At 41.9% G+C, this 72,089-nt stretch overlaps 1 protein-coding gene and 1 pseudogene across 2 annotated transcripts; both read left to right on the plus strand.

Moving 5' to 3' along the window:
• Positions 1-17,765: 17,765 nt before the first annotated feature.
• Positions 17,766-46,709, plus strand: GEMIN8 (gem nuclear organelle associated protein 8). 2 transcript variants are annotated; one of them, XM_074153615.1, is made up of 5 exons: positions 17,766-17,916; positions 18,712-18,763; positions 22,459-22,495; positions 25,242-25,668; positions 44,193-46,709. In XM_074153615.1, exons 3-5 carry the CDS (start codon positions 22,493-22,495, stop codon positions 44,441-44,443), a joined length of 681 nt encoding a protein of 226 aa, XP_074009716.1. In that variant the 5' UTR covers positions 17,766-17,916; positions 18,712-18,763; positions 22,459-22,492; the 3' UTR covers positions 44,444-46,709. The 2 variants fall into 2 exon arrangements, with proteins under 2 accessions (XP_074009716.1, XP_074009724.1); XM_074153623.1 differs by having other exon boundaries at positions 17,803-17,916; positions 18,712-18,759.
• A 9,241-nt stretch (positions 46,710-55,950) lies between these two features.
• On the plus strand, positions 55,951-57,978 carry LOC141479358 (patatin-like phospholipase domain-containing protein 7; annotated as a pseudogene).
• Positions 57,979-72,089: the final 14,111 nt, after the last annotated feature.

Genomic DNA, 72,089 nt, shown 5'->3' on the forward strand with positions numbered 1-72,089 from the left:
AAATTCTAATTGCTGTGGGGGTTTTTTATCCACAAAAAGGAATCATGCCATTTTAGTTTGAATGCCATTACTGAAAAAAAAAACCAAACTTCTGTGAGGGAAATTCTCAGTGTTTGTTTGCTTTGAAACAGCCAGGCTTTATCAATTCTGCCCCAGCAACACCTCTGCAGCAGATGAACTCTTTAGAAACCAGAAGGCAAAATGCAGAGAAAATCAAATGACGATTGCATAAATGCCTTTTTCCCTTTACTGAGACTGGAAGCCGTTCCCACAGATATTATGTGAAACTTCTCCCCCAGCTAGTTAGGTGCAGAATCACTTTGGAGTTTTTGTCTATTTGTGAGAACGCACACTGATGCACTTAGAAAAGGCTCGGGTCAAGGGTATTTAAATATAAGCTATATACCACATGGTTTTCAAGCACTTGAACGGGGCAGGTTAAATGTAATGAGGCTTTGGAAAAGAAAGAATTTTCTACAGCTGCTCTTCTCTGATGTCATTATTTCTTGCAGTTTCCTGTTTAGCTTATTTGTTATGTTTTGGAGCATGATAATGAAAGCTCTTTTTCATGGTCAAGGAAACAGCTGTGAACAGCTGGCATATTTTATGACCATTCTAATTGCAGAGTCATACAATAATTTGTGCGAATTACCATCAGAGCTGAAAATTTTCTCTTGTCAATGTGAGTTAACTGCATATGACCTATAATAGCCTACAAAAGGACTGGACATTTTTGTCACAATTTAAAAAGTACAGAGATAGTGGCAAGATGACCAATTTAAAGAAATGAAACCACTCCAGAAGTTCAGTTGTTGTCAAAATTTTTAACAAGAAAAGTTTTGAAGAAAACTAGAACACTATTATTTCTATAGCTATAGCAACAACATTAAGTAACCAGCAACTATATTTCCAAAGTTATCTAACATTAATATCAAGGTCCCATTCCTCTTTTCTTGCATTAGCTTGTCTACCCTTCTGCTTCCTCCTCCTTTATAAATATGGTTACCCTTATTTAGCTGTGTGCTCCTGGCCCTCCAAATTGCAGTCTCTCTCCCAGCCCTCCTTAATGTAGCAACTATCACCTCTTTTTTTCCAAATAAATCCTTGCAGCCCAGGCCACACCAGCCCTGTCCATCCCAGCTCTCTGCATCCCAGTCACAACTGCAGCCAGCCTCCCAGAGGGGTTCCTGGCACCTTGCTTCACCACTTCTCGCTATCTTCTGAGCCAGTTCCCTGCACATCTACCTAGGTCATCCCCAAAATCATGTTTTTCCAGCTATCACTGGGTCTTATCCCTTCCTGCTTCCATTTCTGGTGCCCCCCGGCTACATCAATATCCCCCAAGAGAACTGTGTGCCCCTGCCACCACCCCCCTACACCTGCGCTGCCCCTCACCACCCCTGCCTTGCGCTTGCACTGCTGGTGTTGCCCACTCTCGCCTGACTTGAACGTTTTAAATAAAAGTGGTATTCACAATGATTTTTAAATGCTTTCTGATATAATATTTATTATCATGATAATAATAATTATTATATTATTATCTTCCAAGTTCTGTCATCAAAATTCCTGAAGCAGCAGAGAGAGAAAATATTAAGAGAAAAACTTCTGGCTGTGCTTCTGTACAGCCCAGCTAGTATTGTGCTCCTTCTGTTTTTCTTGTTTAAGGAAGGTTGATGGAATGCTGGTTGTATACACGTGAAAACCGTATCTCATTACTTGATAACCCTTATAAATGTGTCAAAGATTATGACTTGTATTAATGTGCTAAGGAAAGACTTCTATAATCATTACAAGATAATGAAGACATTGTGATCTCAGTTAAATCTATTCTAGGAAGATAAAATGAGCCAAAATTAATCTAAACTAAAAAATTTGAAGGCTATCTGTCTTGAGAGTTTGAAAATGTAATTTCCTATGAGCAAAGTCCAGACAATCTAACACAATGAAATCTGAATAGTATTTAGATGCCAAGAAAAGAAAGAGAGCTCTACTTCAAAATGAAAAATACCAAATTACAGATTTCTGTATATTCTAGAGCAATGAAAATGGTAGCAAGATAAATGAGAGGAAAGGAATGAAAGGGGAAGAAATTAACTTCTTAGATCCTTACGTATAAAGCTTTGCATGCAGTTTTTCTGGTTGTACAAGCATTTTTCTGGGACTTGGATAGTTTTTATGTTTCATTTTGCCTCCTCAAACATAAGTATTTTGATTGTTTACTTTCTCTGAATTCCTGAATGATATTGTCTGAGGTTTAAGGAATTCTGTGAAGGTGTTAGTATATACAGTACAGTACTTTTTCACCTAGCAAGGCGTGCTGCATTAAAGACTCTGGGAAGAAAGGGAAGAACATGCCTACGGGGGAGTTGGGACAACTCTTCTGCCTTTGAAACCCATCTTTGGGGATGCCTGCTCCTGACTGCTGGAGATGCTCCAGTAGAAGTGCTGTCTCTCTTAGAACAACCTCACACAAGACATAGGTTTCCCTTGGCCACTTTCATATCCCACTGTTTCCAGAAACAATGGTGAGGGTCCCTTTGAAAGCAGTAAGACAGCCCACCTCCAGGTTGGGTTGATGACCAGGGAGGCTGTGCTTGGTAGAGCGTGTAGCACTACACATTACCACTGCTCAGCACAGCCTGTGCTGTTCACCATACAACTGTCACTACCCCATCTTCACTGCAGCTGCACCTGACCTTGTTAATAGCATGAAAGTGAATCAAAAGGGCAGTCTTTCTTCTTGTTGACAAAGTGATCAGAGGTACCCTTAGGCTACACAACCCCGGAAATTCTTGGATACAATGTTAATGAACGTATGTAGTGCAGACTGTATTCTGTTAAAAACCTACAGGGCTGGCACTAGACTGATGCATCAAAAATTATTTATCTCCAAGCAAGCAACTGTGTGTGGTAGAACAAACTGTTCTGAGGATCACCCCATACTCAAATAACTCAAACCTTGGCACATGGCATAGATCTCGGCATCTCACGCATCAATAGTTGCCATCTCCTACTGCTGCCCTACAAATATGCTGTCACACTGCTGTTTTTCCTCCTCTAATGCTCACGCTTGCAAGTAAACATGCCTCTCCTCTTGCTGTCTCCTGCCTAATCCTCACTGCTGGCTCACCCGTACACCTTCTGAAGCCAGCGAGGGTGTTTCCACAGAGGTAAATGGCACAAGCTCACGGTAACTGTGGCTGAAAAGGTGGCTTGTCTTAGCTGAAGACTAACGCAATACCACAAAGATGCTATGGAAACTATCATGGTCTTAGCAGAGGAAACCTCATTGTTCACAGTAATGACAGGTCATAGCCATTCTGAAAAAGATAAGAATGAGAAAGATATTTGCATTAGTCCATGAAAATATCTTCTGAAAGCCTAACACCATTAAACCAGTAGTAATATAATAAGCCTTGGTTATTCTGTACAAGCTAAGCCAGCCAGGAGGATTCTGAGAAGGATTTTCAGTGGTTGTATTCTCATAAATTAATTGTTACTTCCCAGGAATAGGATTCTAAATATAACAAAAGAATCTCAACTAAGGAGTTTTACAGTGCCCTCATAAACCTGTAAAATAACAATGAGAACACACAAGTATTTTTATTTTTTTGGTTAAGTATATCACAGAATGTTGATGTGTAAGAGTGGAATTATGTTCTCAGGAATAAATCTCTGGAACCACCTCTGGATCTATCCACTTATGTCATATTGTATCTATTACAGCAGCATTTGAACACCTTCCAACTACTTACAATACAAATAACATTCTCTGCCTCCTTTCCCACAATAGGATTGCATTCATATTCATTTCTATGCTAGCAGATTAGTTGGTTTGTGTATCTGGTACCTGTATAGTGGTATATCACAGCTTGTCCAGTGTCTCTGGGTACAATGTACAGTAAGTAAAATAACAGAAGTGAAGTAACAGCTGGTTTATCTGGTAATATTGTGAGTAGACACAAGCCTGGGAAATTCAACTATATTGCGTTTGGTTTTGAAAGTGAGTATTATTTATCACACCAGAATTTCTCTCATTCTGTAGAGGCAGATTATCATCTCCACTCCTGAAGATTTCTTAACGCGCTAGTTCAACCCCATGTGCATCTCCTTGTAAGATAAACCCTCCATGTAACACTGGTAGTGAGATTTTGATTTTCACAGTCATTTAATAAAAAGTACTTCATTATTCATTCTATAGGAGTTTCTCTGGAAACAGCAATCTCTCTTTTTACAGGGAGATGCTTCAGTTGTACATCACAGGATACCAAACTGGGAAGATAAAACTCACAAAGAACGTTTAAATTAACAGAGAATGGATGAACAATTCATAATTAATTATTTGGGAATGAATGTCACCTCAATTTATCATGGAATATTTGCAAAGGCAGTACATGCACTTGTATGCCTTTTACTGTTTTTATAGGGTCATTACTGAATGCTGGCCCAAACCATTCCAGTATGACTGACACAGTCCGGTCATTAGTTCTTCGCTGACTTCTCAGAAAGAATTGTATAAAGGATAATGTCAGTAATAAACCAAATGTTCATCTTTGGGTATTAAAGACCCAGGACTTTCAAAACTTGTGCTTATTACTTCAGTGTAACTGGTTATAGATGGTTATGCAATGATTTGTAGAATCTCTGTATGTGCAATTTAAAAACAGCTTGATATTATGAATTCCCTGTGTTTAATTTGTGAAGACTGCAATTTCACTTCATACACAGAGTTTGTCTTCCCTCTCTATTGGTTGTTTTATCTCTTCATTTTTATTTTGCACTGAAATTCCCAAGGACAGTGATTCAGGGCTAAGAGCTGAGCAGTGATGCCATCTTTCTGCCAGCATGTGTCACATAACCTGTTAAGGACACATTCAGTCGCTACTCACCGCCCACTTCCTCACTCATATAATCACACATGCAGCATCTTAGGAGCATTAATAAGGTCCTTCCTCTACCGTGGTCACTATGTGCCCCATCACATACATCACTTCTGGCCATGTAGTGGGTCTGTGCATGTGCATCAGGTCTCCTAAGTGACCTCACATGCACATCTTGGACCACAGCAAGAAGGCCTTGAGCATGTCAGCTGCAATAAATACTTTTCATCCCCAGTCTCATGATTAAAAAGCCCACTGAGTCTTCAGGAGGGAGACTACCAGGGAAGAGGCTGTGAGCGCCCAGAGCAGTTCATGCAGGCTACTTCAGACTGTGCCCCATCTCCAGGCTACCACAAGAAAACAAGGAGTCAGCATCCACAGACTGGCTGAACTCTTCTAGTCAAATTTTTTTCATCCTCTGTTCACATGGAAATTTCATGGGACAGATTATTCCCTAACACACTGGCCAGCTGCTTTGCTAAACCTAAATTTCAAGAGAGAAGTAACCAACAAGGGACTTACTGAGTGGGGACCTGGATCATTTGAGAAGGCTGTTAGAAGTTTAAATTGACATCAAGAACTTTGGTTTAAGTAAAGGAGCAGAGGTGAGTCCAGCAGAGGAGGCAGAAAGCTAGTTACATGCCAAAGCAGTGACTCTGTAAGGAGAGGAGATATCATTGATGCAGGAGGAGGATTCTGGGCACTCCAAGCCCAAGGACAGTTCCAGAGCAAGGAAAAAACTGGAGCACATGTATATGTGAAGACACTCTGGTTCTTATTTCTTGTGAAAGGTAACGTAAAGAATTATCATTTTCTGGAATGCTTAACAAAACTTCATCCCCACACAGTCAGGCTCTTAGAAAGAGCAGGCATTTTTGTGTGAGGGATACCAAGGGATCACCATTGCTCCTGGCTAGTTCAGCCTTCTAGGCATTAAAGTCCTGTTTCTGAGAAAGACGTCCAGGCTTTGCATAAGAAGTTTATTGCAGAGACCAAACACGCAATACCAGAATTATTCACGTGGCAGCGTATTGGGTTTGCATTGCAAGGCTTTGGTAGCAGGGGCCTACAGGGGTGGCTTCTGTAAGAAGCTGCGAGACGCTTCCCCTATGTCCAACAGAGCCAATGTCAGCTGGCTCCAAGACCACTGGCCAAGGCCAAGCTAATCAGTGACAGTTGTGGCACCTCTGTGATAATATATTTAAAGGGTGTGGTGGGGAGAGGAAACCTACACAACTGCAGCCAGAGAGAGGAGTGAGAATATGTGAGAGAAACAACTCTGCAGACACCAAGGTCAGGAGAGGAGGAGGTGTTCCAGGTGCCAGAGCAGAGATTCCACTGTAGCCCATGGTGAAGACCATGGTGAGGCAGATTGCCTCCCTGCAGCCTATGGAGGTTAACGGTGGAGCAGTTATCCAGCTGCAGGACTTGGAGGACCCCATGCTGGAGCAGGTAAATGCACCTGAAGGAGGCTGTGAACCCATGGCAAGCCCATGCTGGCAGGATTTGTGGACCCATGGAGAGAGGAGCCCACACTAGAGCAGGTTTACTGGCAGGACTTGTGACCCCGTGGGGGACCCATGCTGGAGCAGTCTGTTCCTGAAGGACTGCATCCCATGGAAGGGACCCACGCTGGATCAGTTCATAAAGAACTGCAGCCCTTGGGAAGGACTCATGTTGAAGAAGTTCATGGAGGACTGTCTCTCTGTCACCGGAGCAGGTGAAAAGTGTGAGGAGTCCTCCCCCTGACGAGGAAGAAGCAACAGAGAAAACGTGTGATGAACTGATTGCTACCCCCGTTCCTCGTCCCCCTGCACCACTGGGTGGGAGGAGGCAGAGAAAATTGGGAATGAAGTTAAGCCTGGGAAGAAGGGAGGGGTGGGAGGGAGGTTTTTAAGATTTGGTTTTATTTCTCATTATCCTACTCTGATTTGATTGGTAATAAATTAAACTAATATCCCCAAGTTGAGTCTGTTTTGCCCACGACAATAACTGGTGAGTGATCTCCCCCTGTCTTTATCTTGACCCACAAGGTTTTTGTTATATTTTCTCTCCTCTTTCCAGCTGCAGAGGGGAGGGACAGAGTGGCTTTAGTGGGCACCTGGCATCCAGCCAGGGTCTACCCACCAAAATCAAAAAGCTTGAAAGTACAGAGGATCAACAGGACCCAACACAGCAGTGTGACATGTATCCAGCTTCTTTAAAAAGCCTGGTTCAAAGTTCGAATCCTTCAGGATTCTCAGAATTTAACTGGGACTTCAAGCCAGAATGTCTCAGTCAAATGCAACCCAGATAATGAGACCTAGAAGCAGCAATTAATGAACTCTCAAAGGAAAATACGTTTGCTTTCAATGTTACAAAACCAGTTTCTGTACAAAGACATGTTATTTAGATTTACCAAAAATATTCTGAGAGTTTCCAGCACTATTCTATATCAATGTTTGCCATACCCTGAAGTTCTCCTTCAACTTTTATTCAGTTTGAATCCAGGAATGAGGACAGAAAATAGAATCATAGAATCATTTAGTTTGGAAGGGACCTTTAAGATCATCAAGTCCAGACATTAACCTAACACTGCCAACTCCACCACTAAACCATATCCTTCAGTGCCACATCTACATGTCCCGTAAATACCTCCAGGGATGGTGACTCAACCACTTCCCTGGGCAGCCAATTCCAATGCTTAATAACCCTTTCAGTGTAAAAATTTTTCTTAATATCCAATCTGAACCTCCCCTGGTACAACTTGAGGCCATTTCCTCTTGTCCTATCACTTGTTACTTGGGAGAAGAGACCAACCCCCACCATGCTACAACCTCCCTTCAGGTAGTTATAGAGAGCAATAAGGTCTCCCCTCAGCCTCCTTTTCTCTAGGCTGAACAACCCCAATTCCCTCAGCTTCTCCTCATAACACTTGTGCTTTAGACCTTCCACCAGTTTTGTTGCTCTTCTCTGAACGCGCTCCAGTACCTCAATGTTGTTCTTGTAGTGAGGGACCCAAAACTGGACACAGAAGTTAAGGTGGGGCCTCACTCAGTGCCGAGGACAGTCCTGCTGGCCACACTATTTCTGACACAAGCCAGGATGCTATTGGCCTTCTTGGCCACCTGGGCACACTCCTGGCCAAAATGAAGTGAACCATCAGGATTTCATGCTCAGTGGGAATATTCCTAGGGTGACTCCACTGTGGTGGGTCCCCAAGTACTCCTGTGCAAAACCAAACTACATTGAGAGTGCTAGCAAATGTTTCTATGAAAACAACCCAGGAGAGCATTCTTACTGAAAAAACATAATTGAGGTAACTGTACAGAGAAATTGGGTCCAATTCATGATTAGACAAATAAAATCAAACAAACTGTTGATGCTCAAAATATTTTAAATCTATGAACCTACCTAATTATTTTTTTTCATGATTACTCATTCCTACTGCAACAAACATGCTATTTATTCCCCTAAATTTCAAGTCACTTCGCCTGGGTTTTTTTGCCTAAGTTGGCCAAAATATTTGTGTCTGGAGCATTGCAGTATCTCTGGCAAAGCCAGCAGAATGGCTTGCCAAATAATGTCCGTGGACACATACAAAAGCTAGAATGAAAAACAAAATGTTGATGCTGGCCTACAAACAGGATTTCAAGGTCAGCGAGAGGTAAGTGGTTTGTTTGTTCTTCTGGGGGTATGTACTAAGCCTCTGAGGCTTAGAAGGGAATTAAACCCAGATGTCTCATTTTCTAAGGAAGTCATGTACTCAGCAAGCTATTCTATAATCAGAGGGGGCACATTCATAATGACTTTTCATTACCACCTAAAAGAGAGAGACATGCACCATTTTTTGAGAGAACAGCTGCACGGAAAGACGTCTCCACACTATGGTTTCTCCACCTTCTTCTCATCTATCTTTAAATACGTAGCAGAAGTACCTAAGCTTGTATCTAGATTTGCTCTAAGATCAATGGAGGCAGCTATTTCCAGACTGCTTAGCTCAGATGCTAGGTAGGAACACCGTCTCCTGGAGATGCAGGTCTTCGCTGACTATAAAGGTGTTACCAAAGACAGACCTCTGCTTTGTTTATAACCATATGCTAACTAAAATGTTGTTCGCTTCCTACTAACCTTCTTACTATGTGAGAAAATAGTTACTTACTGAGGTTCTTACTCTGTGAGAAAATAGAAACTGAGCTGATACTGATAATGAGAAGACAGGTAGAAGCAGTTAATCACTTCAAGGTTCTCTCATATGTCAAAATATGTACTCCTACACCAATTAGGACAGAGCAGTGGCTACTTCAAGGAACATCCTAATCATCCTCAAGAAGCTGGCAATCTTATAGTAAACTTTTACTGCCCTAAGATGACTCAATACCTTAAAAGGATAATGTGAGGAAGGGTATCCCTACCTAAACGACCACCGAGGAACTCACGCCTGCGCAGAAGTGTTTTGCTGATGCTGCAAAATTTAATACGTGTGTGCAAAAAGGGCTATTCAGTCATCCTAATGAATATGTAAGCCTAGGTGGAGTTGTGTATTAGGTAGGCGGAATTATGAGAATCTTTTGTGTATAAAGAAGGGTGAATTTCCCTGGTAAAGTGTGCTAGATTTGTGGATTTCCACCTAGCACCCAACGTTGAATAAAGCAGTATCTCCTCTCTAAACTGCTTCTGGTTTCGAGAGTTTTTACTTCAGGTAACAAAGGAAGTACAGGCACTTCATCGGTAGCTTAAAGTTGGTAGAATAAACACAGATACAGTACAAAGGTTTTTCAAGTAACTCTCTGGGGCACCCAACTGCCTCCTCGGCTTGAGAGAAAAACTCAGACATGGCTTTCAGTTTTAGATCCCACTTTGTGGATTAAGCATCTAAAAGTCATGCACTTATGTCCTCTACCACATTTGTCTTTTTCTCCCTCTCCTCCCCGTTAGTCAACTCAACTCCTGAGTCAGTTTCAAGTTTCACAGATCTAATTTGACTGCTAAGGAACTACCCTGGAAAACTTCAGGAACCCAGACACTAAACAGCCACGTGTAGCTCCTGGATTACAGGAGACTTATGAGCAGTTCAAGTGTGGCTCTTTCATCAAAGCCATACCTCCCAGGGTTGTGCTGGCCCCCACAGCCAACGGGTCGTCTAAATCCTTGGAAGCTAGAAGAAGCTGCTGAGACTGACTTTGCTGGGTTGCAAACCACCGGTGCACCGAGCTCAAGAGCCATTGCCGTCTCCTGTCCTTGTGTCCAGAACTTTCTGTAGTGCTCGGAGCAATGTAACAGGCATCTTGTCATTCTCAGTCCTGTGGAGACCGAGCAATGCATTTAGAGGACCAGGCAGCCTCCCCTTATTTGGAGCAGGTCAACATGACTCCACACCTAATCTATATTCTGCACTGCTTCTCAGTGCACTTCCAGCCTCCGTTCAAAGTACCTGTGACTAAAGCTTTTTATAGCAGAGGATACAGATAACATAGAGAAAGCCTTTTGCCTCCTCAGAGCCCTCTTGTAGCAGGAGAATGCTGTGGTCTGTCTCAGGATCTAGGTGCAGGTATGTGTAGAATGATTATCACTCACTGCACTGAGCACAGCCATTCACAATTGTGAAAATTCAAAAGATGATGGAAACACCATCAATGAGGCAGTCTACAATAACAACTCAAAGTGAGAGTGAGCTATGGCTCACAAACGAGCAGCCAGCATTAATAGCTGTGGACAGAACAGGTAGGTACAAGAAATAGTAGAAGAAAGGAAGAAAAGGAGGAAGAAGATGGAGGGCAATGCTAATAAATCAAACAGCTACAAAGCCTGACAAAGTATGTAGCTGAGTGATTTTAACTGAATTCAGAGTGCTATTCAGCATTTCTGTGACTAACTTCTGGTCAATCAAAGACTGATTTTTAAGGTTATGCAGAAGTTAACATATGCACAATAATGAACAAACCTGATCCCAAGCCATGGGATTTGCACAAACTCTTTCCATACACAGATGCTTACTCATTTTGGTGGAATCCACATACCCATAACTCTTAGCCAGTTCAGGATATTTCAAAGACCAATGAACAAATTCCGTGTACAAATAAAAACAACGAAAACCTAAAACCTCTTTTAGGAAGTCGGCTGTATCCCTAATATGCCGTGTCTGTCAAAGCAGAAAACAAAAAAACCAACCCTGTATTAAAATGCTGAATGTTATCTAGTCCTTAGTGGTCATAAATCATTTGCAAAGTCTTACAACACTAACATACAACCGAGTGGATTAAATATTAGTTTGGGACATTAACTTGGATATCATGAGTTTTGTGGACCAAATTCTAATAATTAGGGGCAGGTATTTCAATATATCTATGTGTGTCTCCCATATGCATTTGGGAGTCTTTTGAGGTTTAGTAATATAACAAAAAACAGAAGGGGAAGGGGAATAATGAAGCCAGGTACAGTGCCGGTTTAACCTACATGCAGTTTGGTGCAATGTGCTTTCTTGGGGCCGTATTCAGGCATCAGGAGCTCGTATCAAATACACACTTACTTTGTACACAGTAGCACTTAGGCCAGGAGAATTGCTCATGGGGTGGAAGCTGTGCAGCCTAGACAGAACAAGCACAAGATTTACCAGGAGATCCAGTCCCATCCCTCACCACTGTGATCACAGCCGTTGGGCTACACAACTCTTCCCTGATCCGATCAAGGGACTGAGTCTCTCTTTGGGCAAAGGAGTCAAAACCTGGCCCACATCTTCTGAAGTCTTTACAGGCTTCATTCCTGCTGTGGCCTCTTGACATGTTACCTGCTGGCTGCTTGCATTTAAAGCACATCTGACCTTGTTAATGAGTTTTCTGAATTAAAAATAACTGGTGACAAATGTGAACAATTCCATTTTTTTCTATACAAGAGAAACTGCACAATGTCATCTGTATTTCCTAATTAACAATTTTAAATGATGTTTCTGTATAATAATGACAAAATTAACAAAGATACATAAAATAAATCCAATTGCTGAAGACCGACAGAATAAAATTCAAAGACAAGATGAGAATGTCTCATTATAATGTTTTATTGTGTATGTATACTGCATAAAATTATCACATAAAATTCTGATCTAAATCATCATTAAGCTGCTATGCCAAATGTTCCAGTGTTAAGCCTCCGGAAATGAAAATTTAAGAATTAGCTGAGTGCTCAGTCCTTTTTTGCTTTTCAGACTCTGGAAGTCTGGATGGCACAAAGTCCCTTTGTTAGCTTTCATGAAAAAGAGAGACTTTGTGCCATCTAAAAGCTAAGAGGAGACAGCATATTTTAGCAAGCTAGAGGTATACGAGTCAAGGCTATTTTGCAGATCTTACAGTCCTCCAGAGCAACCAGTTTAGACTCCCTAGCACGACTGTTCCAGGCAGAGGGTTGCGCATTACCATTTACAATGCTGCCATCTATTGACTTAGGTGGGCTTTTATCTTTTATAATCGGTGTTGCCACATTTTCCTTTATCAACTATTTGCACTTTTATAGTTTATTTTCGATGGGATTTATCCGGCTAAACATACACACTTGCAACAAAAGCACCTCGTGAAAATTGCCTCAGGCTTCCCTGAAAGTCAGTGGAAGGAACAAGAACTTCTGGGGTGTGACTCATTTCACACCAAAGTAGATAATCAACATACATCAGATGAGCAGCACCCAAAAAGCATTACTGTGCTTTGCTTGTGGCTATAATGGTATCTGAACAGTGACTAGCTCTGGTGTAGACATCACTGTCACACTGTAGATAAGCACTGAAAGCCAGTGAAAAGAGTATTATCCCCTTATCTAGTGGGGAAAGTCTTCAGAGAGAGGTGCTGCTAATTTTTAATTCATTAACATGTATTCAGACACAGTGAGGCCACAGATACTACAGAAAAGAGGGATTAACTACATCTAACTTTGGATAAGAGTTATGACATTAGGTCCAGAAGTCCATCTCCACTGTATATTTTCTTTGGCAGTAAAACTGTCTTTAAGATGTTTCTACTTCTCTCCACCCTCTCCCTCCAGTACCCTGTCCCTTTCCCTTCTCAGAAAACTGAAGTAAGAGAAGTCTCATGTGTAGTTTCCTGCACACAAACACACACACACACACACCCCCCAGAAAGGGGTATCAGTCTTTTCCTATAAATTTTATAAATTATACATTCAGATTATACAAAAGCTACACCTAAAAAGGATTTGTTTAGATCCAAAAATAGAATTTGCACCATGGTTGAAAATCTGCTACAAATAATGTAATGTTAAATATGATTTTGTGCTCTTAACAAAGGACAAGCAGAGTCAATAATTTCAATACTTTGGCCAGTCAATAACTAGTCTCCAGTTCTAAAGGTGAATTCTTTTGGATTACGCTTAAGTCAGTAGAGTAACACTGCAATAACAATGTGCAAAATAACGGTCTACATACAAATTTGCCCAAGTTTAACAGAACCACACACTCTTAAACAGTGGTACAAGAAAAAGTGGTTACTGCCTAATTTCCAACTTCCTATCTTCAGCCCCCTGTGGCTAGAAACTACCACCCTTTAAGATCTGATGCCTAGGAATGCTCTTTTCAGCTTATATAAGCAGCAAAGTGTGTTGCAGATTTAAACTTTTTACATTTTTTTTACAAGCTTCCAGTCATTGCTCTCCTTGCTTCTTAAAGCATAAGTTAATTAAATTAATTGGCTAATTAATAAATCTAAGTAACTGTAAAATGCTCTCTAAGATGTCTAGACTTGACAACTTCAAATGTTGTTTCTTATGAGGAAATTTCCCTACTCTAATAGCTGTTCTAGTCTAACATTTCATTCTCTTGCCAGGGAACACCATCCTTCTTGTCAGCCCGGTTTGAGTCTAATGTCCAACCATTGGAGCAACACTGAAAGCCATGGGAGAAAGCAGTTCAAGCGGGACGTGCTGCACTATGGGACACCATTGATAAAACTGATCAATAAACCCAAACCTTCCCTGGAGGTGGTGGAGTCTCCTTCTTTGGAGACACTCAAAACCCGCCTGGACAAGTTCCTGTGCAACCTGCTCTAGGTGGACCTGCTTTGGCAGGGGGGTTGGACTAGATGATCTCCAGAGGTCCCTTCCAACCCCATGTGATTCTGTGACACTTTCAGGTCTAAATCTGTGAGGGAAGATCTTAAGTCAGAATCAATAGGAGCCACCCTTTCCTCACCAGCGTTAGCTTTGGTGAAGAAATTGCAGGGGTATTCACCTCATTCTAGACCCAGTTTACATTTTTCATCTTTCATGGGTGTAGAAGAAAGGATTTATAAATCAAGAAATAACGTGAGACCTTCTCTACTTTTGGGTTGTGAGGGACCATGTAAGGGGGTTGCCTTTCTGCCAAGTTGCTCCTTTTCCTCTGATAAAAGGTAGACTTTAAATACATGAAAGATCTACATGGGCTTCCAAGGAAAACACAGCTCTTACAGCAGCAGGTATTTTGGAAGTGAAAGATTCAAAAGTGATCCAGTAAAAGTGATCAGGTGAAACTCAAAGAAAGAAATCAGTCTTCAGCAGCCTGAAAGTCCTGATCTCGCTGCTCGCAAAATGCATAGAATAAGAGCTTTATTTAATGTGATATTTGTGTAGATCCCATAAGATAGATAACTTATGTGCTTCCACACAGACAATAACCATGCAATTGCAAATATGCATAAGCAAAGTGGGTAGAAGGGATTAAGTAGGAAGCAATGAACGAAGAGAATGTACATTTCATAGTAACACTACCCAAAAAAGTAATCTTTTAAACTGAAATATTACAAAACTAAGAACAGCACAATCGCATTTTCAAAATCTACACAGCAGCATCAATAATGTGTTCCTTAAAGTATTTGCTTGAGATTGATAATCTTAATAAACCCAACACACATGCCATACCTTTGTGCAGTTTGCCTTGATGCCTTTCTCTCATACAAAGTACGGCAGTTCATCAGTAATGCGTGTCTTCCTTTTAATATATATGTAACATAAGAATCACTTTGTTGAGTCTAACTGAAGGTCTATCCGGTCTATTACACCGTTTCTGTGTAATGGAACATTACACAGGCCAATGTCACAGTCCTCAGGAATGAACAGGACAAGAATACAGCAGCTCTTTCTTAGTGCACAGGGACTTCCTAAGACAGAATTGTATCTTGATAAGTAATAGATATTCCTCGTATGATTTGTCTAACACCTTTTTTTAACCAACTGACTCCCTGAGTTAACCTAGATGTTCTGCTGTCCACAACTTTCAGCTCTCAGTTTGCCATGTGTGAAAGCAAGCACCAACGTCTGAGCATAAAGCAATCCAGATCTGTCTGTGGAAATGCACAGACCAGAGGAGAACAAGAAGAGTCTTTGAGTGCATTGGGTGATCATGAGAAAAAGCAGGCTGACAATTGCATAATACACTTTGTTTGCCTTGGATACAGATAGGTCATCTATGAATTTTTTGGCCACACACGGGGAAATCCCAAAACATTTGTGATGCAGGGGCTGAAAAAGATTACAGTTAAAGTCCACTGTAGTAACTAGTCTAATCAGCTCTACACAGATGCCTAACTCCCATAGGAAACCATAGTGACACAATAGCTGGAGGAAAAGAATAAACAGATGATGGAGAAGCTGCTAATGTTTTAAGAGGTGTGATTTACTGCTCTTAACATGCTGAGAATGTTCAGTATATTTACTTCTTATAATTAAAGTCTTGCATATTTTACCTCACGGCCATCATTGTCAGACTACCTCCTCTAGCACTCCTACCATATTTGTGCTAAAGCAGTGAACAGCTGCAGCAAAGTGTCTACTTTTTCAAATTTGAGATTTTTATACTGATGATAGCAAATAAAGCTATGTCCAATTTTGTCTATAATTTAATTATCTGAAGAGACCAGATATAATTGTAGTATCCATATGCTGTTAATGAAAAAACGTACACCTCAATGTGATGACCAGCAGCTGCACTGCCATGCAGCTTGGTGGGAAGGTGATCAAATTCAGTACATACACACAAATAGTTCTAGATCCACCCACTGTAAGTATCATTGTTTAGACTATTCAAAGCAATAGGTATGTGAACTGGTCCATTGTTGCTGTTGCAGGAGCCATACACAGAATCAGAAGGACCTTTGGGAAGCAAAAATACACCAAGCAAAGGATACAACAGCTATAAAAAAGGGACCAATTCATATATTCATAGAATCACAGAATGGTTTGGGTTGGTAGCGACCTTAAAGATCATCGAGTTCCAACCCCCCTGCCATGGGCAGGGACACCTCCCACTAGAGCAGGTTGCTCAAAGCCCCATCCAGCCTGGCCTTGAACACTTCCAGGGATGGGGCATCCACAACTTCCCTGGGCAACCTGTTCCAGTGTCTCACCACCCTCACAGTAAAGAATTTCTTTCTAGTATCTAATCTAAATCTCCCCTCTTTCAGTTTAAAACTGTTACCCCTAATCCTATCGCTACTTATTGTGCCTTATTGCTGCCTGTTCTGATTTGAACATTCAAAAGATTTGGTTAGTAAGTAATGGTTGGCTTGCTTGGTTTTTTGTTTGGTTTGTTTTGGGTTTTTTTGCATCTGTATTCATCATCGAGAAACTTGGAGAAGCTAGCTATGCTAGCATGTTGAGAGGTGCATTAGAGGATCTTTCTCATCTGAAGCGTTCATAGAGCAGGTAACAAAACAGAGAAATTGAGCAACAGCAGATCTGCAGGGCCAGAGAGTATTTCCCCAAGAGTTCTGAAAGGAACACAAAATTGAATTAATCCTGAATTATTCTTGAATAAGTTACATCAGTTAAAGTTCTCAGCACAAGAGCACAAGCTAACTTGACAACATCAGTAAAACAGGGTCCTAATAAGATCTGAAGATCTTATGAACTATTAAATCTGATGCCCATCACTGGCAAATTAGTACAAATTACTTCAAAGAATAACTTCAGTATATCTATGGGAGATAAATGTAGATACTTGCTATATGAAGGAGACTCAATATGTGTGTTCTTTAAAGTGAAATCATGTTTCACAATGTTTTTTTTTAATTCAAGCAGGTAACAAAGGGAAATTGTCTCAATATGGCCTACTGGGATTTTCAGCAGGCAAGCAGCTGAGTTAGCACACCAGGAGAGCTGAAAGATGGGAATAAAATGTGAGTTTCTTGTACTGGAAGTATTAATTAAAAGCAAGGGAAGTAGAGAGGAGAAATCCCCATTAGCTCTGATGGTGGGAGAAGAGCTCTAGGGGAGCCCTCCCTGCCAGGATCGGTGGCAGGAGCCATGCTAGCCCTGCACAGCCCATCCATGAGTTGCCCAGAGAAGGGCTGGGATGATGGGGTGGCATGGCCTGGTGAAGGTACTCTGCCATTCAGCACACTAAAGCTGAGGGTTCTACCGAACATGAGGAAACACAGAACAACATTACGGCACCAAATAATAGCAGGTCAATATAACATAGATACTGTGAAATGCTACACAAGGGAAAAAGCAATCCCTGCTCCCCTGGCCATGACAGGCCCTGGGATGGGCTGCCCACACACAGTCCCGTGAAAACACTAGCCTAGTAGTGGTACAGAACCTGAACAGAAAGTTTAGAAATTAATTGGGGAAAAACATAATACTCAGAGGATAAAGTATGACAGTGCCACCCACCACAGCACACCCAAGTTTTGAGCGACGATTCGGCCTATTGAGTACTGTACACGCTCTGGGACTGGCGCAGGTGCCGAGGGGACAGACGGAGCGGCAGGAGCTCGCAGCACCGTTTCTCTGAGGGGAAGGCGGCTACGCGGGGCCCCTCTCTCCCCGAAGGAGACAATTGCGGTGTCGGGAATCCATGGCAGCCCTCGGGGACTCGAACCCCCACCGTACTCTCCCCGCATCCCCACAAGATGGCGCCGCGGGACCGGGGAGGGACCGGGCGGAAGCGGCAGGAGGAAGCTCCGCTCGCTGGGCCGCACCGCGCCGGGCCCGTTCTTGCCGGACAGGAGCAACGGAGGAAGTACCGGAGGCGGTTCCGCTCGGCTCCTCTCGCCTTTCAGAGTCCCAGGCTTCCCGGGTGGGTGCGGGGACGGCGGTGCCGTGGCGCAGGGTACGGCTCAGGCCTCCCGCCTCTCTGGGCCGCGGCGGGACGGCTGAGGGAGGGACAGCCGGGGCGAGCGGGAAGTCGAGTAGCTCGGGAGGGAGTTTTGCTTTCGGAGCCCGGGCGTGGGCGGAGTGGCGGCGTTTATGGGATGCAGATCGGTTGTACGGGCTCGGGGCTTTTCCTTTCCTCTGCAAAATGTCGGCCCCCGGCCCGAGGCGGGGGTGCGGGAGCTCGTGCTCAGGCGCCCTCCATGTGCTGGGGCTTGGGGCTTGGGGCTGGGGTGAACCCGGGCGTGAGGGCTTGTTTTCCTGCCACCCCGTAGATTTAATGATTTGTCCTGTTTGGCAGAGGCGAGAAGCTGCTCATCGGTTTTGTGATTGGGGCGATGCTTACAGGAATTTTGCCTTTCAAAGCAACAGTCTAAAAGTTTCATCCACTTCCTCGTTTATGACTAAATTGACAAGCCATATACAAAATGTAAGCTAACTGGGGGTACTAATAATTGTACAGCCTTTAGCACTTCACTTTTGACCTCTGATTTTGGGCCCAAAACAGCTTTTGGGTTTGTGTCCTGCATCTCAGAGAAGACCTTCTTTTTGGGAACAGCAGTGGATTACACTCTGTCAGGCTCTGCTCAGCTCAGCCGTAATACATATGCTGAAGATTGATCTGCATGCTTTCTGTGCAGGTCTAGTGGTTAAATGTGGATTGGCCCTGCAATGAACATAATTTTGTCTTACATGTAATTTGTTTCCCTTCCATTCGCAGGAATTGCTACTATTGGCGTAAGGACATTGGTGTGAAAACATCACAGTGGTAGGTAGGTCTTCATAGCTCAACTGACTCTCATGTTGGGATGACAACCAGCCATAACTGTATGCTAAGTACTGGACAGGTCTTCTGTTAACAGCCATTCACAAACAACAATGCAGTGTGTAGTGTTGGGAATTTTTACTTTTTCTTATTTTTAATACTTATACTGCCAACTGTCTCAGCAATCACAGGCTTAAATTTCTGCGTGACTGTAACTAGGGCACTTCAGTATTAAAGTTAACATCATACACCATCAATGCACAGTATTAATCTGAAGCACAAAGTCTCAAAACACTTTTCAGACATTCTGCACCAAGAGTAAGAATTAGAAGTATAAAATGAAATAGGTGTTTGTGGGAAGATGCACACTATTGATGTTGTTACATGGCATGCTTTTCTTACTGAACTCTTCAGATATTTTTAAAGAATATGCAGTAGGGTGAGCTCAAAATACACAGCAAATTGGTGTTTAACACCTTAAATTGTGAAACGTACTGCCATTGGTTGTTGTGGAAGCACTTAGTATTCATGGGTTCAGAGAAATGACACATTCTGGCTTTAAATGCCAAAAGCAGTTTGGAGCTGAAAAAAAGTATCTGAACTGCCACTTGCTGAAATCAGGAGAAATGTACCTAGAAAAGCAATTCCTGTGTGCATACTCTAGTGTTATATTTTACTCAGCATCTCTTACTACCTGTTGCCAGAAACTGGATACTGAGGTAGGGACGTCTCTGGCCTGACTGAAGAACACTTCTTACAGGCTAAAGGAGCAGGGACAAAAGCAGCAGTGGGCAAAGGATGTGGTCAGCTGACTGTTGTTTTGGGCATTTTTGATTTAAACATAGTTTGCTTTTTCAGGAAAGCTTTTTTTTTATAATCATAAAAATTTTATAAAAATAAATGTTGCTGAAATCTGCTGAATTTATTGAAACTTCACCTTCCTTTAATACCATATTATATTTTAACATTAATACTATCCAACAGGCTAATTAATCTTTTGCTCATCGGTGTTCTGAATAAAGCTAAACCCTCCTTATTCTATCATTGGTAGGTCTTTCTGAGCTGTACGTGTCACCTCCAGTATGGCAGCCATGTGATAGCACTATATCCAGCACACCACTAGAGGGCTTTGCTCACAGAGTATGAATTACATTACCAAGTTATAAAAAACACTATTTCATGGTTGTGTCTCACAATATGACAGACATTGTCCCAACTTATTTTGATTCCAATGGAATTAAATGCTGTCATTGCTTTGATCAGATTTATTTATTTTCACTAATGCTTACTTGCCTCAAGTTGGTAAGGAGGCAGGCGTGTGTTGTTTTTTTTTTTGAAAGGGAGTACATCCATATTTAATTATCAGTAGGGAAATATTTTAAAGCTCAGAAAAGGAAGTAATAACATTTACCAAAAAGTAACTTTTCCATCATTAATGACAATAGTCAAACAAATGTCTTTCTCATTTTAAATTCTGCATTTGCTGGTAAGTTTCATATTTTCAGTTGCTTCCATATTTTATTTTTAAAAGTATAAATTACAGAAGTAGAGTTATCGCATGTATTTTCTGCTTCTTGACATGTTTCATATTTTATGTAGTTTGTTTTCGAATATTTATTCAGCTGAAAGTAAAACAAACTCATTCTTCAATTTATGGTCCCAGCTTGCAACATCATTATACTCTGCTTTATATTTGTAGTCTAATGTTTCATAAATAATTTATGAAGATAATTAAAGTTCCTATGTTTGGCAAAACAGGTTTTTCATATTCAGTAAACTAGTGTAGTTGGATAGTTTTGCCAGGGTTTTTCCGCTCCTGCCCCTTCAGAGAGCATGTGTACAGGTTGCTATTAATAATAAAGTGTCAGACTTCACTTTAAAAACTGTGTTTACATTATGCTCTGAATCTGATTTCTATTTATGCTGAAGGTAGTTCAAAGAATCTTTTGTCATGTAGGAATTAGAGTGAACATGAAAACGAAATACACGTACTTTTTCTGAAGTGGAAAATGGAAGAATCGGCTACTGTGGGCTTAGGTTTTTAAGTATGAGAAAAAGACAGTATGGCAACCTTGACGGTATCCAGATGAATACGGCAAAGGGACAAAAAGTACATGTGTATGTCATGAGAGTGGAGATAAAAGTTTTGAAGAGGGCTAGCGTGGGAAATGAGATGTTTGAAGTGAACAAGCAGGGACAGCCCAAGAGTCTTTTATGTATGAGTGAGTTTTGAGTGTCACAAGTGACTACAGTGTTTTACAGTGACCTCAACACTGCGTTTTCTTCTTCCTCCCAAGCGGGAAGGAGAAAATACAATGGATTCACGCACTTTGGTTGCCGCATGCCGGATCCTGTAATCCTTTGCTTACATGAGTTGTCCCGTTGATTGCACTGGGACTGCTCATGTATGTAGGGCTTTTTGTAGATAGGTTGGTGGAACCAAGGGTTTATGGGTTGTTTATGGGTTTGAGCTTGGTGTTGGCTTTGCAAAGGACAATAATTTGCCTTTGTGGTAGCTGCATGATTTCCATTTTCTTTGAACACGGCACATCCCTGTTCTCCTTCATGCAATATGGCTTATCTTAAGAGGCAAAAGTTGCTGTTTAATCAGCATTGCTAAGTCTGAGGTACATACAACTGGTGTATGTACTGTATTCATATGCATTTTGAAAAATCCTAGTTTTATGCTGGTATAAATCTACAACAGTACTAAGAGCTGTCTTGGCTATATTCCAGCGTTGCTGGGCATAGCATTTGACTATGTCTTAGAGGTAGCAATGGTAGTTTAGTGTACTGAGTTTCTGTTACCTTTCACTGGTAGTCACCTAACATAAAGTTCAAGTTGTGGGTGAGACCATCAGGAAGAATATGCAGACGAAACAGCTAACGTCTTAATATAATAAAATAGTTGTCAGATAGGGAGGGGATTCAGAATATTTCTCAGTGATTCATGCTGGTAAATGACACTGAAAATGACGGTAATTTTGAATCCTGCCTAATAGCTGTAGATACTTTGTTCTCCCTCTCTCCACCCCTCCCTTTTTTTTTCCTCTCTCCAGTTGCCCCTCTTCCTTTAGCCTGTACCTCACATTTAAAAAATGTGATTGCAACCTGAATTGGCTTGTGTTTTATGGGAGGAAGGATCAGATGTCTGAAAAAAAGAGAAATAAAGTGAAAAAGGGATTGTATGTGGTTATAAGTGTACTATAGTTTTAGAAAGAAACCTTGCTACTTGAATGGAGTCAAGATGGGTTTAATTATTTTATGGTAATTGCTTCTTTTATAGATGTCCCTATGCAGACAGCACTAAAAAGCAAGAACAGTGTGTTTCATTTAAGTTTATGATTTTTTTTTTGGCATTAATTTGGAAAATAAGGGTTGTAGAAGCATAAAGTGTGAGAGAAAATAGGGAAAAAAAAGTTTAGTGGGGAAAAAAAGTGTTCAGTCCCAGCATTTTAGGCTGCATTGTATAGAAGGCTCCTTTTTAACCTTCTTCTTCTAGCAGAGAATTTTCAGGAATGGGATTTTTACTGATGCTGATAAAAAACTATAAATGAGAGACTTCAACTAGCCACAACAGAGAAGGAATATTTAATCGCTGTAGGCCCTAGTACTCAAGTTTAAGAAAAATGTATTCAGTGCTTGTGACCATCTTAATACATATATTTTTATGAATTAAAAAGCTACTGTTTTCATTTCTAGTTCACCTTCATCACCAGAACAGACTCCACGAGAGATGGTAAGTGGTCTTTATGGGTTTCTGTGTGCTAACTTAGTCACATTTTATATGCAAAATGCATATAAACACTTTTATTGAACTGCCAGTGCAGACATGTAAAAATTAGATGTGAAAGTAGCTAAATGGCTTTGAAAATAGAATTCACATTACAACAGTGAGTGATTTGTCTACTCCTGGGAAGACTCCAGAGACATAACAGGAAAATAACAGAGGACTCCAATCATTTTCTTTAGATTTATAGCTTTTGTTTCCTTGAGGAAATCTCTTATTTCCATTTATTCTGCAGCTGAAAAAGCACAGACATAGAATTAAGTCAGGCTTTAAAGTGTTCCTTTCCCTTTTCCACCCCAATGTAAAACATTTCTGTAATTTCTTTTTTAACAGATGTATTTTTAATTTTCAAATGTAAAAGGGGTCTTCAAGGGTCACTTTCAACAAAAAAGTCACAAAAAGTAGTTGGACAGGCACCAGCATCACAGTTCTGTCTACATGAACTAGCTTTTTGTCTTCCTTTCCCCTAAATTAACAACTGGAGCTAGTCAGCTAGACAAATCAGCCAGATGGATTCCAGAGCTTTCAGTAAAGTCATCAAGGCCCTTTTTAGAAACATTTTAGAAGAACTGGAGATAATTTTTGTGCTTTAAAAGAATATGGTGTCTTCTTTGGAAATAGATGAAATGTAGGAGATACCTACTTTTGTCAAGCTTCATGATGTTTCAAAACTAGATTTCTAGGTAGTGGAAAAAATATACAAAATGTTCTAAAAGTAACCTGCGAATGTATCAGATTTGACAAGAGGACATTCTCTTCTGACTGCTAAAGGATGAGGAGTCAGTGTGACATTCTTAAGCAAAGCAAGAACAGTAAATAAAACATTGTTCATCCTAGCTTTTAGGTGGCTGGATGATTAAGAATTAAGAAATTCCATATGGAAGGCAGATGCTTTTCTTGCACCCACTCATGTTAGGAATAAATCTTCTGAAATGCATGGTCTTGTAGCAGTGTAGTGTTAGACCAAGAGAAGAATCACAATGAAGTTTCACCTCCATGAATTTTTACTTTTCAGGAAAGATAATTTGTCTGGTCCTTTAAATCGCATAGGTGATCTCCACAGCCCTTCACAAATAGGGCAGAATTTTTGATCAGAAATTCTTAAGGAATGAAAGTTTGTTGTAGTGGGTTTTCTTTACGGACTCTACTAGCCAGAGGTGTTTTGTTTCTGAGAGCACTTACCAATAAGCTTAAAAAGACGTCACATTTGTGGATCTCATATGGGATAATGGGCTCAATTTTGCAGAAAGAGGGAAACATGAGAGTTACAATTATTATTCCAAACTCTCTAGCATTTGCATTATTGCCTGAGAACCAGAAAGTGAAAACAAATGTAAGTAAATGAAATTAACCTCACTTGATATTATTAGCATGAAATGGAAAGTATTTCTTAGGTTTGTTTTTTCTGTTTTGTTTTGGTTTTCCAGAGGATCATTCCTTTAAGGCTACAGAATGGTGCCAGTGCAGATAGACATGCTTAAAGAAACACTTTTGTCTTGTATGCCCTCTTTAAAAAAAAAAAAATAATAATAAAGGACTGCAAACATCACATTCGTCTCTGAAAACCTCAGCTAATCTTGCCATAGTTTTAAGTGTTTGCCAAAACACGGCTTAATTAAAATTCTTCCAATTTAAAGTACAGGCATTCTGGTTTGGCCCAGATAAAATATTTTGTGAGGAAATTAAGATGTGGAGGAAATAAAAAAACATTTGCTATTTGTCTTACTTGTTCTAGGCTCTAGTTTACTCTATGGCCTTCTCTTAAGATCCTCTATTATCCCCTCTTTTTGAGAATAGGATGAAAAGAGAAATGAAGTGGCCTGTAGGAAGAAGGCTTAAGGCTAGAGAGACTGTAGGGCTTTGTAGTTGCTGTTGAAATCTGAACAGCAGGAAACTGTTTTTTCAGGAAAACTAAGATTAGCTGGAAGACAGGAGAAGGTGTGTTACAGTATGTTTCATTCTATAGAATTATTTTTCCATATATTTTATCAGTGGTACTTTATTACCTCTTTTCATATGTTGGTTGCTGATGAGTACAAAAGGGGGGTTTACTGGCAGCTTGCACTGGGCTAAATACAGTCTTGTTTTTGATGGAGGCCATGATGGATATATGAACTTGGCTGAATTGCCATTTGACCTTTTCTGAGAAACTTATTTTGGCAGGCAGATGGAGGAAATATGTTACTGGATAAAATGAATGCCTTTGTTTAATGTGGAGGAATTTTAATCTCTTGTGTTTTCTGTCTGCGGATTTGGAAATCAGGTGTAGGTTGTAATGCATACACCGTGGAATGATTCAGTTTTTGCAACTCACATGAGTGGCCAAGGAAATGTGGAACATATCCGCACAGCAATTCCTCTAAAAAGAACCGATTCCTACTGTAGGAGCACAAACACTTTGAAAATTCTTTCTGGACGCTACAACTTCTCTACTACTAATTCTTCATTGGTGGTTGAGTTCATGCAAAAGCAATTTCTTTTCAGAGCAATGAAGTGTAGTGCGCTTGCACTGTGTTAATAGCAGCCCTTCTCTTTTAGTTCTATATGGTTTATCATAGGAAAAGGATAACTAATGATTAAAAGGCAGACTTTGTGCTTGTGTTCATAGTGTTTCTCCCTTCAGTTACCATTTGTTTTCTCTTTTTTACAATTTTTTTTTCTTGGTGTTCTTTCCCCCTCCTTTTTTTGGCCACAGGCAGACACGGAGCCATGGTATTGTCAGAAAGTGTATGCAAGATACTGGAAGCACTATGACTTAGCCATGCGCTGGATGCATAGACACCAGAAAGCCTACAGGAAAGCCATGGAGTCCTTTTATCACCTACCATGGCATCCTTCTGCAGCCTCTCCAAGTGGCCGCTACTCAGATTGGGATGGGAATGATCTCCCACACACCCACAACACTTCTTCCGGCTATAGCCCACATGGCAGAGCTCAGTACTGTGGGGGAGCTCAGCAGTACACAGATGCCCACCAAGGGAGGGAGGATGCTGACGGGGACTCTGAAATGGAGGAGGACTCTGAGTCTGAAGGGGAGATAGAATATGACTTAAGTAACATGGAAATCACAGAGGAGCTTCGGCAGTTTTTTGCACAGACAGAGAGGCATCGGGAAGAACTGCGTAAGTCCATGCTTGTTCTGTGTTTTCTGATATTTGGTGGCCATAGCGTTGAGTGATGGATGGCTTCAACATTCACAGGTTTTCTAACAATTCACGGAAATAGGTACTAAAAATGAGCAAGCCAAACAGAATGATGCAGGCAAAACTGATGGGTGTATTTAAGTATCATTCCTTAGACATGTGTCAGAAAATGTTTGAAGTTTTTTCATTGAGAGAGAGAGAGAGCATGATTCTCCTCTTTGACTGCAAAGAGGAGAATAACGCACTTGTCCAGAAGCCGATATTCATTTTCAGTGCTGAAGGAAAAACTCCAGAATTTTTATGGTTAAATCTAGTTAACATGCTATATGTCTGAGAGGGGAACCTAGAGGAAGTGCTTTACTACATCACTAAACCCTAGAGTAAGCCTCAATGTATTTTATAACACAGAGCAGCCATTTTGTTTGTTATTCTTTGGCTAATCCAACAGTAAAATTCCATGAATGTTTTTTTCTCCCCGTGCATCCCTAGGGTACTCTTCATTCTGTACCATACTCAAAGTTTCTCTTTATTTTGCATCTTGATTTGGACGCAAGTCCTTAAGCAGGGAGTATAAGCTAAAGGCTTAAGATTTTTGTCAGTTCTTGATCTTCAGAGGTATTGGTCATCTTTGTTTCTGTGAAATCCTTAAAAGAAATAAAAGATTATATTGTACTTAGTGACACTTTACTTCATATACAAATGTGGCAGGCAAATTTATTATCTGTTTTAAGAAAGCAGCATGATGAAAACAACTTTTTCCACATGACTCCAATAGGAAATACCCAGAATGAATGTTTAATAGAGCTTTCTCTTCTTTCTTTGAAAGAGGGAAATGTTGTAAATATGCATAATAAAGGCAATGATTAGGAGGGGGAGATAAAAATCATGTTATTTTAAGTTCTTTGATCAGAAGGCAACCAGTGAGCTGAGACACCTGAGCTTAACTTCACACTTCCCATCAGTATGACGCACACACAGTTGCTCTAGTTAGCAGAGGAAGGTGAGTTGAAGTGCTCAGTGGTAGTGCCTGACATCATCCCTTTCTCATCATGCTTTTGTAGAATCAGCTTGGTGTTCTCTGTTGAAACGTTCCTCTAATGAGATACGGGATGCTTTAAGATGCTTGGCTACTTCTAGAAATGCAATACATGTTCCGTGGATTTATTTTGTCTTGATGGTTAGTGATGTTTAAAGGTGTGCAAGTGATTAAAGTGGTATCCTAGAAATTGGAAAATCTGGGCTCCAAGACGTTCTGTCGCGGATATCCTATATGACCTTGGTGTAGCTATTTAATCTCTTCCTGACCCTTCACTGGCTGCTCTTGCTAAAAATATGATTTGATTCTTTATGATGAGCTGGTGAATCGGGAAGAAGTTTGTACTCAGAATACAGATTTTACTTTTGTTCCTTCCACCACAGTGGTGCTCGGTACCTTTTGGAATAATTAGGTCTCTGCTGTGTGCCATGCACTAGCTTAGTTCTGGGTAAGTGGAAATCCATTCGCTTCAGCAGCAATATTTCAGATCTTCGTGCAAATTTAAGCAGAATCTGGTCTTTAGTTACTGCATGCCTGTTTCCTTAATAGTTTCCATGATAAAGTGATCATAAAGTGATCATGGTGATAAAGTGATCATAGAATCATAGAATGGTTAGAGTTAGAACGGGCCTTAAAGATCATCTAGTTCCAACTCCCCTGCCATGGGCAGGGACACCTCCACTAGAGCAGGTTGCTCAAAGCCCCATCCAGCCTGGCCTTAAACACTTCCAGGGATGGGACATCCACAAATTCTCTGGGCAACCTGTTCCAGTGCTTCACCATCCTCACAGTAAAGAATTTCTTCCTAATATCTAATGTAAATCTCCCCTCTTCCAATTTAAAACCATTACCCCTTGTCCTATCACTACACTTCCTGACAAAGAGTCCCTCTCCAGCTCTCCTCTAGCCTCCCTTCAGATATTGGAAGGCTGCTATGAGGTCTCCCTGGAGCCTTCTCTTCTCCAGGCTGAACAACCCCAGCTCTCCCAGTCTGTCTTCATAGGGGAGGTGCTCCATCCCTCTGATCATCTTCGTGGCTCTCTGCTGGACCCATTCCAACAGGTCCATGTCCTTCCTGTGTTGAGGACTCCAAATCTGGACACAGTATTATAGGTGGGGTCTCACGAGCACAGAGTAGAATGGTAGAATCACCTCCTGCGACCTGCTGGCCACACTTCTTTTGATGCAGCCCAGGATGCAGTTGACTTTCTAGGCTGCCAGTGCACATTGCCGGCTCATGTTGAGCTTCTCATCCACCAACACCCCCAAATCCTTCTCGTCAGGGCTGCTCTCTAGCCGTAATAATCGTCTGTAATTCCTCAAAACATGAGAAAGTAAACAAGTACTTGATTTAATTGAAATTTAAAAGTGTCACAGAACTCTTGGGTGAACAGTGCTATCTAAATGCTAATTTTGTAAGTAATTAAAAATATGGTATGAACTTGTTCAGAAGTAATTTTTTCTTGCATAGTGGGGGGAAAAGGAAAATAGAATATATTTTTAAGTCTGAAGTTTCTCAAAAGAAGAAATGTAAGCAGCAGGAGGAGGGGGAAATCATTTCCCTGATGGTGTGGAAATGAGCTGGTGTGGAGACCGTGTTGAAGGCAGTACCGCTGTACTTTATGAGGTAGTGTTATTTATTTTCCTGCATGCTGCTTCTGAACAAAATGAAATTTAGGAGTTCATTAAGCTGCAATCCATAATGACACTGTCATGCTAAGTCTTTCATACTATGCTGAAGAATGATTGTTGTTCTGTATTGATGCTCAAGAAGATGGAGGTAATGCATCCACAAAGGAAACCCGCGGTTACTTAAGTATTTCCTCTCTGATACCTTTTCCTTTTAATCCCAAACCGTATGTCCTGGGTGGCCCCCCTACCTTAGGGCAGTTTTGTATAGAAACTTGGGCACTATAAGGCTCAGTAATGCCTGAAATTCAGGCATCCATTTCTGGAAGAGACATTTGTAATGTTGAGGTAAGAGTTTTAATTTTCTCTATATTGAATGAGTATGTCTGGGTATGTCAAAGCACAATACCAATAGTGACCTTGGTGATCAGGTGAATTATAAGCCAGCTGTTAGGAAATGTTAAGGGAAAGGCTGTGTCTCATATTTTCTTTCTCTGGCATAAATAAGGGGCTCCAGGTGGCATTCACAGCCTTGGACCACTGCACCTTGAGATGCATTTGGTAGAAGACACCTGGGTTGCTCTTCTTTTAAAATGAACGCTATGCTAGGGTTTGATATATGTTTATTGCAACTTACTGAACTGTGAGGCACATGGGAAAAGAAGAGCAGGACAAATAGAAAGGGGAATCTGGCACATAAAGAAGGGGATACTTGTATAGAGGGTGTAGGTCTCATTTATCTTTGAGAAGGATGACTTCCACTAGTCTGGTGTTTTATAAGCCCTACAAAATTAGGAAATACTACACCGCATCGATGAGCTGTTTTGGACATGCTTAATGGGAGTCCTGATTTACCAAGTATGATTTACTGGTTCCCACACATGATCCATGTCTCATCAACATGTAGAAGGATAATCAAATGGACTAAAACGAATCCTAGCTGATGTCAGACTCTTCACTTCTAATGCCTGATCCAGAGTCTGCTGGAAGTAAACGTGATCACAGACATTAGGGGATAGGATCTTGCTAACTTTAACTGTGGGAGACTTAAATAGGCCTGAGATGTAGGTGTGAAAGGCATTTGTGTCTGGATGGTGAAATAGAAATATTAACGCTAGTTGCAAAGGGGAGAGTTTCAAAGATAAGCAAGCCATCATGTCAGACTAAGCGAAGAAGACTTCAGGTTTATTTCATTTTTCAGTGACTGACACAAACTTGAAGAACAACCAGATTCCTAACTTCTGTAGTGATTTTTTTGTTTTGTTTTTTGTTCACAGTGGGCATTTGTAGTGATTGGCTGACTTGCACAGTAAAGCCTTTGAAACTGACAAACTCTGAGCCTTGCTGCATGTTATAACACTTCAGCAGTGATACAGTTGTTCACAAACAAACTCTTTTAAAACAATCTCTTTTTTTGTCTTTGAATTCATGTCAAATTCTTGCTGGTTTTTATATTCATGTCATGTGTTGCAGTCAAGTTATGTGTTCCTGGAATGCCCTGAAGTAATTTTGCTGAGGCTCTATGAACTCACACATATTAATGCACTACAAACTTATCTCGTATTCTAGATATACAGTGCATTTGATTAAAATCCCCTAAAAGCCCTTACAGACAGTTTTAGTTTCTTTCCTCTTCAGTTGTTTCTTCACAGGCAATCATAATTATCTAGTGAATCTATTTTTTAAGGAGTTTTCTTGTCAGGCTGGTCTGTTGTTCTGGTTCTTCATGTAATGGTAATATACTGTGCTTCTTGGGGATGTTTTTAGTTGCATTTAAAAGTCTTCCCTCCGGGTGTTGAAAAGCATGAAGTTATTTTTTAGGTTACCATACCTGTCAGACCTAGGTAGCATAATGAATTCTGCAAGCATCCTCGATGTAAAGGACAGAATACAGTAAGTTACCTCTTTATATCTGCAAGAATTAAAAGGACAAAAACCAAGAAAGGGAGACTCACAAGCCTTACAATTCTGTAACTAGGCTAATTGCACATATTTATTACACTTTTCAGTTTAGCCTTTGAAACGTAGTTTTTTTCTTTGTTCCCTTTTTACATCTAAGAGAAAATGACTACTGTAACTGAGTGAATACAGCATTGCGAGTACATTGAGAACCATTCTGTAGTAGTCAACAGGCAATGAGACAGTGTCCTTTATTTAAAAACAAAGAAAAGCAAAGGAAAGTACCATCATGTCAGTTCATTACTGAAGGATAATAGTCTGTCAGTTGTTAATGCTATGACTAGTTTTTTCCGGTCTCTGTATTGCCCACACATACCCTCCAGCTTTTCCCAAAATAATGTTGTCTCAACTTAAAATTTTCATGCCAGATGGAAAACCTTTAAAAAAGATTGAAAGGAACTGGTGAATGAAGATGTTTGTTTCAAATCTGCAATTTGTAGGTTTTTTCCCTCGGGTTTCTTTTTCTCTGAAAGATGACGGTTGCCACTGCCTCTTCCGTGAAGAGAGAATAATGGAATTTTTCATGTTTTGAATAGTGCCAGGTCCCTGAAGCTTTTGGTTTTAAGACCTATGTTCTTCATCGGAAAGTAGACTTTGATGCAGGTTTTTTGCCACCATCTTTTTCTTTTTTCCTTCGCTTTGGGTAGATGCTGCTTCTCCCTGTTCTTCATCTGTCTATTTCTCCATCAGACTGCAGTTCAAATTCTTACTCTTGGACACCAGCATCTTTTTCATTTCTTATTCCTTACCCTAAACTCTCAAAGCAGTGTGGATGGTGACCTTCCAAATGTCTGCTCAACTTCTTTGGCTTTGTCAGCCTTGTTGTCACATGAACTTTTATCACTATCTTTAGAAGTTGAATTGCTGAAGCTTCTGAGAAATGCCTGTGAAATAAGAGTGCTGTCTGCAATATGTGTGGGTGCTTGAGAGATGCTTTTGAAGCACATTCTTTTGTGAATTGAAGGAGAAATGTGAAAGGCTTTCCTTTTGTACCACATCTCTTCTCTTGATGATTGAACCTTTTATTGTGAAGCAGCAGAATCTTCTCAAGTACACACACTGCGGCCAATGCAGAGGCTGTGTTACTTGGTACTGGAAGCCAACAGCTGAGAAAATGCCTTCTTGCTGGAGAGACAAGGAAAAGTCCCACAGTTTTCACTGCTTTAATATGGACAACTAATTTGTACTTGAAAAATAGAGAATCTGAATTGCATTAGGAGAGTGACAGTTAAGCACAGTTTTATGTCCATTTCATAAGAGACAAGATTATCTTTGTACTAAGAGTACCAATTTGGAACACAGCCATTCCTAGAATATGGAATAGTCAATAAAATGTCCTTGGATCTCCTAGTAGAGACAGAATTTGAGCTTAGAAGACTGTATAGCTTTGCTGTGTGGACCTGTGTCTTTCCTATCAATCCAACACATTTTGCCATGAATGGACATTATGTTGTACAGGTGTACCTGTTGCTACAGGAATTATTGGAAGAGATACACTAGAAAGCCTGAGGTGCTGCTGAGGAAATTGCACTTTCTGTATCACTGGACCAGATACAGAGAGAGATGGACATCCTCTACTGCATGCTTAGTTGATTTCTGTGAAGGTTAATGTATAGAACTGGAAATTATATGTGAAGTCTTTCTTATTTGTTATATGCCTCAGGCTGAGACTTTGACAGCGTTGGCAACCCCGAAAGTAAGGAAGTGCAAGGCCAGGCCTGTTATTTTACTGCTAAGGGATACCCCAGGTTTCAGCTCCTAAGTGGCATCTGAAGACGCTGTGGACCATGCTCCTGTGTGTGTAGCCTGGACAGTCGGGTGGAGCTGGGACCTGGAATGCCTCTGCCCTGTTTGCCAGTGTCTGTACTGGCTCAGTTCTTCCTAAGCGTGTAGTGGAGTACTGGCATTTGAGTTACAGCAGGCTTATAGCTAGGAGCATGGGTAAAGAAGCTCATCTGGTTCAGTGTGAGTGCAGCGTAGACGTTGCTTTAAGGGGAATGCCAAGATGTCAAACACCTCTATTTCCTCTTACGTTTGATGGAAATGAAGAATGCCTCAGTCACTGTCTTAATATGAAAATATGTATTAAACTTTGGAAACCTGTGTTTGAAATTCTCACCCTTTATTTGTGTCTCCAATGTGTTCCTGTTATTATAGTGGAGATAGTACGTACCTCAGGCATCTTGTTGAGAAGCTCAATTTGTTCATATTTATAAGGGATTTTGAATAGCTCAGCAGGAAGTAAGCAAAAGTCTCAGGTGGTAGAAGAATGAACAATATGATCTGAGAAGAGTTGTTCATTCCAGACCTTTTGCTTAACAGTTGATATCATCCCTCTGACCAAAAGGCATTGTGTCGACATCATCTTTACTGAACAAATACAGGATATGACTACCCTTTCTCCCAGAGAGCTGTTATCCCTAAGTTACGCGTGAGTCAGTAAGAGAAGTCTGGTAATCTTGCATTGTTGCTGCTCTTAGTAAATCAATGCTGTGGTAAAATTCCTTCTGACTGGACTTGTCTTGAGGATAAGAGAATAAGATGTGCAGGATGGGGACAGATCACTGCTCCTCTCAGCTGCCTTGTCCCTCACCATCCATGTGATAGATCTGCTTTTGATAGCTGTTTCTTGATAGTTGCTGGTCTCAGAAGGATCCTGTGGAAACAGGTCAGTAGCTTGCTGTCATTTACATGGTCACTTTACTAGCTGTGATGGATTAGCTATTGGAACTTTCTCTTTACAGAGAAAATATAAGCACTTGTTCAGTTTTAGGTCGGACAAGCAGAGTGTCAGTGCCTGTTTTGTGTCCATGTGGTTCCCAAGGCTTAAGGGCATTGATGTGACATACCTGGACGGTGCAAAGCTTCAACAGAGAATCACCAGGCAGACCACATGGCTGAGAGGCCACGTGTGGAGCAAGGAATTCCTCCCCGGTCTTGTTGTTAGAGCCAAAAATAGGTTTTAGAAGGCTGTTTTAGAAGATTGCTTCATATGGGAGCAGTTTGGTGTGGGAAGACGCAGACACTACTTACATGCAGAGCTGGTGCTGGTAATTTTTTGAAGGCAGGTCTGCCTGCTTGCATATGCCATTAGCATCTGCAGCTGCTCTGAGTGGCTCCTCTAGTCTTCATTCTTTGTCCCTGCAGGGGAGCCTGTGAAAGCAGCTGCAGCTGCTGTGGAAAAGAGCAGGTGAGACCATGCTGACAGCCACAGCTCTAGGGAAAAGTGGCATAAAAGCTGCTTTGTACTAATCACTCATCTGGGGCAGTTTGTCTTCACAGTTTATGCACATTTCCATTTCCCCATAAGTTCCATGATTACAGCTTCCATCTAGGTGCCACATGCAATGTTTCTGGATCTCTATATGATTTTACTTAGGAGAGAGCTCTGACTCAGTTCTGTGCTGATAAATCTGAGTTCATCCACCTCTAGCGTGATACTCTCAACCTCATAAGTGGGGAGTGGTGGCATGGGCTATGAGTTAAGCATTTTCTTACACAATGTTTTTTGAGTCTATGTGGTGAAACTGTTGCTGTAGCAAGGATGTTTAAAGTTCCAGGATGTACAGCACTGGCATGATTGTGAAAAGCATTGTGAAGGACCAAGGTGGAAAAGGATGTAATGATGTGTGTTTTCTGTGCTATTTATCTACAAAACCTGCTCAGAATCTACAACAGAGCACGGCAGCAAAATATCTCAAGTGTTACACATTTTAGGTCTCTGTTATAAAGCAAACCTCTTGTACAGTTTTGCTTGGAGACACATAATTTACCACTGCTAATTTTGATGGGGTGGTGTTAGTGCCAAGACTTGGAGGCCCCGTTTTCTTTTCAACATCTCTCACTGTGCCTTGGTTTTATCAGAAGCATCCACATCCATCGTCATTAGGGAAATGTGGGTGCTGTGGAGGCAGAAACAGAGAGTTTGGAGAGTTCTGTCTGCCCGGGTCTTTTCAAAACTCATTTCCTCACGTGCTGAAAGTCAAGTAAGAGAGAGAGAGAAACAGAGGCTGTTAGGCTACCCATCTCAGACTTGAGTGGTCTTTACAGACTTCCATCATGACCTTGAATGTGCCATTTGGGACTAGATCCACAAAAGGTTTTAACACAGCTGGAATTTAGAAACAGATATCCAAAATAATCTTTCTCTTACAACCATGCCTTCCAGGAAGAATGGAGCTAGTCCTTTATACCCAAAGGATGATGCATCTCAAACCCCGAGGTGCAAGGGAACGTTGTCACTCTTATCTTTTCCAGTGGTTGGGTTGAGCACTTGTGCTACCGCCTGATGATCTGCCATGAAGCCCATTCCAAGGAATCTAAAGCACCTCCTGCTCTAGGAATCTTCGTCTATTTTCTTTTTATTTGGACATGTAACACAGGGGTGATAGCACTTCCCTGTTTCTTAGGAAAATAGGGAAGGCTGATATGACAACACATCAAGAAACTGTTGTGCTGCAGGCATACGAAGTACTCAGGACAGATTGATCCAGCTGTTCATTGGTGTCAGAATTGTTACCGGCCCCCAAAATACCCAAACCTGTTTATCTGGATATCAGAGTTTCCCCCTGATATTTTCAAGGACATATGTCTAAGTTGTCAGAACACTGCTCTGCCGTACACTGAAATCATAGAGGCAGTATAAAATGAAGAATAAATCTTAAATGGATATTTGTACTGAAATTAGGTTTGTACTGAAATAAATAACATGGGTGTTATACTATTGATTGTTAGTGTTCCCATTCAGCTGGATAAGAATCTCCTGGGTTTAATCTCATTTGTAGTTGCTGAAGTGGTGGTTGTTGCTCTAAAAGTCAGCTCTGTATTTGCAGAAATTGGAGAAACTTTGCCAAGGAATCTAGGTCTCCAAGGAACATGCTGGGCCTCAGTTTTAATATGGTTGTTCAAATACTAACAAGCCAATGCAGTTCTCTCACTACACAAGCCTTGCAGAGCACCTTCATTTCTAGGTCTGCAATTTCTGGTGTGATTGCTGAGCAGAAGAGTTGGAGAACTTGCTTTAAAATTCAACAGTTGTCATTGCTTTGGGATTTCTGGCCACTGGTATGGTGTCACGGAGGCTGAAAAATTGTCTAAGAGTCCAGACTATGGAGACTGCGTCATGTGTTGACACATCAGTGGAGGAGGTGGTGAGGTGGTAGATGGCAGAACATCTGGCTGGCTTTGGAGGAGTGCAGGAGGAAGTATCTAGCTTTTTCTGATCTCTAATTTCTCGGTAGGTAAAGCTGGTGATGTGTAGTTATTTTCATTCCCTGCTTTTGCATTCTTCCTTTGCCATTAGTTACCGGGCTAGATGGGCTTTTAGTCTGATGGCTCTCTTCATGTGAAGTGTTCTCGCCACCGTATCACTTAAACACTTCCTTCATGTGTGAATTACCCCATTGAAGTGACAGAAGGGGAGGCATGGAGCTCCCACTTGCTAAGAAGTACAGCTTAACTTGCTGAAGGGCAGGATGCCAGCTGCTTTTTTGAAAGGAGGCAGCGCTCAGACTTCTACTCCAGCAGCCGACTCTGGAATTATTTCTAATGTCAAACATTTCCCTTTTGTGGAAGGTACAGTAGATGCACATCTGCAGGTTTTCTCTAGCATATTTGCCCAGTATTTTTTTTGTTGTGTTTTTAATAGTGGGCATAGCAATTACCGTCATGCATTTAAGTATGTTTCATTTAATTTACTAGAATGGTGAAATGAGCAATGAGAAACTCAAGAGGTCAGAGGTAAACTAAGTTTCTAAAGCTACGTCTCAGCCCTTTCTTTCACAAGTTGTGATACATTTTGCTGATTCCTTTACTTTGACTCTCTTTCCAGATGGCTTTTTCAAAATCATTGGTCAGGCAGCACACTAGTTACTAACAGCATGGAAAAAATGCATATTTACTTGCTGAAATTAATTTTGTCTGGATCAGCAATTGTTATTTAATTCCGCATCTCTGCAGTAATACTAACTTACGGACCTGCCAGCTGACTGAAAGATCAGTTCATAGCCTGAGTATGCTTCCTTGCAGAAAGTCAACGACGTGATTACAGGTTGCTCTCAAAATTTTTTTTCGAATGTTTTTTATGAAGTTGCAGATTTCCCTCCATATATTACTGAGTCTCATGTGATACAATAAAACAAAGTTGAATTCAGCAGCGTAGTAGTCTGTGGCTGGAGTCAAGAAAGAAATTTCAATGTAAAGTTCGAATGTGTGAGTTTGATTTAGAAGACGGGTGCAGGCTACTTCCTCTATTTGTTTTTTTCTTTTGCCCGAAAGCACCAAACTTCCAGTATTATTTAGCTGTCTAGCGCTCTGTACATCATAGAACACCTTCTTCCAAGTGGATGTGCTTAATTTCTATTCAGGGCACATATCAAAAATAATTGCAAAACTGATGTTTCTTCAATGTGCTGGTTTGCTTTTAAAGAAGTACTTTAAATTTGAGCATTTCCTTGCTCGGTCTCCTCTGCCTGTGCCACATATGTATGTGTATTTATGGATACAGTTATATATAGATTTAAGTAATCCTTCTGTTTACTCTAGCACTGGTGTCTTTGTCTGGCGTCAGCATTGTTGCCATCAGCGACAGATTGGAGTTGATTTGGGGGATGGGAGCGCAGAGTCAGCTGGTCTGTATTTAATCTTATTGCTGTAGACTTGATCCTTACTGGAGGCAGCTGCCAGTGCCTGATCCTGTACTCATTTCTAAGCAGTGGTAGGTCAGCAACTTCCTGGCTGTTTAATTCTGTCAGATGGCACAAGCGTACAGTCTGGCCACCTTGGTGTCTCTGGTGAGATACGGACCCTGGGTTAAGCCTGGCTTGCCTGTGTGTTTTATATCCTAGATGCACATGTAACCGATTATGAATGACATGTAGAGCATTCAGATTCCTAGAGCAGGCTTTCGCTTGGGGTTCCACTGGGCTGGCTGGTTGCTTCATCTTTGATTGTTTCAGTTCGTTTTCTGGTTAGGGATAAGAATATCCCTTCTTAAGGGTTTCATTGTGGCAGGTAATAGAAGAAAATAAAAGAAAGGTGATTTGTTGTTTAGCTGGGCAGTAACCAGTGTTGCCTACTGCTAGTGTAAACATAGTCGTGAAGGCTTGTATTGTTTCTATCTAGGATCTTTGGCAGTTTGTTTTGGAGACCACAAGACAATCCTTCTTGGTTTTTAATCCTATTTCTAAAACAGAAATCGGCTCCTTTATTCTCCAGTTAACTGTGTAACTTTGTGCCAGTTACTTAACCCACAGATTTTGAAATAATGTGAGATAATTAATTCTTTAAAACTCTCTGTCAGGTAGGAAAGCATTAGACTCATTTTCCAGATTCATTGCAGTGGGGCATGTGGCTAATTAACTTGAGAGTGATACATAGCATGCAATAGCAAACCTTGAAGTGGAACACGTTGGTTCTAACTTTACTTCCTGGCTTTTGATTAATTTTAATTTCAAAGTTTCTCTCCGCGTGCTGTCTTGGGAAGTCATATTGCCCTGTTTCTACAGAGCTGCCCTCTGTAAAATGTGTAGAAAATCTGTATCATAGTGGAAGAGAAGGTATCAAACTGAGTACTTCAGATTTGCAAAATCTATTTGCTGTCTGCTTAGGCAGCCTGTTGCAACTGTGTCTTTCTTGGGGAGCTGCTCTCTTGCCTTAGACTATTTCCTGCTTTTACCAGTAGATTTTCAGTCGGGTTGTGCTTCAATGAGCACTTGTCAGTACCAAAGCCAGTTTAAGCAATTTAGAAAGAACTAGCTAGAAAGAACTAGCCATTCACTGCTACTCCAGTGCTCCCTTTAGTTCAGCACATGTGGTGTCAAGACCACCAGGATTAAATATAACTTGTTGGGGTTGCTTGGGGTTTTTTTTGTAGGATTCATTGTGAGGTCTCTTAGACGATTGTAGTGGCATCCTTGAGGGGCCTGGGGGCTGGAGCGTGCAGCTCAGGGAGAAGGAGAGGAGCAGAAACTGCATAAGCTGGTTTTGTAACTGAGGAAAGAAAAATGTCCATGGAACTATGGTTTCAGACGGCCACAAGCCTGCCAAGGAATCACATCTGCTCTTACTTCAAAGCCTGTAACAGAACATTTTCTTTTTTCTTGAGAATATTGCATTGCTTGTAGATATATGTGGTGAAGTATTAAATTTCTTTTAACTCGTTCCCTCCTCAGCTAGCAGATGGAAAACTTGTCAGTGAAGATACTTGGGGTTTTAATACCTTCAGCATTTGTGGTAGTTCTCTTTCATGGTAGTTGTGAGTTTGGTGACTGAGAGCTTATCATTGCAGGCAATTGCCCCCCAAAAAAGACACTTTTATTCCAAATTACTGTTTTCAAGCCAGCTATGGCATTTGATTTTTCTGCATAGGTTGGACTGCTGCTGTGTTAAGATACGGCCTGGCAGTCTCCACGTCTTTGAAGATCAGACTTCTGCAGTTAAAAATGGGAGGGGAGAAGTTACATTGTGTCTCTGTAATCCTTTTGTTGCAGTTTTTGCAAGCACAAGTTTTTAAAGTTAAGAAAATAAAACCCAGGTCTGTTTTCCCTAAGACAACTTGCAGCTAGAGTTCATTCTGCTATAAAATCATCACTCTCTTCTTCCAGTACGTTTCCATAATTTCTGTAGGTTGCTTAGTGTTCCAAAGTAACCCTCCACCAAGCAAGTCTGTGCTGTTTTCGGCAACCCAGAATATTTTATCTTTATAGACATGGGGTAAATCACAATTGTTTGTATCTCACAGCATCCCACTGATGGAAACTCTTGTCCTGCAAAGCTTTGCACTTGTTAAAGATTAATGCTTGAGATGTCAACCCTCTGGAAATCTAGAGCTCTGTAGAAATTAAACTCCTTGAATATCCTGTTTACAAATCCTCAGTTTTAAATCCTTATTTTGTTGGAATTTCTTTGGGCAAAGATTTTGGTGTTTCCCATTGTATGCCTGGTTCATGCAAGTATAGGCATAATAAAATGGCCTGATGCTCTCACTTCAGAAAAACTCTCACGTAAGTTTATGGTAAAGGTATTTAGCTTTTCTAGGGAGATGAAGAAGCTGGCATTTTGCATCGAGAAGCATGTGTGGGCAGAGTATTTAACACAGCAGATAGGCTTGTGGGAAGTGGCATTCAAAGAGAGAACTAGGAGTTTTTAATCAGTAGAAATGGGTTGTGTTTTTAACTCTGTTAGTGTGGGCTGCTCAAGATTAGCTCAGGTAGCATTTAAGATGATGAGAAAGCTCAGAAAGTGCACATGCAGCAGTAACAGAAAATCATTCATCATTTGAAATAAGCAGGCAAATATGTGAATAGGGGTATAGGTCAGTCTGAAATCATGGAAAATAAAAATCAGATCAAGGCTAGAGAAAGCGTAATATTTCCTTGAAGAATAATATGCAAATTAAGCAAGGAACTGAAAGTCAGTAAAGGCCATTTGATACTTAAGGGGAGCAAGCCTTTGGTCTCTTGCTGTAACTGCCGTCGTGTGGGGCAGAGTCCAGGAAAACAGCAGACTGCAGAGCGTGTGCACCTAGAGAACTGTGGAGAACTGCATATAAGAAACGCTGTCAGATTGTACATGATCACTGCCTACAGTGAGCTACGGCTTGGATGTATAAATATTAAGAGCTAAAAATGGGACAAGAAACCACACAATGCTGGGTATGAATCTTTCATTAAAAATCCAACACAGACAATTATCCTCCCTACTTTTATCTTCTTTTAATGTTGAAAAGCCTCTCCATGGAGGCTTCTCTCCAAATAAGGGAATTTATTTGGGTTTTGGTTTTGAGGTTGTTTTTTTCTTTAATAAGAAAAGGATGAATTCCAGAGAGGATGATTTTTTTTTAATTATTTTTTTTTTATTACTACTTAAGCTTCTGAAAGGATATTGCAGAGAAAGAAGAGCAAAGTAGATCAAACTTACGGAAAGTATATGACGTTCTCCTTTTTATAAAATAAAAGAAACAAGACATCTGAGTTTCTAAAGGCCTGTGGGGAAAATAACTTACATCTTGAAGGGCTTAGGTCATAGTTTTGCTGAAAGTATGTAAGAGGGCGTTTGTGTGCATATGAAGCCCCAAATGTGAATAGTTGCTAGTGAATAGCTAAGATACTGTTTATCCTGCTTTTGGCAGTCCCTGAGAGTGGAGGTAGTTGTCTATATTTTTTCATTTTTCTTTTAATCTGGGATATACTAGATGAAAAGTCATCCATAAAAGGTGGGAAAAGTGCATGGGGGGGATGACACCGGCAGACAGTAACCCAGAACTTTCTGTCAAAAGGACTGGAATCTCTCATGATGTCCCAGGACACAGTATGACTTAGGCAGAGATCTCAGTATTCCTTAAAGGTGAAGAAAAAAGGCTATTTGCTGTGTTTGGAAAAAGATGTCTGAACTGGTTTTGGCCAGTTAATGATGATTTCTCAGCAGAAATGGACTTGGTAGGAGTAAGCGAATTCTGAAAAGAGCTTCAAGGGAGGAAAAGCATCTTTGGGAAGAAATGGAACTGACCAATTCAGAAGCTGTCAGCAATGCTTTTCCTTTGTGCAGGAACCAACTACCACTGCAGCTGCTTGCCTGCCTTGTGAACATTTGCAAAATACTGTTCCATGATTGGGGTAAGCATGCCAGTAGTTGAATGAATATATAAATGCTGTAAAAGAAAGCACATTTATTTCAGTCTGTGTGAAGTGGAAAGAGGAACTACTTAGAATTGTGTAAAAAATTATTTGTTTTACATATATAACTTGGCAGCACAATGACTTACAAATTTGGAGTGTGAAACTCTGATTTGAGAATGAGGTGAGGACTTCATTACTGCAGGCTGGGAATTAGTGTTTTGATAAACCTTGCTACCTAATTCATGGATGAATATTGAGTGCTTGCTTCAGAGAATTTCTGGTTGCCCCTATAGGTTTAGGGCTATAGACAGTTTATAATTTTTTCTTTGTTTGTTTTTTCCATTGTCAGATGCTTGTTGTCATCTTTTTTATGAAGAGGTAGTTGCACATTTAGGTCAAGTTGCATTGCTTTGTATTGTTTTTAAAATAAATTTTGAAGTCATGGAAAGAACCTAGACTACTGGAAGTAAGAACAGTTGGACTGTCCCAGCCCCACCAAAGAAAGTTTAGCGTGCCTCTCAAGACGACAAAACTTTCTGCCGTCATCTATTCCTTATCTCTATGTTTAGATGGAAATGCTACTTTGCAGTAGTTTACACACCCATTTATTTCTATGGCTTCTCTTACCTTGATTTTCCATGACAGCAGATAGTGCCATCACTGACAGTGGAGTTTGTCATGGTAGTATCTCCCCACAAATAACTGATTTGAAACTGCAACATATTCCACACAGCTACAGTGGTATGACTAGCACAGCTGCCATGTTCTATGCTCAAATTCAGCCTTTGGTACAAAAGGCTGTGGGTCCCTTTAGCAGATTTCTGTCCCCAGCCTCTGCCTGGACTCTGTAAAGCTGATTTATGTGTCTGAGACTCTGTAGTTCGCTCTGGGAATTTTTTAACTAGTAGCTATGGAATAGTACGAGTCAGGTTACAAAGTTGAGGACAGTATATCTGATTAGCGTAAAGTAAAATATATATTCCAGATGTTCATTAGGTAATTTTGAGAACGGAATTTAATTTGTTATTATTATTGTGATTGTTAACGTTAGGATCTGTGGGTTTATGAACTACTCTGTGCTACAAAATGGAGATTGATGCACACTAAACTGTAATCCACTCATCCATCAAAAAGTCTCTGCTAGAGGCCCACTTAATTTCCAAACAGAAGAATTCATTATCTATCTCCAGAGAAATTAATTTTTCTTAAGTGTTATTATGTGCAATGAGCTATCGGAGAGCATTCTACAGCAAGCAAGCAAGGAAGCAGCTGTCTTTAGCATGCAGCTACAGAACTAATGAATAAAAAATTTCCGTGGGCAATACAGAAGTACTAGGAATTATGTTTGTGGCACAAGGGAGTTCGATTCATTGCCCTGCCATAGGTCTGCTGAGAAACCTCCAGCGGGAGACATTGTTCTTCCAGCATAGATTTTTGTTTGCTGTCTAACACTGTTCAGTGTAATTTCCATCAAGTTCATGCGTAAAAGTGTGTTACCTACTTGTGGGCAGTCTGGTGTCCCAGGAAGTTTCTTTCACTGGGATGCAAGTGTAGTCATAGCCTGGGTGCTATAGCCTGTCGTCATAATGCTGGGCCCTCTGTAGGCAGTGTTAGTTCTATTAATTCAGACCTTCTGGTTAAAATGGCCTGACACCAAATAAATCTGACTCTTCCAAAAACACATATGGACTCTAATGTATGTTTCCTCATGAATTCTGGCACTGCAGCCCACTTCAGGGGTGTGCCCTTAAAGCAAAATTACAGAAAGTGAAATTGCTCTCTGGAATAGATTGCTAATAGCCCCTCAAGCGCTCCCGCCCTTTGACTACCAACACAAAACTGTGGATGATGTTTGAAAGGACAGAATAAAAACTTTCTGTGTCACTGTCAAACAGATGCCAGAATTGAAGTTTCTGATTATAGTGGTTAAAATATCTGTTTTCTGTGAATGAGGTACAGGGGATAATTCATTTTGTAAGGCTGACAGACAGTCAGTTGGCTGCTCTGTACAGTACTTTCCAGTGTAAAAATAAACCACAGATGTTTGACACAGATATGTCAGGATACTTAACTTTGGGTTAGGGTTTGCGGATGTCATGTGTTTTGTGGAAGCTAACTCTCTGTCTTAGGGGAAAGAGGTACATTGCACCGAACACTGAGAAGCATGTCCTGTATGTGACTAATGCATAGTGGACACTCTGTCCCTCTTCATGTTTTTAAAAATTAAAAAAAAAAAAAAAGTGCCCTTATTAGTAGTGAACTGTTTCTGTGATGTGGTTTTGAGAACTGTCATTTGTTAGTGGTAGGTGAAGGAGTTCAAGATGAAGAAAATCATCTGGCAGTTGTAGAAATGTCCCCGTAAGAGGGGAGTCCTATATAGCACATAACTATTTTAACTGCATAGAGCATTATTATCTATCAGAGGGTACCCAGGAAGTGGAGGTATCCTTGGGCACGCAGAATCAAGTTCTTGCTTCCCAGTTAGGCTTACAAAGGGGATTTTGGATGACAAATTGGTCCAAATGTTTCACCCCTCTGAACTGTTTTAAATCCTGTTTAAAAGATGTGGTGTGGGTATTTATGTTGGGTACTGTTTTGGTTTGTCTTCAAAGCAATAGCAGTAATGCTTGCAGTTTTGAACTTTGCAAGTCTTGAGAAATGGATGGGGTTGTCTAGTTTATCTAAACGCAGTGCTTACAGCTGTGTTTCATTGGATGCACTTCATGGCAGACATTTACATGAGCAATTTGTTCATTTTCATGTAGTAACTGATTACATTTTCTCTTGGCTATGGTTCAGCTAAAGTTGCATTGTCCAGTGCATTGTTTCTTTATCTCAGCTGCTAAGTCACTACTTTGGAAACAACTCTCCTCTTTGATGTTTGGTTCTTTGGGGGGAGTGGGAGGAGTTGGGTTTGGGGGGTTTTGGGGTTTTTTTTCCTTTTCAGGGCATGTGTAAGTTGGGGAGAAATGAAGCAATGCTTATTTTTACTTGTTATTACTAATACAGAGGTTTACTACAATTCTAGGATTCAATTCCAGTGTCTTCTTCCCTTCTCCCTGCTTCTTCCAGCCTGGATTTATTGTGCTGTTTAGTAGGAATTTCCCATTATGCATAATGAGCACAGCAGGATAAGTAGAATGTGTGGATGTTGGCCCTCTAGACCCAGCACAAATTTGAATATGTAATATTTTAAAAGATAAAACAAAACATGATTGATTGATAGCTCAGTAATTTACATCTCTTGTGGTTTCTTTGTCTAGGGAGACAGCAGCAGCTGGAAGCTGAGGACCAGTACGTGGAGGCTGATCAAGACCTTCACAAAAGGATGGGGCGTTCTGTGGAGCCGCCTGCAGAAAGACCTGGGGAGAGGCGAATGATAGAAATGAAGAAACTGTATGGTGCTGAAGCTGCCAAAATCCAGGCGATGGAGGCTGCCATGCAACTTATCTTTGATAGAAACTGTGACAAAAAGCAGCCCAAATACTGGCCCATTATTCCGCTTAAGCTGTAAGTACCTGGACTGTGCTCTGACCGGGTACAGAGGTGTAGGGACAGATGCCTCAGTCAGGTTTTGCCGCTTAAAGAACAAACTGCAAATGTTGGCTTTGGTTGGGCTTTGGGGCAGAGGCCGGCAAGGGCAGCATGTTTCTTTGTCCTGTGTCCCTTTTATGCTGTCTGTCAGCGATAGTCACAGTCCATTCTACCTATATAGAGTTGTCAAGTGTAGTAGGAGGGACAGTACTATCAAACCTGTTCCACTCGTTTGATACCTACCTGCCTTCACCATGCTTGCAAGAAACATAACAATGTCTATACTCAGTGAACTGGGAAGACTTAAAGCAATGCCAAAAAGAAAAAGAATATACGAACTGTCTGCTGTTCCCATTTAGGAAATTGAGTAGTCTCGTTTTTCAGTCTTATTTAACATAGTAGCATTTGGATCCTGTTTAACATAGTACAGCTCGAAGTGTTATGTCTGCTAATCTTTGATTTTTTTTTTGAGAACCAGGAGCCCACTGGCCAAGATACAACATATCAAATTACTGTAGCTCAGCCATTTGAATTCTTTCTCAAAGGTTTATAGTAAAGCAGGAAGTTTTTCTTCCAGACTGATACTTCTCTGGCAGGAGTTTGACTCTAAAGCAAAATTACATAGAAGAATGTTTTAATGAAGGGGGTGGGGGGAGCAGGGGAGAAGCCTGATGTGGCCCTGCCTGTTAGAGAACTGTTTAGCAGAAGAGAAGCTTAGAAGGACAAAGCACTCTTGGGGCCAATGCCTACAGTGATTTTTGCCATTCTAATAAAAAGCATCTAATTGATTTGAAGCTTTAAAGAAGACATATTAGTCTAATAGACTAAGGATATGTCTGTATGCTGTATATGGAGGTGTGGAAGACACATAGCCCTGAGGGCTGTTTATTTTGGGTGCAGCTTTCCAATGCCCACCTCCTTATTACATGCACAAAGCTTAAACACAGGCAAGTTAGATGTGCTTCTGTGTGTTCTTACCTATCTGTGCAGGCTGTTTGGCTCCACTTCTGTCAGTCTTTATTGATCAGTTGTGCTTGCCCCAGTAATAGCTGACCAGGTGGAATGAAGCACACAAGTGGTCTGTGTAAGAGAGGCAGAATTGGCCCCCTTAATACTGATGATGCCTTAGAAAATGGTACCCTGAACCCTTCCAAGGAAGTGTTTCTGCTACGTGTGGTTGTGTGCTGAAGGGCTATAGTTTGGATTAAGCAGCATTTCTGTGCCAGAGCAAAAGAACCTTATGCTGTTTTAATTGTGACAAACATTCATATGCCTTTTTGGCAACAGAGGAAGGTCACAACTAAAATTCTAACTTCAGTTCATGCCCATTGTGTCTGGTGTATCCTTGTAGCATGTGTAGTTTGTAATGCACACCAGCAGTTCCTTTGCCCTCTGCAGCAGCCAGCTGCACCAAAGCAAGTCTGTGGTGCAGTTTGGAACATCTTTGCTTTTACTAGTAGTAACAATGTTTTTCCAAAGCAGCATTTTAATTTCAGTCCACCTCCTTCACTTTAGATGTGATGAGACGGAGATAAATTGAACATTGAAATTAAAAGCCCCCAGTCTCCAAGACTTACTACTGGTGTGATTAATCTGAAAAACTTGTGCAAGACAGGAGAGGGAAAAGGGTTATGATCAGTTCTGCATTTGTCTTCACTCTTGTTTTTGGCAGGTTTTGTCAAAAATTCAGTGTTTTGTTTGGGTTTCCTTTTGCTAACCAAATAAATTCTCTTTATAATACCTTGTAATTACTTTTTTTTATAAGCAAACTTCCATACTTCAACACTCTAGTTCTCAGATGCTAAAGCTTTCTTTTAGCTATGGTATTGTTTAAGGAATGTTAAACTTAGAGCAAGGACAGTTTTAACATATTGAGAAGCACGAAGAGTGTTGATAGGACTTCCACAGGAATGCCAGTCAATACCACACACGGACGGTATGGCACAAAATGAATGGGAGGACTGGTGCACCTGCTGGGGGGAAACCCTGTCCCAGATTAATCTGCATAGATGTCTCTGTTCCTATTTGAAAAGTTTCCGGTGTGGTGATGGTGTCTCCCCTGTGCAGTTCAGTACAGAGCAAAGAAAGGATGGGTAGGACTGGGCTGTTCCTACTTTTCAACCCAATTCCCAGTTCTTGCTGTGGTTGTTTCTGCATCCAACTGGTTCTGCTAGCAGAAGCAGAAATTCTGGTCTCCAAAAGTGTTTGTAAAGACCTCATACAAGACAAACATTGAATTCCTTTCCTACTTCAAATAAAATATAAAGAAATTTCCTTGCCTTTGGTTCTTTTAACTATTTCTAGGAGGGTTTAATAGGCTTTATGAGGTTGAAAGTAGAGAGAACTGGATTAAATGTTCCCTAGGAACTATGTGTTAAGGCCTGAAAGGCAGGAATACACTACTGTGCGCTTAAGAGTTGCTGCCAAATAATCTCTATACTGCTCACCAATTTCAGGGGATGGGCTGCTGCTGGTAGTTGGCCAGATGTCTCATTTTGCTGGTAGTTCAGTGGAACTTGGAGATTGGATTTCATTTCTTTTACTCCATCTCCTATGTCATTTTACTTTCTACGAAATATCTCTCATAAAAACATGTCAGCATGGAAGCAATGCAACTGCAACTCAAAAATGGCTGTTCAGTCAGAATATCTGTAACATTCACCTTTCTTCTACATTACGCTGCAGTCCTCAATCATGGGACCATGTAGACTTATTTTTTCCCCCCAAATACAATGTTATGTCAGCCTTTTGATTAGAACGCGACTGTGATGCTGCAGACTTGATTATTCCTTGTCCAGAATGTCACACCTTTACTTTCAGTTACACCAACTGCAGTTCTGCCCAGAGGGGATTCTTCACTTGGTGGTGATGGTTTCTCATGAGCTTTTCCCAGCTCCAGTAGAAGGAATTACATCCTGAAGTCACAAGTACAAGTTGTCATACAATCAATTACTCTTAATTTCAGGATCTGATTTCCTCATTTGCTACATGCAAATATGCAAATCAGCCTCATCTTCAGAAGAATTTGTGATTGGTTGAAGACACTTTGAAGATTGGAGAAAAATCGTCTTTTTCTACCGAAAGCATTCTGAAAAGAAATTTTTAAAACTTTGAGAACCAGCATAGTACAAATTTAACAATACAAATGAAGCAATGACCTCCCTTTTTTCTACTGAAAGAAAAACTGCTTACTCTTATGCATTGGTGACATTGTCAAGGACACTTGTCCTTTTAGAATTATTTCCCCATAAAGCAGCTGACAGTTTAGTATGCCTGTGTGTACAGGCAAACTGAGAAGAGATTAAACAATTTTGATGAGCGTAACTTTTCTTTTAGTCGACCTTATTGGTAAGTATTCATCCTTTTTGATGGTAGTCTTGTATAATGGCTCGCTGCAAACATCTTGTACTTAGATGAAGCTTTAATAAAAAGCAACCTAAAATCCATAACAGCCTTCATGAAGGATAAACACATATATAATCCATATGGATTTGTTCACTCATGTCTTTTTCTCTTTGCAAAAGCTTCTCACTTATTCATTATATGAAATATGTTTCAAATATTGGCATCTTCATCTCTTGTTGCATTAATAGGAGTCCAGCTCTTTGAACAGAAATTGAGAAAAGCAAGACACTTTGATTCAGCTGCTTAAATTTGGATTTTTAAGTATGATTTTTTTGGCATGCTGGTCTGAATATTTTGGCTGAAAGAATTACAGAGGGGCCAAGATTATTGTCCAAAATGTAAAATACAGTCTGTCAAAAGGAAATATCCAGAATCCTGTTTTCTTTCTTTCTTAAAAGCATAAGTTACTGGACAATATACTATTTGATAAATAATCCATTCATGCTGTGACAAAATTCTGTTTTCATATTTGTGTGCTAATTCATCAACCGTCTACCCTGTATAACCTGCTCTGTTGTCTCCTGTGATCTTGCCTGGATAGTCCGAAGGAAAGAAATTCTTACAGCCTTTCTCCTAGGTAGAATAGTAGCCAGTGAGGGAGTCTCAGCCGCTTCTGAAGGGTGGTTACAGCCAGAGTATGAAGTTCAAGGCCTCACATCCCTTCATATATTCTTTCACAGCTGGAATTGCTGCACTGGTACACAGAGACGTGCAATGGTGCTCTGGGTGGGCAGGTGATAGAGTGTGACACTGTTAGCTGGGTATTCTCTTGGAGACCTGGCTAGCATAGTGGAAGAATTGGTTGGGCTCAGTCCATTCTTTGAAGTAGGTGAGCGTACATGCATTAGCCTCAGCTATTAATTTCTGTAGGGCAAGAGCAGCTCAGAAGTCTTGCTTGACCAAAAGGGGAGAAAGACTTTGCTTGTCTTGAGCTTTGAGTGTGTAATCAAGATTCTCTGTGCATGGATTCTATTAATTGCAGAGTCACAGAGGGATTTTTTTCCCCTTTAATCACGAATCACTTTCTTCTAAGAAAGCAAGCAAACAGAGTAAGTGAGAACATACGTAGTTTTTGAAAAGAAAATACTTTTTAGCCTAATGATGCCAATACCACTGCTGGTTCCCTAAACTACACTGAGATCTTTTGCCTACAAAGCTTTTTGAAAGGCCAAAATACACAAAACTGCTATCCCCATGACTTGTTTACAGCCATCCCGGAGAAATACCTTTGGAGGAAGGGACGAGAAAAGTGGAAAGGACTGGAAGGGATTTTTTCCAAACAGAGTTCAAAGTGGTCCTCCTTATTTTTTAGACTTTGTTTTAAATAAAAGCAACAGTTTACCAAAATCTGGGTTCAATAAAGATGTGAGGCACAAGTCTGTCAGGGGCTGTTAAAAATTAAGTTATACCACTGTCTTGGGCTGTCCCTAAGCTGCACCTTACTGGAAGCTGGGAAGGGGTAAGAAAATATTGCTTCATTCATGGAATTTTCTTATACTGTCCTCTAGACAGCTGCCATGGGTGATGCATAGGAAGCTAACTAGACTGCTGATCTGTTTATAGTGATTTTTAGACTCTGCTTAATATAAACATTAGAATCTAATGTTTATATTAAATGCAAGGATTGAAATATCAGTCCTGAGGTTCAGCTTTTGGCTATCCCATGCATCCTTTTTCCTAGGTATAGAAGTTACCCCTGTGGCTCAACTCTGCCAAAGTTTACTGCCACTGAGGTCTGCCAGCAGCTCTTAATTGTGTGATCACTCCCTCACTGTAAGTCAAAAGGAGCCAAGCTGGAAGAGCCCTACTGCTAAGCTGTTCAATGGAATCCAGCTTGTTTGTTGTGAAAAGGATTAAGGGAAGCACTCGCTTGTGCAATCAGATGAGCAGGTCTAGAGGTAGTATTCGTAAGGCAATGTTGCTACTGTTAGAACATATGAGCACATTTTTGTAGTACTCGCAGCCTTCAAGAATTTTTCCAGCTTTGGTATAAAAACCAATCCCTTTGCGTTTCTTTCATCAGGCATGTTAGCCAGCTTTTTCTATTACGAAACATCTAGAAAAGCATGCGTTTATTTTCCTCGCTGTACACAGAAAGTAATGCTCATTTTGGTCAAACCCATGGAAGGGTTTATCCCAAGATTTCTGATGATTTCTTTTCATTGCTACTTTCTGTGTAAAAGTTAGTGTCTTGAGTGTGCAGGTTTGCAGACACTGTGCCAAGGAGTGTACTTGCACGACTCGGGTTCATAACTTTTGCTTCAATGTGAACCGTGGCAGGAGTTGGAGGCCCAAGATTCATTGAGCTCTTTTTTGGTCTAGACACGTACAAGCATCCAGCAAGAAAAAATTCGTGCCTTGTATTTCATTAATTTTGATTCTCACATAGCTAAGTCTTATTCCCATCCTCTGCACTGGACAGGAAAAGATCTCCTGGGTCATCATGTCTAGTTTTCGCTACCTCCGGCAACCGCATCGTCTGATACATTTCAGAAACTAATTAGGCTCCACTTTAAAGCAAATTCCATTTCCTGTCACCCCCAGTTCTGCTAGTTAGGACTGCATGGCCTACTTCTCTCTTGCAGAGCATAATAAAATATCAAGACTGCCACAAGTTTAAGTTGTCCTCTGTCAGAGAGCTCCAAAAATGTAAATGCAGGGTATCTTGAGGTTTTGTAATATCCTCCCCCCGGAGAGAAGGAAAGGAGTTACTGTTGTGACAGAAGTAAGTGCTTGAAGTATGTTTTTACTTAAGAAATAATTCATCAAAGGCCATGCTTCTAGTCTGTAGCATGTTCCATGAAGTGGTTGAGTAATAACCAAAGGCTCCCATTCCAGTATCCTCCTTTTATGCAAAGTGGTGAGATTCAGCTAAAACTTCAGTCATTTATGCTGCAATGCACTTGAAACACAAAGGTTTGATGAATAGCTCCAAACAGAATAGCCCTTGCATGACTGCAGAATATAAATCTGAAAAGGTCTGTAAACCAAGAGTAATCCAAAAAAAAAGATAACAGGCATTACATAATTATTACATCTGGGAAGTTAGTAATATTCATGACTTCTTGGCAGTTTGCTATATATCTGTTGTTGAATTTAGGATTTCCAGTAATGCCAGATCATCCTGCGCTGGAGTCAAGAAAGTATTTGTTAAACTGAGTCTTCCTGAGCATAATATTTATACTGCTCTGCCACAGAGCTGTGTCAGCAGCGCCACAGCTGGTTTGTGGTCCTGTTTTGGTGTCACCACCCTGGGTGTTCCAGGAGCATGCCTGAAGTCTTTTCTTGGCACCTCCTCCAAGAAGCCCTAAAGTTGACCAGAATCACAGAATCACAGAATGATATGGGGTTGGAAAGGACCTCTGGAGATCATCTAGTACCAGCACTCATGGTGGCTGTTTTTATCATTATCTACTGGTCCTGTGGTCTTCATTACATTATCTTTTTTTGCTGGCCATTGAACTCAGAACATGCACGCCGTACTGCCCATTTCAAGGCTTGGTCTTGCCGTGAAAGCAGTGATGCTGCATGTGTGATATGTGTGACATGACTGGCTGCCATGGCAACAGGCCTTGATGTCATAAATGTCAGATGATGAATTAATTTCAGGGACACACCAGAAAGAACAGCTGCATTGTGCTACAGAATGACCTTACTCCAGAACTGCTCTCCTCTACCAGCGAGCAAAGAGAGAAAATGACTGACAAAGTGCTCAGTGCTCCCTCCTTTACTTGTTCTGTTGAGCAGATCCCTCTTCAGGTCATCTACAGCTGCAGTGTGAGAGCATAAAAGTGTATCTCCAGAGTGCAAAAGTGCTTCTATAGACAACTTTTTAAAAGAGATTAGTTATTTGCCTTTCACAAGTGTGTTAATATGCAGAGCTGCTCTAGAAAGATGTCCTAGACTCTCCCTGTCAACAGCAGGTAAGTCTTGTTTGGAAGAAGAAAAATAGCTGCCCTACTGTAGCCTCTTCCTTCAATAGCTCTTTTAGTCTAGCAGTGTTACTTGCATTATTCAAGTCTAGCAAAACGAAATCTATTTCTACGGCACAGTTATGGCTAAAGTGTTTTTGTGGCAAATGCATTGATAATAACTAACTGCATTAGCGGCTTGTGGTACCTTGTGGAAACTGTCATTCTAGGCATAGCCTGCAGTGCGGTGGTCGCCGTCAGCATTAACAGAATTGTTCACTTCAGTCACATCCTACTGGAATAAAACATACCAACAGTTTATACTGTTGAAACTTTAAAATACCATATTAAAAACCAGTAATTGAACAATTTTGTTTGCTAATTTAACTTTCTTCATGCCAGGCTTTTGAAGCATGAAATGATTTTAAACCACTATAATGCTAGAAAACGTACAACAGAATCTCAAGTACAATGCAGATTTTTCTTTTCTAATAGGGTGCCCAAAATTATAATTGTGAATAAAAAGTGTTGATAAAAATTGTGTTTGATTTGTTGGTTTTCCAATATTATTTTCATTTCCTCGTTTCCAGAACTTGAGAATTTGTTTTATACTTCTTAACTGAGCAACCTTTAAAATGTTGAACAGCTTAGCAGTTGCGCTTTGCAGGGCTTGAAATAACATCTGAATGCATACTGAATGTAGGAAAAACGCCTACACTGCCTCTCCCACTGCTGCCATCCCCACCAAGCTACCTTGAATTAAGTGGATCTGCACTTTTCTGGCAATGTCCATCATACTTTAGATCTCCAAGGATCCAGCTGAGCTGCTTCCAGGGTTTCTCTTACCTCAGTCGTTTTCAGTCCACCTATGCTCTCTTCTTGGTCCCTCGTCATCTTTTTCACAAAGGCTCCTACCTAGGTCGTATCCCCTCCACCCCAACACATGCTTTTCCACAGCCTGATGCTGCTCTTTCATCTTCCATCTCTCAGCTCCTACGCTGCTGTCCGCCTCCCACACGTGGGGCATGAAGTGTTGCCAGCACAGCAAATGAGAAGGACTAATCTAGACGACCAGAAAAAAAGGCAGTGCCTCTGGCACCATGAATGCTGAAAGCATAAAGTGCTGAGATCCTTCCCACACTGCTGTCCCCGAGCTGTCGGTGGCTGAGGGAAGATCAATCTCTCCTCTTTTCCTAATTAAACTACAGAACTTCCTCACTGCTGTGCAAGTGGTGGGAAGGATGTCATTGCCAGTTCATTTCTCCCCACTCTGGGTAGACTCCAGTCAATCACCCACAGTAAATTTCCCCACTTGTCCTACCTACTGGCCAAACCTTTTTAAAGTCGCAGTGGAATGAAACCACCACGGTCCCGTTGAGCATCAGGGGGAAGCTTTTGTAAGACTTTCCCCTAGTGGGAGGAACAATTACTGGAGCGAGAGTTTGGACTTCACAATCCATCTGTTTAATTTATAGTGTGTCTCAACAGTACATCTCTGTCAACTCCCTCTCTCCAATGGCAAGGCATAACTGTAATTTAGGAGCTCAGCCATTTGAAAGACCAACCAGGCAACCATGATCTATTCCCACCCAGCAGATGAGGACGTTTCTAAGGCAGTTTCTTAATTTAAGAATGATTTTATCTCTTTTTCTCTCTTCTCAGCCCTCTTTGCCAGCTGGCATCCCGTTTTCTACTTTTCCAGTGGGCATTGCTTCAGCTCAGCATGATCCTTTGGAGAGGGAGCAGTAGCCTATTTAGAGCTTAAAACACATAGAGATTTACTGGCTGGAACCCCAGAGAAAAACCTATCAAGAAGCTGATGAGGGCACTTAGCCAGATCATCTCCAAAACACTACTGTTAAAAGAACCTGATATGCATGTTAAGTAAAATATGCAAAACCCAGCACATGTAACATGTAGATAATAGCATAAGGTAATGGGCCCTGTCTCCAAATAAATAATAGCGCTCTCATAACCACAGGCTGTTCCAGGATTTTCTGTTCACTTTCAATGTCTCTGAATGGGTCATATCTATAATATAACAAAACTCCCACAGGCTGCACCAGGACTAAGATTTAGTGTTAGATCCTGGCTAAAAAGGAGGGGAAGAAATTTCTCCTGCTCTCCAACTGGCAAAAACTCCAGAATAAATGTGAGCCAGGAAGCGATTATATAAAGGCATTGATAATTTCATTTGCATATAAAATAATAACAACAAGAACGGAAGCTAAATTATCCCATATATACAGAAACCCTGGGTGTTCAGGATTGGCTACTCATTATTCTCTTGTCATATAAAGCAATTCAGTCTGCAGCTGCATTTCTCTCTTACAAATCCAATTCAATCAAGAGAACCGAAACATCATTAGCAAACCCACTGATTTATCCACCAGTAAAGTGCTGATACAGGCTTCTCTTCCTGCTGCTAATAAATTCTCTACATAGCAGTGTTTGCTCTCTCTAGGGGTCTCCCATTATTCTAATGGCTACAGGTTTCTAGCTTTACCACTGGAATTTTCAAGCTTGAAAAATCTGTAACGGTAGGGTCCGAAACCTGTGGGAGTCATAGGAAAGAAAGGACACAGGCCCAGAACATGTACCCAGTTGCTACACGGATGTGGCCACAGGTAACTGCAGGTGAAGCAGCAGCTGGTACCTTAAAAAACTGCTATAATAAGATCTTTTTTTTTTCCTTTCTGAAATACAACCATGGACTCCCTCTTTTGCTCATCACTTCCTCTCCCTATTTCCCTCTGTGGACTTACCTCCAGAGCCTTGCCCCCCTCTCTGTACCTTTCCCTGGCTCCTGCTTGGTTTGTTGCCTTAATTGCCAGCTTGCAGAGCTCGTTCACCTCTGCTCCGGCCGCATTCCTGCAGAAACGCTGCAGCTCTGAAGACCAGTACTGGGTGTTGTCTCCTGTTCCTCCTGCACATCATCTGCCATCGGGGTCCTGGGAGGTCACCTCTGAGCTCATCACAGCATCAGCTTGTTGCTGCTTTCATATGGAGAAGCCCATTCACACTATTTCAAGGCCCGGGCACACGCTTCTGCATCCTTTTCAAGGTGGGCTCCAAATAGGGAAGGCCCAAGGGCTGCTAGAAGTGCCGTCGCCTTTTGGGAATAATTTCCCAAGCTACAGTTTCCATACCTTCTTTAATGGGCCTGGCTCATTTTGTTTGCCAGGTTCATGTGATGTTTGGTTTGCTTGTGGCCCTTTCATCTTTTAAACACAAAGAAGTTATTTCCTTGGAATATGGGAGGCCAGAATTAATGTTCCAGTCTATATAGCAGCTAAGAAACACTCAAGTTTGGCCTGAACTTTATTTTTAGAAAAAATGTACAAAAAGTAAGAATCCAAATCTACCTGTGACAGTAGCCCATGTTTAATATAGCTGTAATAAAAAGTGTTATTACATTCCTCTCTTGGAATGGTATTATTTTTCTGCTTGCTGAACATGATATCCAAGAAAACAAGAATCGGATAACAAGAGTCTTAAAAAAAAGAGATCTTTATTTAAAAAATGCTATAGATGAAAGATAAAATGATTACTAACATAAGATGCTTGACACATTCATTTACTTTTTCATCTCTCCTAATTGGAGCATGGATATATATGGGTGACTAGTGTGTTCTGCTTTTTTTATTTTTAATCATATGCTCATGCATTTACAAAACTTCAGTGTCTGGACTGAAGATAGGAGGAAAATGCTTATGTTTAGAGTAGCTGTTTGGATTTTTTCTTAAGAAAAAACTCACCATGTTTATTAATCTAGGGAAAGAGATGTTAAACTGATCTTCCAAAACCACTATTTGATATCAAATGCCATCTCATTGTTATTTTTCAAGTTCCTTAGTTGCATTCTTATCCTGGTGGGGCTTTCCTGGAGGGGCTCTCACTCATCTGACCAGAGTGGCTTGTGCTTTTTTATTCCTGAATGTCACATTTCTGGCAGGTTGTCATGGTTTGAGCTGGGCTGGCCACTGAAACGAATGACAGATGCTCTCTTTTACTTCTCTCCCCTTCAGAGAAGGGAGAGAAGGATGAGAGAGAAAAGAGACTTACGAGTTCAAAAAAGTAAACTAAGCTACTTTAACAAACATAGTAAAATAATAAGAAGAAAATAATGAAATATATACAATACATACAAAAACCATGTCGAGCTGTCAGGATGATGATCGGCATCACTGGCAGGCAGCTGGATAGCAGCATTTACATTATGCAGGATGGCAAGCTGGAATTTTGCATCCAAGAAAGTGATGGAACAGAAGTGGTTGTTAAGGAGGTGCTGGCAGGAGACAGCATCCCCAGCCTTCTCAGCATTCTTGGTGTTATCACAGGTCACCCTGCTCCTTATAAAACGGTCTCAGCCTGAGCAGCCGTTCCGTCCACTATATTGCAACTTCCAGCAAATGCCTTTCAAGATGTCTTCCAGAACTATCCTGAAACTCTTGTTAGAGTGGTATAGATCATCATGGCAAAGCTGCAAGGAGTGACATTCCTCGCTTTGCACAACTGCCTTAGTCTGACTACTGAGCTCTTCAATTGTCAGAGCCAAGCCATCCCACTCATCTCTGTGGCAAGTGTAACATCTGGAGGAAGTTCGAGCAATGCAGTGAAGAGAAAAGTGTTTGATGTATCAGAGGAAGATCCTGGAGAAAAGTTTGAAAAAGCTGGGGAAGCACTGAAAATAGATACATTAAAGATTTCTGGTGCAAAAAACTCTGAGCATGTTTTCAGAAGAAGCCTTTCTTCACCTCTCTATGCAGGGTCCACAGAGGCTTCTAACAATTCTAGCAGTGCAAAGTCAGACATGGACATGACATATGAAAGAGCCAGAGTGTACTTTGGCTCAGAGGACGCTGCCAGCAGTCCTGTTGTGGGCAAGTCAATATTGAAGAAGACTGTGATGGTGACATAAACTCCTTCAGCAGTTCTCCATTACAGTGCTGTGCAAGGTTCCTGTAATAGCAAACGTACTGATGCCATCACCAGAGCAGCAAAGAAACACGTCCACCTTGATGAAACTCAATGATCCTTCACTGTTGAATGGCAAAGTGATGCTTAATCAGGTTACTGCTGAGGCTGTGCTATCAAGGCAAGGAGATCAGAATGTTAGTGTTTGTGGTCTTGGGGATACTTCACGTGTACCAATGGAAGACAGACTCAGAGGAGGATCTCTGCCTATCCATCCAGGAGAACTCATAGGCCAGCTCGCTGTCCTGACTGGGGAAGCACTGATTTTCACCGTCAAGGCCAATTGGGACTGCAGCTTCCTGTCTATTTCCAAGTCCCATTTCTATATGACAATGCAGAAGCAGCCAAGCATCATCATCAGTGTGGCCCACACTGTTGTGAAGAGCATGTCACTGTTTGTTAGGCAAATTGACTTTGCCCTGGATCGGATGGAGGTTGAGGCTGGAAAAGCTGTTTATAGGCAGGGGGACAAGTCAGACTGCACATCATACGTTGTGTTGGATGGTTGACTTCGCTCAGTTATACGGATGGATGATGGAAAAAAGCACCTGACAGGTGAATATGGACAAGGAGACTCAATTGGAGTGGTAGAGACATTAACCCACCAACCTAGAGCCACACTAGTACACGCAGTCAGAGATTCAGAACTTGCCAAACCCCCAGAGGGAGCACTGACACCTCTGAAATGCAAATTCCCCCAGGTTGTGACTGGACTTATTCACTCACTGGACTAGAAGATTCTTGGCAGTCTTCAGCAGGGAGGTCATCCTTTTGGGTTACACAGCTTGAGTAGCAAGTGGGATGCCAGAAATCCTGCCAGAAATCTCTCCATGGCAGCACTTATGCCAGTGTCTGAAGAGGTGCCACTTACGGCTTTTACTCAGGAGCTCAAGCATGCTCTCAGTGCTGTGGGTCCCGCTTTGCTGGTCACCTGTGGTAACATCAAACAGGGACTTGGTTCTGCTGCGCTGGATAGGATCCATGAATACCAACCAACTAGCTGGATGGGATGGCAGGAGGATATTCACCGTATTGTACTCTACCAGGCAGCGCTCTTTCTCCCTGGACCCAACACTGCATCTGGCAGGCTGACTGCATCTTAATCATGGGACTGGGAGACCAGGCGTCTACTATTGAAAAGCTGGAGAGGATGCAGGAGGCACCACTGAGATTTCTGTTACCTGCCAGTGAAGAACCTGCAGGGTTGCACCAGCCACCGTAGCTCTCACAGCCCAGGACACCCATCCTCTGCAGCCTGTTTGCACCAGGCTGCTGCACTGCTGGGCACACTGAGCGAGTTACACCGCTGCTGAGTCATTCCCATCTCTACATGTTACATTTTTGCCGCAAACCACAGTTTGGAGTATAGCCATTTGCTAGAACTGGACTGTGCAAAGTGTGAAGAGCAGCACGGAAGCAAATAACCCCATAGTGTGTGCAGGGGAGGGAGGGAATCCCCAACACAAAACCCAAACCAGCATTTTTAAATGTATGTTGGTAGAAAACTAAATCTGGGTAGCCTGTTATAACAGAATTTAACTCAGCTTTATGATACAGTTTAAGTCTTAGGCACCATTCATGTTTACAAAGCAGAATTAAAACCTTCTGTAATAAGTTACGAGCTTGTGCCTATTGACAGAAGCAAAAAAATAAGAACCAAAAAGAAATCAGCTGGCTGTTACTCAGCCTCCACTGCCCAACTGGATCAGGAAAAGTGTTAAAATGAGTCCTGCAATTTTCCTTCCCAGCTCTTTGAGCTTGATTTTCAGTTTGCAAAAAAAGGCACCTGAGAATGTTCTTAAGTGCTCTCTGTGCTTCCCATCAAAGGAGTTTTCTACTTCGGAAAAAGAGAGAAAGCCTTGTCTGAAAATGTACTTCTGCCAGGAATTCTGTCCTGATTAGGTTGCCTTGGAGCACTTTCTTGGGTGGGTGCCATACTGAAGTTATTGGATGGCAGCCATGTGTTCAACACTCTTAAAATAAAGTCTATTCCCTTAATTTGCAACTCAACATAAAACTTAGGGTAAGTCTATTGATACCACTGGAGGGTGGGGCTAACATACATATGTATGCAATTATTTTCAGGATATTGCAGTAAGTATGTATATGCTCCCACAGAAGTTGCTCTGAAGTTGAATACTAATGATCCTTGGGTATGCATTTTGCCCCTGTCTGGTTTCTTCATTTGCAAATTATTCCACATTCAAGTCTCCCCACTGGTACTAATGAAAATGTTGGATAATCCATACATTTGAGTCAGCTCCTCCAAAAAACAGGCTGGCCTCTCCAGCCCACACAATCCTAGCCCTCAACATAACAAGAACTTAGCAAAGCACTTCAGTAAATGTTTATAGCCAAACCTGCTAGACTGAACCCATCATCCCTGACCAAACTCAAGTGCATTTTTGAGCCTAAATGTTTTAGAATGAGGCGTGTAGAAGAATGCCTTCACCGGGATCATTTTATTGTGACCCGGAGAGGAGGAGGTAAGACTTTTCTCTCTCACTTGGAGAAAGAGTTGTCAGCGTTTCTCATCCACATTTCACAGATCCATCGAGGAGGATGAAACAGGGTGGACTGCACATGGAAGGAAAAGTCATACCAACATGTATTTTTTCTGTATAACAGGCATCCGGTTTTAGAGATGTTAGTTTACCCTTTCACTCACAAGCTTTCCACTCTGTATAATGCTACCGAGACGATTCACCCTCTTTCAGACCTATTATCTCCTACATGGTTCCCTACCAGGTGTGGGTTACCTACATGGCACGCAGAGAGAGAAAGACACAGAAGCAAGTGTGCGTATCCAGAATAAAACCAGCTAATGTTACCTTTCTCTTCCCTCTGGTATCTCCCCAGATCTCTCATGGACGCTCACAGAATAGTCATGTACGTAAGTGCAAAATACAGTTCTTTTGGTAAGGTCCCTCATGTAGAGTTAAGTGAAAGATGATTCTTTATTTGCCAGAGGTACTAATCTAAAAATTAATCCTTCATTTTCAATGATAACTTCTAGTTAGGTTTTTCATATCTTTAAAATCGCAAAGTGACATTGGTAATTCCACAAGTGACTTGGGGTATATGAAACAGAGATGAGTCTATCTTTTAACACTGAAGATGTATTTAGTACTCTGTAATTAACACCAAAATGGTAATCACTAATTTTCAGATAAAATTAACTATGGTTCATTGGGAAAAATTATGCATTCTGTTGAATATATAATTATATCTATTCTAAAGCAATCACTGCTTATATTTACATATTGAGAAATGGTTGCTGGAAATATGACCTACTTGGTAATAAGAAACAGTTTTGATTTTGAAGAATATTTATTCCTTACACTATCGTACCTGAATGTTAAATTCCAGGAGGAATACCTACATGCTGACTAAACTATCAAATTACTTCTCATTTTATATCTTTTCCTTTCTCTCTTTCCCCCCAGACTACACATTACCAATGATCTGAACAATTTTGTTCAGCATTTTGCTGGGTGAACTTTGCAAACAGCTCTCTGCAGCGAGCACTAAGAAGGGGTTTTGGTAGCAGCGGTTGGAGTATAAAGCGGATCAGCTCCATATAAAAGGTACAAACGACATAGGAGAGCATGAGTCATTCCTCTTAATCTACACCGAGACGCTGAGTTCAAAACACAAAAAGGTCACCCCTTTGCACGCAGATGACAGTACAGAGTGATCCAATTGTCAACTTATTTCTCTTTAATATCCATGGCCTCTGTAATGCCACTTTGAACAGAAGATCACATGGGAGAGAAAAACCCCAGCATGCCTCGAAGGTGCGTGGAATCACAGAAGCTGAAGACAGAAAGGATGGATGAACCCCAAGAAAGGCCACAGAGAACACTCGCTACAACTAAAATCAGGTTTTATCACTTCTGATTCCCTTAAATCTAAAATTCACTCATGTTAACATTCAAAGGGAGGCTGTTTTCTGAATCCCTGATTTTATAAGATTTTGGAGATTCGCAGGATTTTTGCAAAATCAAGTGTAGGAGTGGCATCCTATACACTCACTCTAATCCTCTGGAAACTGGCAGTGCCTGCTACCCACTGGCACTGCCTGTGTAGTAGTCAGAACAAGTAATATTTGCGGTTAACCCTTAGCTTCAGTATTAGCAGAGGGAACCATGGGAGGGGGCTCACATATAGCCAACAGTAGGACATGGTGTGAGGTGAGAAGTGGGTGTGCCACTAGAACATTTTATTATTAAACTATCTTTAACATGACTAAATGTTTAGTCAAAGCTAAAACATTAAATGGAAACACTGCCTTTGATTCTGCTTTTAATTGGGAAGGTTTCCACATCTAGGGCAATCTGTCTAGTTAGACCGCCTGAGGAAAGACAGTAGGAGTGGAAAAGAGAGATGAGCAAACAGGTAGCGGCAGCTACCACACCATTCCATCCACGCAGAAAAACAGGGATTTGTTTAAAGCTAGGATGGTCTCCAGTGGAAGAAGTGGGGAGACAGATGGAGCCTGGTAAATTAAAACAAAAATATGAAGAATTACACGCAACCAGCCTTCATTTGCTCTTGAAATCTGTTTTACCACTGATTGCTGGAAATGGTGAAATGTATGGTGAAATATGGAGTTTCAGACTGGTATCATGCCCTCAGTTACAACTGATGAGACCCTCCCTTTCCATCTTACCTCTCCTTGACTGATCTTGATATTGAAGCTTAACTTCAATTTCTCCTCCAAATCAGATGACCTTTTTAAAACATCTCCAGTGAAGAACGCTCTGCTCCAGATTAGGTTAGGAGAGACACCAAGCGTATTGCTGCAGGGAGTGAAAGTGTTTCTTGAAATACCTGATATCATCACACAAGTATTAGGGTAACACTACAAAGAGAGAAATGTTTGCAGGTTGTAACCCAAGCCATGGAAAAGGCTTCGAGCACCCAGCATAGCCAATGAATGACATTAATCAATGCAAAATTCTAACCTTCACCTTCTCTTTTGCAGATCAAATTTGCAATGGCACCAGGCCATTTTATAATCCCTTGGTGCCAAGGCTGTTTCGATCAATCTGGCTTCCAGCGTAATTCAGAGCAGGCCTGTAGCACTACTCTACTGCTACCAGCTGTAGCACGCAAGGAGCCACTCAGCTACTAAGACTTGCTGAAATGCTGCACACTGCAGCCTCTCTCTGCTTTGCATTATGTACTTGATAAAAAAGTAAGAGCGTGGACCAGAATCCAGTTGTAAGCCTTTCCCAACTAGACAAGTACCTATTTCTATAGACATCTTAGTTCTGAAATGAAATCCCTTAGTTTCTATTCCTAGCAGAAATTCCAGCTAAGTATTCCTGCCATCTTGACCTCATCTGAGTATTGTAATGTAGTTTTGCCTTAGGAACCAAAACTTCTGACGTCAGCCCTGTCAACTTCTCTCTTCACTTGTCAGAGACTCAGTATCTCTGTGAGTGGAAATCCCCATTGACTGCTGAGCCATAGCCAATATTTGGACAGCTGTTCTCTTCTTTACTCTTTGGAGAGAAAAATGACCAACATTTGTGAGGATGACAGAAAGCTAATAAAGGACAGCGAGTCTCCTCTCACTGCATACGTGTTAATATGGCCAACTCCTTCCACACTACCATAGGAATGTGTACTCCATACTATGGTGTGAGCATGTAAACCCAATCCAGACAGCACTGATCATGTTGACCAACTTCCCCTGAGCAACTAGTCCCACGGATTTCAACGGCACAAGTTACCCCTAAGTGCAACCACAGTCAGAATCAGGGACATGTTTTTCAGCTGATCCTAATATTAACCAAGCAGTATGCTGCAAGAGCTTCACAGAACATAAATTCAACCGAAGAATTTCTTTTAAAAAATAAAATGAATTTATAGTGCTGCATGCAGTGGAATGCTCTTACCATTTGCCTTCAGTTCCTGCCATATTTCAGTGCTATTTAGCACCACTCCAGTCAAGGGTCATGTGCTATTTCCATGATTAATCTCATTTTTCAAAGGTGCATAGCGCACCTACTTTAATTCCCAGTGGGGACTGGAAGCAGCTTGCTAGTGATCAGCTTTGGTATGATTTTTTTTTTTTTCCTATCTTTACAAAATGGCTTATTCAAACAATCCACTTATTACCTCTTAGAGAAGAAGCATTTACTCCCTGGTACTGCAGTGCCTGCATGGTGTTGGGCCTCTAGTCCTTACTGGAAATTCATGTATGTTCCCTAATCAATGCGAAAGCCTCCGATGATTTTGGCCCAAGAGACTGGGATATTTCTTGTAATGGAAAACAAACCACGGTGTTAACATTGCAACTTTATATGTGAGCGCAGACACACACACACACCACTTTGGGAGCGGGGGCCTGAAATTGCAAAGTACGAACTGATTTCCCTGAAAAGAAGTGTTCACACTTTCGTCACTCCTTTGTGTTTTATTAATGTGTTCTTAAGCAATCGATCTCGTTTAGAGGGGAATAATATGGTAACATCATTTAATAGATCAATTTGTTAATAATCACGGGAAAAGATGAAATATATCCTTATGCTTCACGGAAATAACAGAAAATTAGGATACTATTATTGTGACAAAGGCAAAGGAAATGCATGCCAAGTACCCAATTAATGTAAATCAGTACAATCTGATTGATATTAGTCACTGCATTTGTTCTGACAAAAGAGCTGGCCTTTGCATCTGAAGCAATCAGATTGCTCTGATGGTAAAAAGTCCAACCTAGAAAAGCAACTGAACTGAAAAAGGCGACGTTGCCACCCTCTTCCATACCCATTGCCCACATCTGCCTTTACTCCTGTGCAACACAATTATTTTTGCCTCCGACACATCTAGGTATGGAGGGGGTTTTACTGGTGAGCTCCTAGAAGAGAAGCCACCAGTACGCCCCTAAGCCACCCAGTCTGATACTTCAGGGCCCCCTTCGCTGGTTTTCCCCAAAAGCTAAGGTACGTTTCTCACAATGTTTAAAGAAATGAAAAAGTCACCGCGATCACAAGTCGCGGAAGGTTGTGCGGCTGGAACATCATTCAAGCGGCAGCTGCCGCAGCGCTCTGCAACGCCGTGAGGCGGCATTCGCGGGTTCAGAAGAGGCTGTTGGAGGTAAGAGCCACATTGTTGAACACGAAAATAGATATTAATGGAACAAGGTTATATTTGGGCACACAGTGCCCTTCCCGCCCGCAGGGTGAAACACCAAGAAGCCGATGCCTCTGAAGGTCACGGATACCCTGAGCCCCGTGTCCCAGGCGAGCCCCTGAAGCGGAGAGGGGTTAAGGCTCCTGCCCGGCCCCGGGGCGCTGGAAGCCCTCTGAGGATGAGGAAAAAGGGGCCAAAATAAGAAAACAAGCCCCTGTTTCAAGGACACCCCCGTCAGCAGCCCCGGCCCGCCGCCGGGCTTCCCCCCACCAGGCCGCGGGGCGGCGCTCCGCCCCCCTGCCCCGCGGCGGGCCGGGCCTGGCCGGGCCGGGCCGGGCCGGGAGCCCCTCGGGCGGGCGCAGGCAGGCGGGGCCGTCCCCGCCCCTCTGGCCGCGCCGCAGCCGCCGGAGGCGAGCGGAGCCCGCCAGTGTGCGAGCTGCCGCCGCCGCTCTCCGCCGCGCCTCCCGCCCAGTCCATCCCATCCCATCCCATCCCAGCCCGGCACGGCAGAGCGAACCCCTGCCCCTGCTCCCCCCAGCACCGCCCGGCCGACGAGAGCCAGCCATGGGTAAGCGAGCCGGGCTGCGGGTGAGCCCCCGCTCCGGGGAGGGTGGGAGCCGGGGGCAGGTGCGGGGCAGCCCCGGTGGTGGTGGCGGCGGCTCCGGCCCGGCGGGGCGAGGGGTAGCAGCCTGTTGAGCGGGCTGGGGGCGGCCGCCCCTCCGGCCTCCACGCCCCGCCGGGGCCGCTGCCACCACAGGGACTCGGGCGGGAGCGGGGGGCTCCGGGCGAGCCGGTGGGGGCAACGGGACCTCTCCAGCTGCAGAGCGCTCCCTTCCTTTAAAAATAAATAATTTTCAGTCGTACTACTACAGAGTCCCGGAGCTGTAGTTTATTGGAGGCGGTTGTAGGCAGCCGGCCCCGCAGCGTGTCCTCTCCCCGTGTCCCGCTGAAGCTGAGGAAGCGGGGCCGTCGGGGGGCTGGGGCGGCCGTGGGGGCCGTGCCGGGGGCGGAGGGGAGCGGGGTTACCCCGCGGGGCTGGGTGCCGCCGCCCGGCGCGGCGTCGGCCCTCGGGGGGGTCCCGCTCGGCCCCTCCGCGCCGAACGCGGGTCCGCTGGGGCGCGGTGCGGGTTTTGGCGGGGGGTTCAAGTGTGGTTCGGGTGAGGAGGAAGGCACTGGGGGGACGGGGAGGAGAGTGGAGGTGCCTCGTCAAGGTGGGACGCGTTGAGGACGCCCATGTGCCCGGCATCAGCGTTCCGGCGGGAGCATTAGGGAATCCTGTGGGCCGTTGGGAGAAAGTGATGCGCTTTTAGCTCTTGTAGCTTCAGGTCTTGGTCCTCTTCCACCGTGGGGGAGGGAATTGGGTGTTGATGGAAAGTGGCGGCTTCTGTTCCCAAACTTCTGTGGAGGGAAGCGCTTGGCATGAGTGGGTTAGAGGGAGCCGAAGCGAGGCTCTGCTGAGGGAAGGGTTCGTCCTGCAAATGGGTCACTCGGTGGCCAACGCCACAGGCTCAGCCTTCATGTTCTTCTGGTGTGGGCCTTTTTAGCGGGGGCTGCTTCCTGCGAGCTTTCCTTTCAACCAACAGGAGACCCAAATGAATTAAGCAGTAATAAAAGTTTGGAGGTTTGGAAAAAAATAAAAAGGGGGGGGGGTAAGATAGAAAAATACATCTGTATCTTTGGTCCAGTTTGCCAGTGGCATATTATTGTTGGAGGTTGCAGCTGCTAAAGCAGAGCTATCTGTATATGCCTGTGTGTTAATATGCATAAACTGGTGCTGGCACTGTCTCTGGTTTTAATTAAGAAGGAGAAAAAAACCCCCAGAATTAATTACTCAGCCAAAGCCAAAGGAAGCTGACAGAATTCCTATGGTTGCTACTTTGTTAAATTAATTCGCATCACCTAATTCCTTAATTTCTAAATGCTTATTAACTGGTTTGTTCCCTAGCTTAGTGAAGATCAGACTCTTGTAGTATTATGGTTTTTTTGCTAAGCTTTTTTGAAGTTTCCAAAACCCCTTTCAATGCATGTTAAAGTACGGATTCCTACTGCCTCTGCAGCTCTGAAGGCTGAAACAAACGAACCAGCTGTATTATCTGCACCAAAAAGCCTATTTTTCGTGTGTATATTCTGGTACTCACTCTTTAGACTACGCATTCCTAACTTTTGATATTAAATGAAACTGTAAAGTTGGCAGCCTCTCCCATATCTGTATCTTAGTATCCTTCACAGCATACAGCTTTACTTTACTGGCATGGATTGATGTCAAATAAATCTTGAAATGGGGATGGGAGAGAGAGAAAGAAATGTTTTCAAAGAAGTGTATTCATTGAATTACAACATCTTATTGGGGAGAGGGGAATAAAATTTGTTAGATAACATGTAACATGTAAAATTATCTTGCGTCTTTGCTCCAAAGTTTATGAAATTGATTTTTCTTCAGTAAATTCAGTTTGTAGGGGTTTGAAATGAAAAAGTTGCTTGAAATCTCTGTGGATGATTCATCTTGAGGAGTAGCAAATCTTTATTTTAGTTCTAAAACCTTAGGAAAACACTAAAGTTAGTCTCGCAAGTTGTGGGTCTGCAACAGTGGGTGAAATGTATGGGTTTTGTCCATATAGAATTGTCTTGTCCTGAATGTAACAGTTGGGAAAAGGGGAGCAGAGAGAAGAAATAATTTCTTGAACGTTCTACTAATAATGATGGTAATAGCACAAAACTCCAAGGTCTGTTGACTTCTTTGCTTAGAAACGTTGTTGGATGATCAAGCTGTGCGTGATGGAGTGGCGGCGGCGGCTTGGTCAGTCAAAAGAGGGTACTTCTAGCACAAATTTCAGATGGAAAAACTTCAAAAAGAAGCCACAAAAAGAAGCTTTTGTCAGCTAGGGATCCAGTCCCTCATGAATACGACGTTTTGTTTATGCCGTTGTGTAACTGCTGCCTTGGCCTTAGGTAGGCTGAGGCTGATGTGACCGTCTAACCAGGACTTGTTTGGAGCCCCGGCACTGTATCGAGCTTCCTGATCCAATGGCAAGGATGTGTTTGACTGGTTCTCATTGGAACCATTTGAATTGTCCTTTCTTGCACAGAAGTTTTGTGTAGGCTCGGCCTGCTGAACCTGATCGTTGCTTTTTCTTTTTCCTTTTTGGAGGTGCTGAGAGCCCACTGTGGCCATTGATGTTCATCGGGCTTTTGGCTCCCTCAGCACTTCTGAAAGTTGGGCGCATTGTGTTCCACACCCGTCAGGGTTTGCGTCAGCTGGGGAATCGTCAGTAATAACCAGCACAGTGCTCTGTGCGACTTGTGCGAGAAGATCCACCCGTTGGCCTCTTACATTGTGGCACACACTCTCCCAAACATCGCATCTCATCTAGAAGGTGGGGAGGGGAAGGAAGGAGGCAGTTATTTTACAAAATGAACAAAAACTACAGAAAATTTTTGTTCCTAAAAGTCTGAAAAGCATGATAGAGTGTCATTTCTTTGCAGCTGTGTGTTTTCATCATTCTACACCTTTTCTTCTTTGTACTCCCCAAACCGTTGCTTTCAAGTAAGAAAAGTGGTTGCACCAGAGTGGGTACATGTATTACGGGGGCTTTTTTTTGTTTGTTTAAAAAAAAAAAAATAAAAAGATAGCGAGGAGAGCACTGTGCACAAACGGGGAATGAAATGATGCCCGCCTTCATGTGAGTTTGCATCCCATCTGTCTGCAGTCCCTGTGCAGGAACTGCTGCCTCACAGAGCCCTCAAACCCAGGAGTTCCCAGGGGCATCAATCACACTGTGCTGTGCTGGGGCTGTCCCCTGTCCTTCACGCCTCCTGCAGCGCATCCAGCTCCACCAGCAGCACTTGCTCTTGCATCCCTGCGGCTCTTGCCTGCATCCGAGAGGGAACCAACCCTTCCTCGTAGGCAGTAACCTCAGGAGTTCCACCTTAGGGGGTTTCTACCACCCATAGAAACAGTCCTTGCTTTTCTGTGAAACGTGTCCAAAATAGGTTCAAATATTGCCTAAACCAGGCTTTCTTCTTATAAACAGCTGGGGGCAAATCCTGAAAGAGAACCAGTCTTCTTTCTTTCTATTCAGCTGTACACTTTGTCCAGGCAGGAGCTGAAATCTTTTGTGTGTCACAGTAATAGTAAAATCTGATTAGTATCGGTCATTAAGGTGGCTAGATTTCAATTGCCAAGTGTTGTAGTCCATATTCTGTTAAATCTTGCACCTCTTAAATATATTTAACCTTGTTCCTATTAAAAAAAAAAAAAGAAAAAAGAAACTAATATTATCTTCTCTTAAAATGTGTGAAATAAAAAGATTTACACTGCTGCCCTTCCTCTATCTCCACAATACCTGCTTAGGCTATTAAAAAGTACTTAATTTTGTCCTCTCACTGTAATCCTCCTTGTCTGAGAAGAAGGCAGAGGAGAAAATGTTGTGCAATTCAGATATTTCCCAGTATCCCAAACAATTTGCCTTTTCACCGTATTTACAGATTCTCCCTCCTGCTCTCTTTCTAAATGTGTGATTCAGTAATATAGGAAATCTGCTGTCCTGTGTGTGAATTATGGTATGTCTGATAGGTCTTGAAATGTTATGTTCCAGAAAAACATACCGGATTACAGATTACATCCCTGGAAGGGCTGAACCGTGGCAGTGCCTGATTGTCTTTTTCAGAGTGTTTCTAGAATTTCTTAAACCAGTTGAAAATTGCAGTTTGCTTTCAATGTTTAAAGGGGCTTTAAGTATTCAGTTATTTTTCTCAAGCCAGGTATGGGTTTTTTTTTTCCAAGTTTGCTTCTGTGTGTTATTATTCTGGCAGTCGTCATGTTGCAAGCATTGTGTTTTATACAGTATTTTTTATATAGCCTCTGTTTTTCAAGATCATTGCTATCTAATCATAGAACAGTTTGGGTTGGAAGGGACCTTTAAAGATCATCTAGTCCAACCCCCTGCATTGGGCAGGGACATCTCACTTGCTCAAAGCCCCATCCAGCCTGACCTTGAATATTCCAGGGATGGAGCATCCAGGGACAGGACGTACACAACTTCTCTGAGCAATATTTAGCAATATCTGAAGTCATTACTCTAAAAAATAAGTCCAAAGTCCATTTCAGGATAAGGTTAAAATAAATTGAAAATAAACCCAGTGAAGCCTACTCCTTGGTATCTTTTTTTATTCCGTGTGCGGCGGCATCGTGTCATCCCTGAGTGGGTGCACATTCTCATAGCGAGGATTTTGTTTTCCCTGAGATATACAGCTGGTACAGCCAGATGCAGAATCATTGCACATATTGTACTTCCACTGGTGGTATTTGGATTTAAATGCTTTTTTATTTTTCTGGAAGAACATTGTATCTAGTGAAATTTCACTGGGGCAAAGCGTTTTTAGAGGGAGCTGCTGTGGGTTGTTACATTACCGCACTCCCTACGATGGCAATTCTTCCCACTGAAACTCCTGGATTTCTCTTCTTTTTGACCTCTTCCATGTCAATCCCAGCTGTGTGTGCCCTTCACCCCTTCTCAGACAGACACGCACCTGGTCTCCATAAATGCATCCCCAGCACCTGCCTGAGCTGCACATCACCTTGCTCCTCCATACAGCTCCTTGGACGATTCCCACTGAGGGACCAGTGCTTCCTGCAAGTTGCTCAGGTCCTCCTGCAAAAAATTTGAACTTTTTGTGGCACCACAGCGTTAACACTGCAGAGGATGCATGTATCTGCTTATAGCATACTTTTAGTGTAGGTGCTTTTTACCCTGGAGTGTGGGGTTGAGGCTCAATCCTGATGGAGCAGATGGCATCTTGCCAGGGTGCAGGTCAGGTGGGGTGTGTGGTGGCACATCTAGGGGATCCTTCTTTAGGGTTTGCCTCAGTGCGCTTGTGGCCAGTATGGTTTGAGCCATCCAGGGAAATCAAAATCCTTTCTGTTCTCCTGGCTGGTTCCTTAAAATCCATTTGGGTATGAGTGCCTCTGGGTTTGAGTTGTGGTGAGCAACTGAAAGATAGTTTAGTCTCCCTGTGGGATATCAAAGAGGGTTGTAATAAAATAACGGGTCTCAGCTGAGCCTGTGAGGCTCTGTACAGATGCAGAAGTCTGTGGTGGAAGGATTACTGGGTCAATATCCAAAAAGGATGAAACAGAGCCATGGTGGCTGTTGCCCATCACGTCTGTCTTGTAAGGTGGCTTCTTGCAGGTCGTATGCAACGTAGCCTGGAAGAAGTGAATTCACTGTGACAGGGAAGGAATCCGCATCTTCTGATCCTCTCCCAACTTTTCTTCTGCAGGCAGGCGTGAACCTCAGACAGCTGGGGTGCCAGGGTGGCTGTGCCCATCAAAATTCCCAGTCATCCCTCCCCTGTAAGCACAGTGAGCAGCAGTGGAGGAGATGTGACCGTTCAGTGTTACAGATAACATCATATGTGCCACTTAGTCCTCAGTTAGTCCTCAGCTGTTTGTTACTTTCTGTTGCTGCTCTGTCTTGGTGCTTTGGCAGTCTCTCTCTCCATAATTGTTTGTCTCTTGGGTTTTAGGCTCAAAAGCTTGCATGTGGAGTTGCGGCTTGGGAAACATTTACAAGCAACGCAAAGAACTATGAGAATTCAGAATCTTTTGTTCTCCACTTTTTTTTGGAGCTGTTCAACTAGCAGCAATTTCAAAATGTGAATGGAGCTTATGTTTCATTAATAGAAAGATGTGCCTAATGCAGAGCTATTGTGTGGTACAAACCTCAGCGCTTTGCTGTGCATCAGTTTTGCGTGCGATACTTGAGTGCATGTGACACTTGAAATTTTAACCTAAAGTTTAGGTACAGAAAGCAACTTTCAGGAATGTGTTTGTACTTAATGTTTGGGGTTTTGTTTTCTTTTGTTGTTTTTTTTTCTTTTTTCTTTTTTTTTTCTGCTTGGGGGAGGAATGTAGAAAAGGGCTGTGGTTCAAAGATAATTGGGACCTGGGTCATGAAGAAGACTGGACACCTTCAAGTTATGAACTGATTTGGAGTATCCAAGTAAAGATACAGCCTTCATAATTCTTGGATTTTTTTAAAAATGTTTTATTAAGAGTACAGAGCAATCATTGCACATTGCAGCCTAAAACTCTGTCTTTGTATACATTCCTTTCTATACATTGTATACAAGCCAATGAAAATATAAGAATTGCCCCGGACTAAACCACAGGTAAATCAGTGAATGGGATTGTGCTGAAGGCAAACAGGGGAAAACTTGCTCTGATAGTGGCTTGGGAGTAAGGAAGCAACTGGTTTGCCTTCCAGGTGCTGGTTTGTGGATTGGCAGGCAGAAAGGGCACCTTGTGTTAACAATGCAGCTGGTTGGGAGATCCAAAAAACAGAGTAAATGATGGGAGTCCAGCCAGAGGAGGATTACGTTTTTGAGTAGTGCGCTGGTTTTTGTAATATTGGAAACATACATTTGGGCTTATTGGTGGTTTTGCTGAGCTGGAGCTGTGGAGCCTGCCGTGCTGATGGCTAACTGAGGAAGAATCCCACTCCCTCGTGCTGCCAGCAAGGCACAGCTAACTCGGACTCTCCGATGTCTGGGTTTCGCTTTCCCATTTTGTCTACGTTTTTATCAGCTTGCATGCTAGAAAAATGCATGGAGACTTTTCAGTCCTAGCGCTGAGTGTGCATCAGTGAAGCTGCTGGGTGAAGGCGAGTCTTAGCTGCTGCTGGCTCCTGCCTGCGCCCTTTGTGAAGGCCCAGGAGAACAGCTGATGTTCAACCTTATTCAAGAGAGATTTCCCACTGATTGTTTTTAAACTCTTTAGGTTTATGTGTGTTTTGCTTTCTGACAGGACAGAAGTGTTCCGCAATGTAAGAGAGTGCTTTCATCAAGACATCTTTTTAAAGCTGCTTAAATTCTAGGTGCTGGGAAACTCTGTCAGGATTTGCTGGAATGAAGTCCTGGACACATACTGTGCAGGCAAACACTGTGCAAATCTGAATTAGTGCAGAGCTCTGGCTGGATCGTCAGTACTTTTTCCTAACTTCTCTACTGAAGTAATTTTGATTTTCTTATTGGCTGTTTTTTTTTTTTTTATTTTGGGTTTGTTTTTTTTAAGGAATAACTTTTGGAAGGTTTTAAATGATTGCTGTTTGTGTGTAAACTTACGCTTTTGTTGCCAGAACTGTGTTGACATAAATGTCAAGCACTTTCCCAAACAAAAGTGTAAAATGAGTT

Source organism: Numenius arquata, chromosome 1 (assembly GCF_964106895.1).
Source record: "Numenius arquata chromosome 1, bNumArq3.hap1.1, whole genome shotgun sequence".
In the NCBI taxonomy this organism is placed as follows: domain Eukaryota; kingdom Metazoa; phylum Chordata; class Aves; order Charadriiformes; family Scolopacidae; genus Numenius; species Numenius arquata.

What these genes read in the sequence shown, in the direction of transcription:
- GEMIN8 (XM_074153615.1), top strand. An exon ending in GAGGCATCGGGAAGAACTGC is followed by an intron (nt 25,669 to 44,192) that starts GTAAGTCCATGC and finishes TTCTTTGTCTAG; the next exon opens with GGAGACAGCAGCAGCTGGAA.